The following is a 59,769-nucleotide window of genomic DNA, read 5'->3' on the forward strand; positions in this document are numbered from 1 at the left end:
TATATACTGCTCTTTGTATTTAATAGCGGTACTTTCTTTCTTTAAAAAGAAACATTTTACTTGCTTTAAAAAATTAAAATCATTACCACTCCACTTTTTATGTTTTTCTTATTGTTTGTGTTATTTATCATTTAAAAAAAAAAAAAAACCTCCTTAAAATTCAATCCAAATAATCCAAACGACTTACTAAATGAGGTTGTGACTTTTGACGAGGCCTGAATGAGAACATTGAGAAGAGGATAGCATTACGCTTAATTTTAGGAAAAGTTATAAAATATATTAGATTTAGTTTAAAAGGCAACGGAAAAAAAAAAAAACATTAATTTTGTTTTTGGTCTTGGCTTAGACAATCATTGCGGAGAAATATTTGAAAGAGTCCGGTTTGATTTTGTGTATGCTGAGGATGGTATATGGAGCACTGTTGCTGTCGTGGTAACGTTGTGGGGCCCAGTAGGCTTGACGGGACGTGCCCCGTTCGGGCCCTTGCGCGACCCATCGGTCTGCCACGTGACCCTACCTCAGAAAATTTGTCTCAATTTGGTAATCTCCACCGATGAATTTCCGGCTGTTTCGAAACGTTATCAAGTTCTCGATAAATAATTTCTGAAAACAGTTTTAAATCACTTTTAATAATAAAACTCTACTTAAAATTCAAATATATTTTCTAATTTTTGTTGTAACAAATAAGAAACTATTTTAAAAAACAATAGGAGACTTTGATAATGCCCCAACAAAAACTATACCACTCAAATTATAATATTTTGAGAGCCTTTGCATATGTTTTAGGTTATGGTATTTTCATAGAGAATAAATTAAAAAATATATATTTTTATATTTGATTTTATATAAAAATAATTTTTTTTATAAATAAATTTTAAAATTCATTCTAAAAACTATTTTTGGTATTATTGAAATATTATTTTCTACATATCATATTCATGCATAAGGAGAATCATATGTCATGTACATTTAAATTCATAAATATAAATAAATAAAAAATAAAAAACCTATCACATGGCTGCGTGCACAGAATGATTCTAAAATATGAACTAAAGCAAACAAATTACGGAGAGGAAATTTCAAGCTTCTAATAAAATCCTTGTGAGAAAAAAAATAACGTGAAACAATTAAAGGCGGGCCAATGGGGTTGGGGACTTTGAGAGACAATATCATTATGGTCGATAGGATCATATACGTGTTGGAGCGGTTTTTCGCTCGAGTCGTTTGGTGTCACTTAAAAAATCTTATTATGGATCGTGTCATCCCAATGCATCCATAACAATCATTCCCCACATATACCAATAAGTTGTACGAACTGATGTGGGCATATCTGGAATAGGGCCGGTCCGATTCGACCTCGCATGGAAGCCTAACGGCCGGACCCTGGCCCTCAAAAAGACATGTTGAGCCTGGGTCCAGCCACATCAAGATCAAGATAAGAAGGAATGATGCTAATGATAGCGGTTGAGCTTTTAGTCATGTTTGTACATAATTGGGTTTGTTTTAGTCAATTTAATTGCATCATTAACCCGGCGAAACCAACCGGCTCATGGAACAGAACATTCATCAAATGATGATGAAGTTTTTATCATGTAAAATTTGATCCTTATCGATTTAGTAATTAAAGGCTAAGAGGATTCCTTCGGAGGTTTTCGTTATCTTTTTTATAGTTGGTGTAATTTTATGATATATTTATTAGAATTTGTACAAAATAAAATAGAATTATATTTTTATTAAAAATTTCAAAAAAAAAAAATCAGAATAAGAATAAAAGATAATAGAAAGAGTGACTAATGATTTTTATTTTTATTTTTTTGAAAAATAGAATAGAAGGAAAGAGGATTAAAATGAGAATGAAAGAAATAATAATCATAAATGTTAGGAAGCGTCTCAAAATTTTAATTAATATAAATTCATATTTTAAAAAATATTTTCAATCTTCATATGTTATTGCAGTATAAGATTTTTTTATAAAGTAACAAAAAATATTAGGATTTATAAAGATTATATGAAATGGATAAAGATACTATCAACTTTTCTGGGTTTTTTCAGTATATTATTTACATGGAGAGAATACAAAATAAATAAGAAAATTACAGTCCTATTTTTGTCTACACAAATATCTCGGCAAAGATCATGCCATACTTGTATGGCATGATTCTATATTTACGTCTATAATTGTATCATTCCTAAGTTGGTTTCTAACAGCTCATGCCAACACTCCCCCTCAAGTTGATGCATACAAATCTTTGATGCACAACTTGTTGAGTAAGTTGTGGAACTCTTTGCTTGATACACCTTTGTGAGTATGTCTACTAATTGGTATTTGGACTTCACAAATGGAAATCGAATTATTTTTGCTTCTAGGTTTTCCTTGATAAAATGTCGATCCACTTCCACATGTTTTGTACGGTCGTGTTGGACTGGGTCTTGAGATATTGCAATAGCAGCTTTGTTATCACAAAAAAGATCCATTTCTGAGGCAGAGGCGAAACCTAGTTCAGTAAGTAGTCTCTTGATCCAGAGTAGTTCACACACCCCTTTTGCCATTCCACAAAATTCTGCTTCAGCGCTAGAAAGTGCTACCACCTTTTGCTTCTTGCTTCTCCATGTAACAAGATTTCCACCGACAAACATAAAATAACCTAAAGTATATCTTCTGTCTGAAATATTTCTAGCCCAGTCTGTATCTGTATAGCCATTAATTCTTAAATGACCATTCTTTGAAAACAGAAGTCCTTTCCCAGGCGAGGACTTCAAGTATCTTAGTATCTTGATTACTGCATCCATGTGGTCTTCACTAGGGTTATGCATGAATTGGCTAACTACGCTTACAGCATATGCAATGTCTGGACGAGTATGTGAGAAGTATATGAGTTTGCCAACTAACCTTTGGTACCTTCCTGTATCCATTGGTGCTTGATCTAAGTATTCTCCGAGTCTATGGTTTTGGACAATTGGAGTATCCACCAGTTTGCACTCCAACATTCCTACCTCAGTTGATATATCCAACACATACTTCCTTTAGGAAATAAATATTCCTTGTTTGGACTTGACAACTTCAATTCCTAGAAAATACTTGATTCCTCCCAAGTTCTTCATCTCAAATTCGGTGGCTAACTCCTTTGTAGTCTGATTATTTCTTCTTCATCATTTCTTGTGATAATCATGTCATCCACATATACTATCAACACAGTTACCTTTCCCACTTTGTGCTTTATGAATAGTGTATGGTCTGAGTTGCTTTGCTTGAATCCGTATTTCCTCATTGCTAGATTGAACTGCCCAAACCACACTCGAAGTGATTGTTTCAGTCCATATAGTACTCGTTGTAGCTTGCACACAACCTTGGTTTCAGTAAATGTCGTGTATCCCGGAGGATCCATGTACACTTCTTTAAAATCTCCGTGTAGAAGGCATTTTTTACAACAAATTGATGTAATGGCCAGTCAAGGTTGGCTACAAGAGATAACAATACCCTTACAGTGCTCAATTTTGCAACTGGTGAAAAGTTTCTTGGTAGTCTACCCCGTTTGTTTGTGTGTAGCCTTTTGCCACCAGTCTTGCTTTGTATCTTTCGACTGTACCATCTGTTGTGTGTTTGATAGAAAATACCAATTTGCATCCTTTTTTTTTTTTTTCCCCTTTAGGTAATGGAACTATGGTCCATGTGTTGTTCTTTAGTAGTGCCTCCATTTCCTCTTTTATTACTTGAGTCCATTTCGGGTTAGACAAGGCTTCTTGAACTCTAGCTGGAATTTGACTTGAGGAAAGTACATGGACAAATGCTTTGAGGGGTTTGGATAATCTCTTGATAGACACATAGTTGGCAATTGGATACTTTGATTTTCGTTTTTCAATATCAGGAGAATATCTAGTCGGTGGCTTGCCACGATTTTCCCTGAAAGGCAATGTATATCCAACAGAAGTATTCCAGTCACTGATATTGGAAGATGTGTCAAGAATGCTTACCTCAGGGATATTCTCAAGAGGTGGGTCTACATGTACTAAGGAAGGGGGGAACTTGGTTCAATTGTTGAAGGCGTATAATTTTCTAAAGTTATATTCTGCTCTGTGGGTCCATTTAGTCTTGTGGGATCAATTGACACTAGGCTTGGTGCTTCATCCACCATAGTTTCACTAGTTGGCCAGTCAAAGTGCAACAATTTCTGCTCTTCGTCTCGTGTCTCCCCCTGAAAAGAAGAAGTGAGGGCTAGGAATAAAGGTTCAGACTCCAAGAAGGTGACATCCATAGTTACATAGGTGCATCGGGTAGAGGGATCATAACACCGATAGCCCTTCTGATGCATAGCGTAGCCTAGGAAGAGACAATGGCGAGCACACGGATCCAGTTTGGTTCTTTGATTTTTATGAAGATGTACATAAGCTACACACCCAAATACTCTAAGAGGAAGCATTAGGGTTGTAGGTAAAGAGACGTGTGATGCCAGAACTTGGAGCAAAGTCTTAAAATTTAGGACTTTGGAAGGTAGTCTATTGAGTAGATGGACAGTAGTGGACACCGCATCAGACCAGTATTAGGGTGGTACATGCATTTCACGTAGTAAAGCTCGTGCAGTTTCAAGAATATGGCGGTGCTTTCACTTAGCTATGCCATTTTGCTGAGAGGTCTGAGGACACGATGTCTTATGAACAAGTCCATGGTGTTCAAAATAAGTACGAAAGCGTTGATTAAAGTATTCACCACCATTATCAGAGCGGATGACTCGGAGCTTGGAAGAAAACTGAGTTTGGATCATCGCATAGAATGATTGAAACACATGTAATACTTCATCTTTCTGTTTCATCAAGTAAAGCTAGGTCATACGGGTACAGTCGTCAACAAATATGAAAAACCAACGAATACCAGAACCAATCGAGATAGAGGAAGGACCCCACACATCAAAGTGAACTAAAACAAAGGGAATAGTGCTTTTATTCATACTTAGTGGATATAAAGTCCAATGACTTTTGGCTATAATGCTGGTATTACATTTAAAGTCAGAGAACCCCGTATTAGAAAAAAAGATCAGGTCGTAGATGTTTTAGATAACCAAAATTTGGATGCCCCAAACGTTAATGCCAAAGCCAAATTTGTCGTTCTCTCACATCACTTTGTATTTAGTGAACATGACCTGTGCTAACATCTTCCATGTAGTATAGATCCCCCCTTTTAGTAGCACGTCCAATTATCTCCTTGGTGAGAATATCCTGAAGAATACAAAATATAAGATACATTAGGACAACATAATTTAGTTATGTTGTAACTTGACTAACAGATAGTAATTTATGTGAGAGCGATGGAACAAGTAACGTATTCGATAATTGGAGTGAAGGAGACAGATACACAGATCCGACCCTTGTGATAGGAGAGACAACCCCATTAGCATTGACAACACTGGTGCATCGCGATGGAGATGTCGTAGTAAAGTCGGTAGCTACAAAAGTCATGTGGTTTGTGGCTCCGGAGTCAAGAAGCCATGCACCATGATCAACATCATAGGAGGAGGTAACTAAATTAGAACCACAGTCACCTATATCAAAGACGGGTCCTGCATCTTGAGAAGGCTCAACCTAAGGAATCAAGGAAATGTGAGGTTCGACTAACATTATAGCCACTTTGCCCTTGTTTGCATCTGCACCAACTGAGCCCTTCTTTTTCTTTGCCTGCAACTCATACCACCAATCAGGATAACCTTTTTTTTTTAAACAATTCTCACTTGTGTGGCGCTGGTTGCCACAATGGGAGCATTTCATTCCATTAGGAACAATTTGTGACTTAGAGGCTGCAGTGGATTTCCCATGGCTAGAGACTGCAACAGAGTCTGTGTTGGTTGAACTCAGTTTTAGTTCTTTGGTAGTCATAACCATGTCTGAGGTATTATTGGGATCGCTAATGCTCATGACTGCTTGTTGGAGAGCCTCTTTGCGAACATGAGCATAAGCTTGCTCGATTGAGAGAAATGGGCGCATATGAAGCACATCGCTACGGATGTTGTCAAGGCGATCATCAAGACCATCAAGGAAGGTGTAAACGTGATCTTCTTGGAGTAGTTTGTTGTAGTGGTAGATGTCGGTGGCGCATTCCATCGGATTCGGATGACGGAAATCAATTTCCCACCATAGTCCTTGTAGTTCAGTGTAGAATTTCTCAAGGGATCCATTGCCTTGTCGTAGACGAGTCACACGTCGCCGAAGTTCATAGACTTGAGAAGTATTGTTGCCATCGAAATAAGTCATAGCAATGGCATCCCATACCAATTTTGTTGTGGGAAATCGGATGAAATTTCCAATGAGTGTCTGATCCATAGAGTTTATCAACCATCATTTGACAATGGCATTATCAGTACACCATTTTCGAAATGATGGATCTGTCTGTGGTGGTGGTGGTGGTGGACAATCGTCGTTGATATAACCTAGTTTATCTTTGCCAGAGATGTACATCTGGACAACCTGGGACCAAAGGGCGTAGGTGGAACCATCCAACTTGATACCAATTAGAGCAGTTGAGTTTTCGGTGGTTGAAGTCGAGACTTGGACTTTGGATAAGGCTTTAGTCATTTGGCTGGTAAGAGTGGTGATGATGGAGTCGGTATGTGATGGAGGATCACCAGAGTTGGTGATAATGCCGGTGTCAGTCATAATTGAAAGGCATGGATCAAACAGACAAAACTAGAGTTTTTCCGGTGAAGGGAGCCAAGGATTAGATTCCTTGCTCTAATACCATATCAGCTTTTCTGGATTTTTTCAATATATTATTTACATGGAGAGAATACAAAATAAATAAGAAAACTACAGTCCTATTCTTGTCTATACAAATATCTCGGCAAAGATCATGTCATACTTGTATGACATGATTTTATATTTATGTCTACAGTTGTATCCTTCATAAGTTGGTTTCTAACTGCTTACACCAACAGATACTAGGCTGAAAGACACCTAATAGAGCGAGGGCCCTCAAGATTTAGGGCATAAATACAAAATATGATAAATATGAGATTTTTTTAAAATCCAATAATTATATTTGGTTTTTGTTATTTATAATATTTTTTATTATATAGAAAAATGATTCTATCTCATTCATTAATATAAACATGATTGATCTAATTACGTTAAAATATCATATATATATTTATGTACTATATTTTATTTTCGTATTATTAGGCTAGTATTATTTGTATTAAATTTTTTGTTAGCACAACAATAAATTTAATCAAATAGTTTGTAAAATTATTAAAAAGCAAGGCAAGGAACAAACCTTTTTGTTAAAAAACAAAATAGATTTAATTACTAGGGAGATGAAATGATGTATATATTCAATATAGCGTCTTTGTATAAAATGATATAATTTTTTTTATCTAGCAAAAATTAAGAATAATTTGGGATTAGTAATAAAAAGATCATAGACGTATAAAATAAAATGGAATTTGAATTCAAATGTTTTAAAGTTTATAATTGAATATAATATTATATTAATTAAAATAATTTATAATAACTCTTAGACATTATCATTATTTTTAACAAACCACTAATTTTTTTTTAATTTAAAAACATATTATTAAATGTTAATGCCATTATATCAATGAATTTCAAAATTTAACATAAATTTTTGAAGACATTTCCACCTAATTTGTCATTAATCCAGTAAATGCAATCGATTTTTAGAATATAAAACACACCATATTTTTAAACAGAGTTTTATTGTAAAAAGTATAAAAAAACTGATTTTAAAAACAGACCCAAGTGTATTTAGGTGAGGAGTCTTTCTCCCTCATAGGCTTTTTGGAGTGGATTGCTTCCACTTAAGGGGAGGTAGTTTCTTTTTGGTCCTTTTCCTTTTTTTGAGGTAGTTTCTTTTGAGGCTTTAGCCGTTTTGTATACTCCCTGTATACTTTATGGCGTTTAGCCTTTTCTAATGAATATCTTGTTTACTTATCAAAAAAAAAAAAAAACAGACCCAAGTCACTTGAGGGTCGGAATCTAATGGTTTGCTTACGGGCTCGGCCACAACACATTGTACTAGGGAGGTCCACAAGGTACAACCACGAAGAGCAGGAATCCCTTAAGTTCGTGCACTCCACAGCAGAGGATCCTAGCCCGCAACCCAAAACCATCGTCTTCCTTTTGCCTAATTGTACAAGCAGATCCTACTCCGTCTTCTTCTCCGTCCCGAGTCGGCTTGCGCCAAGAAATTGAGATACACGAATTGATTCCTATTAATTGTGGCGAGAAATTGTGACATAGAGTGGTTGATTTCTTCACATTCAGCAGCCACTGGTAGGTTTAATTGTCCTGTTGCTGAAAACAAGATCTAAAAGCATTAGTTGTCATCATAAAAGGTATAATCAAACTTCCGATTCGTTTTGTTGCCAAGAAAATGCGGGAAAAGAAGAAAAAAAAAACTGCAGAGAGGAAAATTTTCTCATCCACTACTCGAAAATTCTGAAATTTATTTCATTTTCCTCTATTTTGCAGCAACCAAACATGTGATAGTTTTTGTTATCTGAATTTCATTGTGTCTTGGAAGTATGAAGATTGTTGTTTAGTAGCAAAACATGTCGATGTTCTTTATTTATATTAGGTTTTCACAATGGTGTTTATCTGCTTGCTTACAGGAAACGGAAATACAGCATTTTGCCTTTTGGCTTACTGATCTTTCATGGCGTCCTCCAGCAAGATGGAAGCTACAGGAAAAGATGACGAGGAGGAAGTATGTCTATGTTGCTGCTCTCTTCTTTTTGTCATCTGTTTCTGAAATTGTGCTTGCAACTACCATGTTTTTTTATCCATTTGCAAATGTTGCTTCAAGTTCTTCTTGGCGTTGTCTTGTTCCCCATGTTTTTAAAAAAAAAAAATTAATTATGTGGTCATCATTTACATTAGAGCAAGAAGTCTGCTAGAAAAGAAAAAAGAAAGAATGAAAGGAAGAAAGAAAGATGGCCCCTATATATTTTGCTAGCTTTATGTTGGTTGTCATGTTTTATGGACAGCACAATTAAGTTGCTTTACTTTCATTTGGAGAATTTTGAGAACGAGGCTGATAGATGCATTGGACAATTGAGAATAATGTAAAATATTAAACAAATCAATTATTCTCTGATTATTATCATTAAATCAGCAACAAAAAAACTTTAATTGTGTAGCACACTTGGGTTATGTCTATTTATGTTCTTCCATGTTCGATCCATTGTATTTTAGGTTGATCAGGCAGCTTTATTCAATTGTATATGGATAACATAATTTTAGTTTCATCTTTGTTTGCGAATACATCCTGATGGACCTTTAAGATGGTTAGAAAATAGGACAATCTGTCTTTTTAAACCAACAGAAGTGGTCCAGAGTTTATAACATATTTGGTTTCTCAATTTGAAATAACATTGATATGGCTAAAATTCCCTCCAGAAGAGCATGTTAAGTGTAATGTGCATAACCATCTCTTGATGACAAGAGAGGATATTCACTTCCATTGTTATCAATTTAGATGCACTAAGGAGGAAATGAACTAATGGTTCATTTTGATTACTTTAAAATTTTGGTGCAGCTTGAACGGTTTGATGATTTCACTCTTGCCTCTTCATGGGAAAGGTAACTTCACTCTTCCATCCTGTTTTTTTCTCTTACATATATCAGACCATGTAACTTACAAAATGAAGGATTGGTGTTACTAATTTCATCTTTTGTAGGTTCATCTCTGAAATAGAGGCAGTATGTCGGTTATGGTTGGCTGATGGCCCAAAGAATTTGTTGGTAAGCTTGCTTGGATTTGAAACCTGTTTCATTCATTAAATGTATTCTTTGAATGAATAAAACAAACAGAGACAAGTGTGCATGTGTGTTCTTTGATTGTTATCAATATGGACATCTGTTTGGTAATTTGCTTGACGCCTTGCAAAAATCATGGTTTTGAAGTTTTTGACTTGGTTATAAGTTTCATCTATATGTAACTTCCTGATATGGATCATTCATCACCTTTCAGTTCCCCGAGGGGAAAAAACCAATAATGATCTCACATGGGAAGTGTTTGAGGGTCTGAATTTTGAGTGGGTCAAGGTTCTGCTGTGAAGATAATTGGGTGTGCCAGTAATATTTTATTTTATTTTTGCATTTTTATTGTTTAAAATATAGTGTTACATATTTATTTTTACCACTTAAATTTGCAAGAGCTTCAACTAATATTCTCACATGGAAGTGTTTGAGGGTTTTCTCATGTTGAATGGATCAAGTTCTTCTATGAATAATTGGTAGTTCTAGGAATCCTTATTTATTTATTTATTTTTTAAAATTTTAAAATTAGTGTTACATATTTGTTTCTTCTACTTAAAGTTGCAGGAGATTCAAATTTTGCATACTCATGCCTGCCGTTGCTTTTACATTTTATCATTATCTGTAAGCAGATTTTATCCTTTGTTGGATTCTTTGTTTCCTGTGATCAGTCCCAAAATTCTTGTTATAAACACAGTAGTTTGACTTCTAAATATTTGTCAAATCACAGACTTTAGGTATGTCGTTGGTTTAATTCGTGTACAATGTGTCATCTTTGATATCCATTTCCTTCATGATGAAAGCATTACACCCTTGGCTTCATGTTTTATTTTTATTTTTAAGGTTAATTTCATTCACTTCTCTTGAGGTTTTAGCTAAATACACCTGTCCTCCATTAGTTTGAAATTTCATCAAATACCTCCACTATTCTTTTCATTTGTTATTTTCACTCACCTCCCCTGTCACTCAAAATAAGGAAGGTATTTGATGAAATTTCAGACCAATGGGGGTCAAGTGTATTTAGCCAAATTCTAATGGGAGGCAAATGAAATCAACCCTTATTTTTATTACCATCTGATTAACAAATTCTGTTAAGAGATAGGCTGCATGCAATGTTATCTGATTCTGTGTGATCTGTTTGACCTCCAATATGAATTTTCCTTTATTATTTGGGTGCAGGAAAAAGGTGCAGTTCACTTGGGTTTTTCAAGGGACTTGTATAAGGTCAAATTTGAGCTGAAGTATCTTATGAAAAGCTATTTCATGGAGTATTACTTTGAAACTACTAGTGCTGGTACCTAGAAATTCCACTGAAATAGTCATCTTTTTATAAAAGGGGATTTCTCCAATTTTATTATATTGAGTTCTGGTTTTCACAGGCAAGGTTACAGACTGGAAATTCTCTATGCATGATTTGCAATTGTCTTTTGGAGTAAAGGAGTTTTTGGTATGTTTTCTACTTTGTATCTGCACAGTATATGAAACTAAAAATTCATAATTTTTGTACTTATACGTGTGTCAACAGGTGATTGCACCCCAAAGTGCCAGTGGTGTGGTTCTTGATGCACCGGAGGCTAGCAAGCTTTTAAGTGCTATTGCAATTGCTTTGTCAAATTGTTCTAGGTGAGGTTTGAGTTGAAAATTTTTCTATAAAGTTATCAACAAAGCATAGAACCTATCAAAGAAAAAGAGAGAAAAAAAAAGGAAACAAAAGAAAATTGTTTTAGAAGTTTTTATCAACTTGTTGTCAATGAACATCGTCTATATTTGTATCATAGGTCAGTGTGTTATGTAAGATTTTCAGCATCTTAGATTGAATTTTGATCCCTTGTACACTTTGACAATGCAGTTTGTGGCCAGCATTCGTTCCAGTGCATGATCCTTCTCGGAAAGCGTATATTGGCATCCAAAATATGGGAACAGTTTTTACTAGAAGATTCGAGGCAGATCGTATTGGCAGCCAGGTTCCAGTAAAACTCATGCACTTGGAAGGGTTATATGAGTTATTTGTTTCTAAGTTTGTAAGTTCCTTCCAAAGTTCATATTTCATAGAGATAGAAGACAGCTTTGTTATTCTCTCAGCTTAGTTCTACTGAACTTGAAAATTAAGGAGTTCCTCTCATTTTCTTGTGATTTGAAATTGACCAGATAACTCATGTGGTACTTTTTTATCATGATCTTTAGTTGCTCGTATTTTTCTTGTATTACTCTTTGTTCTAGAGAAGGATTTAGAAAGTAAACATTGGTAAATATATCTTCATTGTACCATTAACTTTTGAATATCTAACTTAATGTCTATGCCCTTTAGAGAGAGGTGGTATTATGCTCTCAATAACAATAGTGCTATATAATCTTTGTATTTTATATATTATTTTTCTGTTCCCTGTTTTTTATCATATGACATCTTGTCGTACTCTCTGTTTGGCCATCTCCTTGTCAAGCTCAAGTTTGTGCAAGGGTGTCTGTACTAATGTTTGTTTTCCATTTTTTTCTTAAAAGAATGTGTTTGTTATGTTTTCGAATAATTATTTTCAGATTACAATAAAGTCTCTTATCCTTCCAAGACCTTCTTTCTTTCTTGCTTGCTTTTTTTTATTTATTTTTTATTTTTTTATTTTAAATGTTGAAGGCATTCGCCACATTGGACGTTTCAACACATCTTTTCAAAGTCCATTTTACAATGAAGCTAACCTATAGAACCCTTCCCTATGACGATGATGACAATGATGTTGATATTCAAGGAGCTGATGCTGACATTACAGAATCTGGTGGAACTCCTAGTGGTGACACTCGCAACAAAGCTCAATGGGATGATGATTGTCCCTGGAGTGAGTGGTATTCTGCAGAAGACCCAATAAAAGGTAAACTTATATATGACTTTTTTACCATGCTCTCATTTCCTGTTTGGTGCTGTTACACTAGTTTTGGTGTTTGGAATACATTGGGTATGATGAGTAAATCTTCGCTTCTTTTTTCCAAGCACAAAAATTGTCCTTTTATGGGAGCTATTCTGTGTCATAAAGTAACTCTTCCCTTCAATATGGCAGTTCAAGCATCATATCTTATCTGGACACCCTTTTTCTTTTTTCTTTTCATAATCTACTACTGGTCCTGGGTACCTGATAATATTTGATTAAACCTATCTGCTCTCAAATGTTTAATCTTGCTTTAGGCCTGTTTTGGAAGATAATTTTTCCTCATATGTATTGAACTAAATGCATGCAGGATTTGAATTGATTGCCTTGTGGTCAGAGAAAATGGTTGAAAACTCTTTGGAAATGGCTGAATTGGAAAACGCTTCACCCCATGAAGCTGAGAAGTGGATAGTATTTCCAAATCTGTCTTCACATCTGTACGATTTACTTTTGATTGTCAAGTGCATGATTTCTGTTTTTTCTCATGAATGTTCAGTATTTGATGGTGGCTTACAGATGCAGTTTGCTTGAGGGCTATTTTTTGAACTTTATTACCATCATTTTATCATAAAGCAAAGCCGGTTTTATAGCTGTCTTGTAGAACCTTCTTTTTAATTTGAATGGTATCTTGAGGATCACATTGACATGAATTAATGTGTCTGTTTTGCTCAGTCTTTCTATCCTCTTTATATTTTTTGATTCTTGAAAAAAAAAAATCTTTTTTCCTATCAGAAAATATGTAATTCCAATAAAAATAAATCGATATGCAAAAGATGTGTCTGAAATCTATTCTATCTATGCAACAATGCAAATTTCTATGTAAAAAATGATTTCCTATAATTTTTTTTCTTGTCATTAGTAAAAGATTATCAGGTGCAACTCCTTCAAAAAGAAGAAAAAGAAGCAGCTGTGGTCAGCAAAATCAGTTGTCTAGTGTACAAGTGATAGAAAACTAATAGAGCAATCCACTACGTTCTTTTCCTGGAAGCTATAATAATTTTAAAACAAAATTTGTATTCTTGTCAAAGATAAAGAAGCCCTAAATTTGTTGTACTGGGATAAAAAATGAAAAATGTAAAGAGAAGGTTTGCATTTTTTCTTTATTTACTTTTGATTATTTTCTTCAGAATCCTGAGGGATATTCTTCTTGTTGCTTCTGAATTGATTTTTGTTGTGCTTGTCTGGAGTATTATAACCTAAAAAATGTAATAATAACTTTTCTTTCAGAGTTGATGGTTTGAGAGAAAACACAATGGGGTTTTCTTCGCAATTGCACCTTTTGGTTAATGCACTGGATATGTCCTTTGAAGCTCAGTTTATGGAAGATTTTGTATCAGGTCTGTGTAGGAAAAGACGCTTATTATGAGCATCATCTCCATATTAGTTGGAGACATCATATGATATTTCTTAAGAATTTCACTCCTTTATTCTTCTTTCTGGTTTGAAGCAGTTGAAAAATCTGGTTCTGATAATTTGAAGTCCTCAATGGTCATACCACCTCCAACAGTTCTGGATCGTGTACTAAAAGATCTCTTTCATGATGGTATTTCATTTCCTTATTCTCATTTCTTATTGGCTGCACTTCAATGTGATTCATGTTTTTTGGCAATCTTAGGTCTTCAGGAGTCTATTACCTGCTTTACTTCAGTATGCTAGTATCGCAAATTGTTCTTATATTACTACCTGCAGGAGTGGAATCCCCAGATCTTACTAAGGCTGAGCATAAGAGTTCTCGAGCCATTAAAGGCGCACCCCTTGGGTCACTTTTTGCACAGTTTTGTTTACATTCTCTTTGGTTTGGGAACTGCAACATACGTGGTATGTATGAAAACAGAAATGCTGTGGGTGTTGCCACTCTGTCAGCTGTGAAGTTAATTGTTGATCACATATGGGACATATTACTGAATTTTTTTTCCGAAATATATTTTATTCTTGTCTCTTCACTTGGTTTGGTTATTATCTTTGTGTGAATAGCTATTGCATCTCTCTGGATTGAGTTTGTTCGAGAAGTTCGTTGGTGTTGGGAAGAGTCGCAGCCATTGCCTCATATGGCAGCTAGTGGTGTAATTGACCTATCTACTTGTTTGATCAACCAGAAACTGAAGATGGTAGTAATTGTACAACTCTTCCAGAGCACTTAGGAATTTATTCCCTGCACAAATATTTGCATCTCAATTTTTAGAAGGTAGCCTTGCATTTTGTGTTGAAGACTGTTTGCTACCAAAAATTATTCTGCCATGGACTTTTTCAAAATGCAGAGCAAATTTATTTCTAATGTTTTTTTAAAGTGATAAAATTTAAAGTGCAGGGAAAGTGTAATTTGCTTCTTGTTCTTCATATGAATGTGTGGAGCAGGTGTATGATGATGATGAAAGTTTGAAGTATGATTTTTGTTCTTAAATATGATAATTCTGTTAATATTTCTTGGTTCAAAGGTTTCATTTCAAATGCTTTATTGTATCAATTGTTGGGAACACAAATGAGCTATATATTGTGGATTTGGATCATATTCATGATGATTGGTTTGAATAATGTTCTTGTGGCCAATATATTTCACCCTTAACCCATGATAACTGTAAAAATTAATTGTTAAATTTTCTTCAGAATAATTAGATTGTCCTTTTTTGGTCAAATCTCCAATGCATGGGTGTCATGATGGCAGTGGTAGATGTGGAACTTCAACCTTGGAAATAATTGTGTTTGGTTATATGTATGCCTGCCTGGTGTGTGCAATGTGCATATCAATCAATTGTTGGCTCAATGAGAATCTCTTGTGCTGTCATATCTGGTTTTCCATTGTCCAAATTTCAGTGGTTGTATGTGGAAGAATATCATATGTGGACATGCTGCCTAATAAGAGTTTCTCTACATTGCTAGAGCCTTCAATTTCTTAGATGTAAGAACCTCATTGTTGATCATGTGACATAGTCAAATAGCCATATGTGTGCATCTCTTGTTAGCGCAAATCCTCACATAGTGAGACCAGTAACGTGTATCCGTCAAATTTTCAGGTAGTATTCTGTTGCATCCCCCACTTTCTCAAAAACAATCCTCACTTGCATACATCAATATTGTCTGTCTTTTTTCATGCCATGATCTTGTTGATGAAACAAATTACAATATTGCTCTTTTATTGTAATTTTTTACATACATCTTTTTTGGGATATGGAATTGAACTTAGAACCTCCCCCATCCCTACCCCAACTTGATGTAGGACAACCCTAGGATGGTTGCCTACACTCAAGGGTAGGTGGGCTAGGGTTTTATTTTTTAGGGTGCAAGGAGAGGAACAAAGAATAAATTTTATGGTAGAGAAAATTATAAGATAAGAAATAGAGAGAAAGAAGAAACAATGAAGAAAAGATGGAAAACCTTAGAGTCTCACTAAGGCCTTCTAGGAGTCTCACTTAGAAGAAAATCAATGGAGTCTCACCATTGAGGATTGCAACCTTGCAATGAAAGAAAATATAATATTATTCATCAATTCATTCCTTTGATTTACATTGATTAGCCTATTTATAGGCTTCTCTAAGAAATCCAAAGTCTACTAGGACTCATATATCCTATTATGATTCTGATTCTAATTCTAATTATAATATCTAAAGTCTACTAGGACTCTAATAACCTATCATGACTCAAATTCTAATTATATTATAACTTAACTAGCTAATCTTAATTTGATTCCAACAAATATTAATCCTAATTTAATTCCAAGTAATATTAATCATACTTTAATTACAACTAATACTAATTCCCTTTCTTGATATATATCTTGAAGATTCATCCTCATCAATTCCCCCTGGCTTGAAAAAAACTCGACCTCGAGTTTTAGTGATTTTCCACGATCAATTGAAATTTCGAGCAATGCCTTCCACCTTTTCTTTCTTCGTCGTCTCTTTCCCATGGTAAGATAGGATCTCAAGATCTCTTGAACTTGTTCAATTTCATGCAAGGCAAATACTAGACTTCGAAAAACTTTTTGATGTTGTACAACAAATTGATAATTCTCGAAATAATTATGTGTCTTCAACAAGCTTGTGGAAAGTTGTTTCCCACACTTTTCTTATAAATTGTTTTGTGGAAGAATAAGATTCTTGAATTCCCTATATTCAAAAGAAATTTCAGTAGATTCTTCATGTTTGCCACCACTCATGATAATGTTTGGTCTTGGGAAGTTAAACATTGATTCTTCTGAAACTCTTCAACTTCTTTGAGCTCTTCTATTGGTTGATCTAGGATTAATTTCATCACCTCTTGCTTTCTAGATTCATCATTGATGATTTCTTCCTCATTTCTAGTAACTTCAACTTGCTTTTTAGTAAGAATATTTGATGGCTCTTCTAGTTTCAAGGGTGCTATTTTTTCCCCTGGTTGCTTATGTGGTGAAATTTCCTTCATTGGACGAAGAATCTTCTTACGCCCATTGCAGACAAGGGTGTAAGTGTTCTCATATCCATCATGTTGGACCCTTTCATAAAAAAGCCATGGTTTTCCAAGCATAATATGAGCAACTTTCATCGGCAAAACATCACACCATGCTGATAACCCAAAATTATTACTGAAATTAAACGTCACTAGGTAACAAGAACTCACCAAAATAGATGTGTCATTTACCCATGCTATTTGATAGGGATTTGGATGATCTTCTGTCTTTAGATTAAGCTTCTCAACAAGCTCCTTTGAAGATTGATTGGAACAACCACCTCCATCAATAATCAAAGTACATAGTCGCCCTTGACAAGCAACACAAGTTTGGAAGATGCTAGTATGTCGCCAATCCTCCTCTTCATTTAGCCTTGGTATGTTCACCAGTGGCTGCATAAAAAAGTTGTAACCTTCAACCATGTTTGCATATGTTGCTCCACTCTTCAATTACATATGCCTTCATGCCAAGAATTTTTGCTCTGATACCAAAATTTATGTAGGACAACCCTAGGATGGTTGCCTACACTCAAGGGTAGGTGGGCTAGGGTTTTATTTTTTAGGGTGCAAGAAGAGGAACAAAGAATAAATTTTATAGTAGAAAAAATTATAAGATAAGAAATAAAGAGAAAGCAGAAACAATGAAGAAAAGATGGAAAACCTTAGAGTCTCACTAAGGCCTTCTAGGAGTCTCACCTAGAAGAAAATCAATGGAGTCTCACCATTGAGGATTGCAACCTTGCAATGAAAGAAAATATAATATTATTCATCAATTCGTTCCTTTGATTTACATTGATTAGCCTATTTATAGGCTTCTCTAAGAAATCCAAAATCTATTAGGACTCTAATAACCTATTATGATTCTGATTCTAATTTTAATTCTAATTATAACATCCAAATTCTACTAGGACTCTAATAACCTATCATGACTCAAATTCTAATTATATTATAACTTAACTAGCTAATCCTAATATGATTCCAACAAATATTAATCCTAATTTAATTCCAAGTAATTTTTTTTTTTTTTTTGATAACCGTGGATGTCTGGGCCAGCTTACGCGCACCTCGACTAATCCCACGGGGCCCTGAAGTTAACGACCGGGTAAACCTCTAGTGGCCCTGAGGGGACTCGAACTGGTGACCATTGGGGAGCAAACCCAAGGTCGGACCAACTGAGCTACCCCTTAGGGTTAAATTCCAAGTAATATTAATTCTACTTTAATTACAACTAATACTAATTCCAAGTAATATCTTGAAGATTCATCCTCATCACAACCCCTTGCCACCTGAGCTAGGCCTTGTCAAATTCTCTTCACCTATATTATTTTGTTTGCTTAGGACTTTTTTGGTTGGAGGACATGCACCACTTATTTTATTTTCTTATCTATTTTAGGGCTATTATTATATAGTGATAAAGTTTTTTAGAGTTAGGATTATTAAAATTAGTTTCTTAATAGAGTTAGAATTGTCTATCTATATATAGAGCCAATGATTTTAAATACTTTAGACTTTTGATTAATAATATTCATAATTCTTTGGAATTTCTCTTTCCTACTTATATTTCTCTCTCCTATATTCTTTTTCTCTCTGCTGTCCTACATAAGCAACTCTATGCCATCATTATATTCCATTGAAAGACAAATGTTGTTTATTGAAAATGACACGGTAAAATGCCTTAAAAGATCTGAAATTTTTGAAATGCCTTTATCTTTGTTCTCTTAGATCACACATGATAACAACGTCGAACTTGTTTTAATCTGTCACTAATATGTGCAGCTTGCGATATGCATTGAAAAGAAGCGTCAACTGAGTGAAGATTATCAAGACAGTATTGAAAGCAAGGTTTCTACTCCTATTGAGGTTTGAATATTTCTCTTATGCTATCTTTTTCCAGAGCATATACAGTTTATAGTGTTTGAAAATCAGTGATACTTGTCCTTTTGGCCTGAAATGGTTATCTAACTTAAGATGCAGGAAGACATTCTAATTCAGGAGGACTCATCTCATATGCGGACACCCACTGAAGACTTTGATGGGAAACGTGACAGGTGAAATAAGCAAGTGAGAACTTCTTTATTTTATTTTATTTATTTATTTTTGTGGAAACTGGCCAAACCTTAAATTAGGATATTGGAATGGCCCTGTCTGTTGATGTTTGTGCTGACCACCTAATCATTATCATCATCAGCCAGTTGCGGTCTTCACCCCGCAAATATTTTTGTAATCTACTTTATGAGTTTAATTATGCCAAAATATCTCAATTCCTTTGTCAGCATGCGGAACACACGGTATCCCATATTTGACACCTGAAGGTATCTCTGGCTAACATGAAGGTTGATGTATTGTTCAAGAATAGAGCAAATCCTTTGAAGGATGAAGAGGCTCACTTGTTATAAAGCGGTAATGGGAAATTGCTAGGGGTGTGAAAAGGTGCGGTTTCATTGGTTTTGAAAGGAAAAATTAGCCGACCCGACATGGCCAGTTTATGCTTAAATAAAAATAGAACTGACCTTTAAGTGATGGGAAAACCGAACCAAACCAAATTTGTTTAAAGCTGGTTTGGTTCATTTTAATGTAGTTCTTAAGTTGAAGTTGATGTAGGTCTTAAATCTAATTGATTTTTAAAACCAACTTGAATTTTAAGTTCAAAATACATTTAAAATTTCTTTTCCAAAATATAATGAATGCATTTAAAAAAATTTTTGATTACCTAATGACAATGAATAATAAAGTTTACAAAATATACATAGTAATAAATGTAAAAAAAAATTGACATCGAACAATTGTAAAGACGTAAGTCTTAGAATGTCAATTTGGTTAAACTTTTATTAGTTAGGAGACTAGGAAATTAAAAACTGAACCGACCTTAATAGTTGTTGAAAACTGACCCAATTTGATTGGTTTTGGTTCGATTGGATTGATTCTATCGATTTTCACTTACACCCCCTAGCAATTGATTTTAATGTTATAACTTCAGGCTACTGCAATATTTTTTCACAGTTATCATCCATAGAACACCTTTAGTGGATCACACACACACCAAAAGAAAAAAAAATGAACCAAAGAAAGAAAAGAAAAGAAAAGAATTCTTCCTCTTTGTTGGCAATTAATAGCAAGTAGACAAATTCTTCCTCTTTGTTTTATTTCATTGATTATATAGGATCATAGTAGTTTTGTATGCTCTTGGTGTATTGGAGAGGTGCCCCTCTATTCTTGATTGACATAGTTTGTATGTTTCTTTAGCTTCTTAAGGTGACTGCTTTTCATACTGGGTTCATTCACCTCTATCAATTGAGTGTCAATAATTTGTATTGTCAATTTTTTTAGTTTAACATGACATCATAATGCCTAAAATCTAGGCAGGTTACATAAAGTTAAAATTAAAAGGGGTTCAAAGTATTTTATTGTCATATTAATGGGTCATTGTCTGGCCTACTAGGTAGTTCATTAGTAGCTTAACCTACTAGCTAAGTTATTGTAGAAAAACTTGGATTATTCCATTCCTATCCTTGGATCTATAGGGTGCATGCAAGACTATCCTAGGGGCTATGCTATCTAGATCTACATAGCATAAGCAATATACATATAAAAACTTAGATCTAGAGAATGAGTGCTATACTTGTGATCTGAATGTTCCCAAATCGATTTAGTTGGTGAAGAGTCGGTGCAGATCTCGAAGATCAGTAGATCTTTCACTTGATAGCACTCTTTTTCGTAGATCCTAGCACGCGAGGAGGTGAAATCCTCTTTAATGGGGATGGAGGCTAGGAGTCCTCTCTTTGGAAGACTAAATAGTAAGAGTAGTGTGAAGCCTTAACCCTTAAGGGGTTTATATAGACTTCCCTATGGGCTGAAGTGATTGGAGCCCATCTTAGACTTGGGTCACTTAATCTAGCCTATTGTGTCTTAATTAATTAATTAACCCAATTTAAAAAGACCATTCATAAGCTTTTGTACAATCTTGTGTATTTATTAAAATACTCATGCATAAATATGAATAGAGAACCCAAATATCCCTTAATAAATGTGTCACCTAGGAATATGAGCTTAAGTGGTGACCACTAGAATTGATGGGAAAATACTGGCTCCTTTAGAATCTAATTCTAAAGTTGACTCAACATCCCACCATAGAGAGTTAACTACACTTCAGTATCATATGATATTAAAATAAGACATTGGAACTCAAGTTCATGACCCATTATCCATTGTATGTAAACTCCCTATGAACTGGTGTCCATAATCTAACGAGATGAATGATATCAATCTCGCAAGGTTACCTTTGACATCCTCGAGTCTCAAATCCTTTTATTTTGTTATCAACTAACATACTTTAATTCTCCAAAAGCATATGTCAAATTCTAATTGAGGAATTACTATGGCCGTAGATTTCTTAATTACATGTCCTTAAGATCACCCAATGGGACACATTATCTAAAACCTATGAGATATTAGAGTGTTTATCTTGAGAATACTTGTTGCCGCTAGCCTGAATCAACAATAACTGAATCCATAGAAAATATACGATCACCTCAAGGTCTCACCTGTTGGTTAAAGACTTTAGCATTAGTTTAGTATCCTCTCAAGGTTGAGAATCCATACAACATAGTAGTTTGGTGAAGTCATAATTATCATGACTCAACATAAGTCTTATCTGATGTGTAATCACACACACTAATGCACTTAATATGGGAAACCCATCTTGATAACCAAGACAAGTCATACCTCCAATTAGAAGTTAGTTCACTACAACCTCAAATGGATTGCCTAAGTTCATGAACCAGTTGTGAATGACTCATTTACTTGCAAGGAACCTAGGGCTTGGATTTTCTGTGTAACTCCTAATGCACTTAAGTCATATTGTTGGAAAACTGAAACTGATATGGAAAGAAATAACTTTGTAAAGCTGTAAATTATTTATTAGTTGTCAATCTTTGTATTTTTAGGAAAATAATTGTTAGGAGTTATTCTTTCCTTTTAATCAATGATTTAGTTTCCTAATTTGAAGGATTTGTATATGCTGTAAACTCTATAAAAGAATAATCTCAATGAAAGAAAATTATTCCCGTGAAACCCTATTCTTCAACTTGGTATCAGAGCTAGCAATTTGCTTGCCGAAATCCTCCTTCTTCCTCTTTTTCAATCCCTGTTCTCTGAAACTATGTTGGATATTTCAAACGAGTCCACTATTGTTCCTCAACCTTCTCTGAACAATCCCATCATCATTGATTCTTCAAAAATCAGTCCTACCACCTTGGAATCTCACTCTATCCAAATCACCACGATTTGCTTGAATGGTGATAACTTTCTGAGATGGTCTCAATCAATTCGGATATACATCAGAGGACGTGGAAAGATGGGCTACCTGACGGGTGAAAAAAAGGCTCCTACAGTGGATGATCTGAACTATGCAATATGGGATGCTAAGAATTCCATGGTGATGACATGGCTTGTGAATTCTATGGAAGAAGACATTAGCTGTAATTACATGTGCTATCCAACAACACAAGAGCTTTGGGAGAATGTAAATCAAATGTATTCTGATTTAGGGAATCAATCACAGATCTTTGAATTAACCCTCAAACTTGGTGAGATACGATAAGGGGAGGACAACGTCACAAAGTACTTCAACTCCTTGAAGCGGATCTGACAAGACCTTAACCTCTTCAACACCTATGAGTGGAAATCTGCCGAGGATAGACTTCATCATAAGAAGAACATGGAAGACAATCGAATCTTCAAGTTCTTGGCTGGCCTTAATGTCGAGTTTGATGAGGTAAGGGGGAGAATCATTGGAAGACAACCCCTGCCTTCAATTGGTGAAGTTTTTTCAGAAGTTAGAAGAGAAGAGAGTCGGAGGAATGTGATGCTGGGCAAGAAGGGACCTGGAGTTGCTATTGAAGGTTCAGCCTTGGTTACCACGGGTGGAGGCTATAATAAAGTTGTTGCGTTTCAGTGCAAATCAGATGAAAGACCACGGGTTTGGTGTGATTTTTGCAACAAACCTCGCCATACTCGTGAGAATTGTTGGAAAATCCATGGGAAACCTGCAAATTGGAAAGGAAAAACAGGTGACAAACCAGGCTGAGCCATTATTCCTACTGCTAATGAGGCTGAGACCAGCCCTTTCACCACTTAGCAAATGGAGCATCTTCTTGCACTGCTGAAATCCAACTTGACATCTGGTACTTTTAGTGTTTCTTTGGCACACATAGGTAATGAATTATATGCTTTATCTTGTCATTTTAAATCTACTCCATGGATAATCGATTCTAGAGCATCCGACCACATGACCAATTCCTCAAACATGTTTGAATCCTATTCACCGTGTCTTGGAAATAAAAAGGTTTGGATAGCTGATGGTAATTTCTCACCTATTGCAGGAAAAGGTCTAATAAAAATCTCTAAGGGAATAGATCTTAAATCTGTTCTCCATGTTCCTAAACTTACTTGTAATCTCTTGTCTGTTAGCAAATTATCTAGAGATTCTAATTGTTGTGTTATCTTCTATGAATCCCATTGTATTTTTTAGGACCAGAGCTCAGGGAAGACGATTGGCAATGCTAGGATGATCAATGGTCTCTATTATTTCAAGGATAATTTACCTAGTAATAAAATTGCTCAAGGACTAAGTAGTATTAGTTCTCTTTCTGTTCGTGATCAAATAATGGTTTGGCATTGCAGATTAGGCCATCCTAGTTTCTCTTATTTAAAACATTTATTTTCAGTGTTATTTCAAAAGGTTGATCCTTTATCATTTCAATGTGAAAGTTGTTTATTGGCAAAGAGCCAACGAAAAACTTACATTCCAAAACCCTACTATGCATCAAAACCATTTTATCTTTTTCATAGTGATGTTTGAGGACCTTCAAAAGTAACCACAATTTCAGGAAAAAAATGGTTTGTGACCTTTATAGATGACCATACACGTCTTTGTTGGGTATATTTAATGAGGGAAAAATCTGAAGTCGAAAGGATTTTTAAAGAATTTTATAGAATGATTGAAAACCAATTTCAAACAAAAATCAGTATTTTGAGATCTGATAATGGGACTGAGTATTTTAATAAAGTTTTGGAAACCTTTTCAAACGAGAAAAGAATTTTACATCAATCTTCATGTTCTGATACCCTTGAACAGAATGGAATAACCGAACGTAAAAATAAACACTTATTAGAAGTAGCACGGGCTATGATGTTTTACATGAATATTCCAAAATACTTATGGGGGGATGCCATACTAACTGCTTCATATCTAATCAATAGGATGCCTACAAAAATTTTGCAGTATACCACTCCTTTGGAGTGCTTGAAAAAGGTATTTCCAGAATCTCGAATTAATTCTGAATTACCCTTGAAAATATTTGGTTGCATTGCATATGTACACATTCCAAAAAGGTCAAGATCTAAGTTAGACCCAAGAGCAGAAAAAATGTGTTTTGTAGGATATACTCCTAATAAAAAGGATTACAAATGTTTTAATCCCCTTTCAAAACGTTTTTACACAACTATGGATGTTTCTTTTATGGAAAATGTCCCATATTTCACCAAAAATTTACTTCAGGGGGAGAAATTAGTGGAACCAAATTTTTGGGAAATTGTTGAACCTTTGCCTAGTGTAATTCTTGATATCTCTCTTGAAAAAGAAAATAAGGAAACTAGCCTATTGAATCCGAATCTGAAATTGGTCTGTCAAAAGAAGAAATACTATGAATGAAAAAAAATAGAAACAATCTTGAGCCTGTGGTTCATTCAAGGAAAAAAGTCCCTGGAAGAAGTAAAGACCAGCCGATCATCCCAACACATGGTCAACCGAAAGCCTTGAGCAATGGCTCTCTAAATGTCTCAGGTAACCCTCCTTTTATTCCTACTCATATACATGCTTCTTCTTCTTCTGTTATTGATCTAAGTTTACCATCACACTTTGGTCCAAGTCCAGAAATATCTGCACCCAAACCCGGTTTAGGATTAACCCCAATTGTTCCTGCACAGGACCTTGACCTTGATCTCCCTATTGCTCTTAGAAAGGGAACCCGAGCCTGCACTAAACATCCCATTGCCAAATATATCTCCTATAGTAACCTTTCTGACAACTATAGAGCATTCACTACAAATATTTCAAAACTTGTGGTACCTAGAAATATTCAAGAAGCACTAGATGAACCGAGTTGGAAATTGGCAGTGTTTGAGGAAATGAATGCCTTAAAAAAGAATGACACTTGGGAGGTTGTCAATTTAGCAAGGGAAAAAAAAGTTGTAAGGTGCAAATGGGTGTTTACAATAAAGAGTAAAACAGATGGAAGTGTTGAGAGATACAAAGCTAGACTTGTGGCAAAGGGTTTTACTTAAACCTATGGGATAGACTACCAAGAGACTTTCGCCCCCGTAGTTAAAATAAACTCGATTAGAGTTTTGTTGTCCCTTGCAGTAAATTCCAATTGGCCCTTACATCAATTGGATGTTAAAAATGTCTTTCTTAATGGAAACCTAGAGGAGGAAGTGTTCATGAGTCCTCCACCAGGTTTTGAAGAAAGTTTTGGAGTTGGGAAAGTGTGCAAATTGAAGAAGTCCTTATACGGACTTAAGCAGTCGCCTAGAGCTTGGTTTGAGCGCTTTGGCAAAGTAATAAAGCATTATGGATATACTCAAAGTCAAGCTGATCACACAATGTTCTACAAACATTCAAATGAAGGTAAAGTAGCCATCTTAATTGTGTATGTTGACGAAATTGTGTTAACTGGGGATGATTGCAATGAACTAGAGAAGCTGAAGGGGAAACTTGTTGAGGAATTTGAGATTAAGAACATGGGGGCATTAAAATACTTTCTTGGGATGGAGTTTGCTAGGTCCAAAGAAGGTATCTTTGTAAATCAACGGAAGTATGTTCTTGATCTTCTTGATGAGACAGATATGTTAGGATGTAAGCCTGTTGAAACACTTATAGAGCCGAACGTAAAACTGCAGCCTACAAAAGCCAAGAATGTGAAGGACCGGGATCGTTATCAGAGACTTGTTGGGAGATTAATTTACCTATCCCATACACGCCCTGACATAGCATTCTCAGTGAGTATGGTTAGTCAGTTTATGCATGCGCCTGGACCAGAGCATTTTGAAGCTGTTTACAGGATTCTAAGGTATCTAAAGGGGACACCAGGTAGAGGTCTTCTGTTCAAGTCACGAGGACACCTACAAATTGAAACCTACACTGATGCAGACTGGGCTGGAAGCATAGTGGATCGACGGTCCACCTCTGGGTACTGTTCATTTGTAGGTGGCAACTTGGTTACTTGGCGAAGTAAAAAACAGAACGTGGTTGCTAGAAGTAGTGTTGAGGCTGAGTTTAGAGCTGTGACTCATGGTATTTGTGAGATTATGTGGATAAGAAGATTACTGGAAGAGTTAAAGATGACAGGTTCATCTCCTATGAAGTTGTATTGTGACAACAAGGCAACAATTTCAGTAGCTCACAATCCGGTTCTCCATGACTGCACCAAACATGTGGAAGTGGACAAACATTTCATTAAAGAGAAGATAGATAACGGATTGGTCTGTATGACCTATATCCCTACTGAGGAACAAGTGGCTGATGTCTTCACCAAAGGACTACACAAGAGGCAATTCGATTTTCTAGTTGGCAAGCTGGCTATGAAAGATATCTTTAAGCCAGCTAGAGGGGGAGTGTTGGAAAACCGAAACTGATATGAAAAGAAATAACTCTGTAAAGCTGTAAATTATTTATTAGTTGTCAATCTTTGTATTTTTAGGAAAGTAATTGTTAGAAGTTATTCTTTCCTTTTAATCAGTGATTTAGTTTCCTAATTTGAAGGATTTGTATATGCTGTAAACTCTATAAAAGAATAATCTCAATGAAAGAAAATTATTCCCGTGAAACCCTATTCTTCAACTCATATACAATGCTAGAGATGTTAAACCTAAATGCTTTAATAGTGTAATGCATGAATATGATAGATAAAAGGGAAACTAGAATTATATTATAAATAATAAATTCCTTTTTTGTTAAATCATGTCATGCTTTTAAAGTCTCTATCCTAACAATCACCTTGCTAAGTAGGTAATTATTTTGAAAATAGTTTATGAACTACCTGGTTGCTTGGTAGTTGTATTATCCATTCCAAACTAGCATGGAATGCAACGCTTTGTGGTCTATCCTTAATGTTGGTTTGGAATTGAACTTGGCATTGTTATATTTGATTAACTTCTTAGTGATTCATCTGAAGTATAGATTGATAATTTTCTTTTCCTTTTTTGAATTGAGTAGTAGCATATGATTTGTATTTATAATAGGAATTAGGGCCATAGAGACCAGGGAAGAGAATTTCCACTTCATAAACAAGATTTAGTTACACTCTGGCTTGCCTGATGATCTGCTGCATCATGTGCATTGCATATAGCATTGCAATCATGACAGAAGTTAATATATGCTATTTGTGTGATTGTTACCCTTGAAAATGATCCATATACTTCCCATGCATTTAATTGTTCTTACTTTCCATGTTCATATTCCAGCCCTTTGACAGCAAATGGTTTGTCTAATTCTGGAGCAACCGTGTCAAGGTTTAGTACTGAGCCAGAGGATGCTGTGGTTTGTGCTGATCAAAAACCTTCAGATGGGATCAGGAGGGGTTCAGCTGGAGTGGTGGGGAATATGATGCTTCTAAACTCACACCAAAACTTGCATGTTCCATTCACCCAGGTTTCTCTTACCTCTCTGAATTATTCCACATTACTTTTGCTTCTCTATTTCACCTACCAAGTTTGAAAATACAATGGTTAATCTTCTTATCTTATAGGATGCACCACTTATGACAGAAGACATGCATGAAGAAAGACTCCAAGCAGTTGAAGCCTTTGGTGATTCATTTGTAAGCTTAAAACTCTTCATCTTACACATTATTTTTCTCAATGACACAATTATCTGATTTAGGGTAGCAGCTCCAGCTGTGCAAATTTATCAGATGCATTATATCATAGGTGGCAGTAATTGCTGAATGGTGAAGGATGAATGTGCCAAGGAGCTTACCGATCTTGTGACAAAGTCTTCATGGAGATTGGACCTCCTTGTGCATCTTGCAAGTAGGGTTGTCTCGAAGTGAGATGCTTTCCTTTTAGAGGGATTTTTTCTCTCTGTGGGAAGGTTTTCTAGATCTTGTACATTGAAATTTTGTTATTGCCAAACCCCTCCTTTGTTTTTCCTTAAAAAATGTTTGTTTCTTTCTTGTAATGAATTGATAGGAGCAAAACCTATGTTTTGATCCTTTATAGACTCAAGGAATGTGATCCCTATCTTAATATCTGCCAGTCACTCTGGTGTGTAAGAGGCTAGGGAGATTATTGCTTACGTCCACCCTCAGTGATGCCCTAATTCAGCATTAAGGATTCATGGTCCAAGCTAAGGCTTGAGCAGTCTCAGGTTACTTTGCAAGGCTTAGAAATTAGGCTTCCCTAATGTTCCAGCTACACATCAAAACTAGCTATTGTACTGAACAGCCATTCAAAGTTTGTTAGGCAATTAGAATATGATTGAACACCTAGCTACACTTCTTTGTGATGTATCGTAGAAGCTATTAATTTTTTTTACTAGTAACTTCGTATTTTCTATGAAAAGAGAAAAGAGAAAGAAGAGAAAAAGAAGTGTCTTTCAACCACACCCTAACTTAAGAACAAGACTAATTCGCTTGTGATGTTTTCTATAGATGTTAACACTACCCCAATAAACTCTAGTTTTATGGAGATAATATTGATGAATTTTTTATCATTTTACGTATAATTTTACAACTGAGGTTTCTTTTCCTCTTTCCCTTCCCACAACCTTTTCTCATATGCTCCTCCAAATCCAGAGCCAAAGGGAATCCATCCTCGTTTACCATATATATGGTTGTGAGGTTATGATACAATATAAAGTAAGTTGTAGAGGTAGATTCATTTTCACTGGGATAAGTCCTGATATTTGATGTGTTGGCCATTTCATGACCTGGTGCAGGATCTGGTTCCCTAGATACCATATCATTAATACCACATAATCGAACATATCAGTTTTATTCAATATATATTGTCTCACTCCAAAAATTTTACCCTATCATTTGATATTATTTACATCCATCCTTTTCCTAAGGTGACTGCATATATTGTTGGAAGGCATCTAAATAGGGTAATTTCAATTCAGTGGTGAACCTGAGGTCTAGCTCTACATTTAAGTGGTTTAGGTTTGGTGAAATAAGTGTTGACATTTTGTGGAAATTTTTCTGAAGATGGACTGCTATACTAGTTGAGATTTACGATAAGAGGACACTGACACACAATTAGTGACTGGTACAGTTATGAGTTGTCTGACGGGATAAGCTCCAAAACAATGAATATGGCTGGCAACCTTACATGGGTGTTGTGCCTGATGCAGCAACATATCGACAAGCATAGATCCTACAGAAAAAAAGAGAGAAAAGTTGGGGACTGTAGGAGTCTCCTTGTTTTGTAGTTGGGATGGATCTGCATAATCAAGTATGGCATGCACTTTTTGTATCTCTATTCCGTCTCCACATGTGAGCCCTTGCAAGTTTGGAGTATATGTTTCCCTGACTGAGAAGGGTTCAAATACTGCTCTGTGATCATCATTGTTTTGTTATGGAGCTAATGTTGCTTCCATTTATTTGATGGCACTGTATATTTTCTTCTTCTTACTTTGAAATTGAAATATTCCTTGAAACTATTCCTTTAACCATTTCGTTGTGTATTTGAATTTTTTATGTTCACTAGTCTTTTGCTTGCAGAATGTTTACATCATGTTTCATTTATCCCTTTTTTCCTCTGGGGCACCATAATGCTTTTATTTTAATTTTTCATCAGTGTACCATATTTGGAAATATATTACTCTTGATGAATTTTATTGTTTTTACTAATAAAGTGTTGTGTACCATTTTGTTACAGAGCTTCTCTGCTCAACTGGAGAAAGATATCTTATCTTCAGGTGATAAGCTCTAAATTTGATTCTCTAACTCATGTTTATTTTCCTCAAACTGTGCTACATTTTGTTTGATATTGGCTCTAGTTGCCTTTACATGCAATGCAGTAAAAGTAATTGTAAAATGGAAAGCTTCAATGATAAAGGGGAATTGAGACATGCTTGTGCAGATACACAGCTTCTTCTTATTTTCTGTTTTATTATTTTTGTTTCAAGGGTAAAGATTGAGGATGTCATATAGATCCAAATCCCATATGGAGGAATGCTTTAGTTTCGAATAAATGCTCAGTTTCCTTTTCTTATGCCATTGTATTAGTTTGGTATTGATGATTTTGAAAATAAACTAGACATGTCAGCATTCAAAGCAGCAAATCCAGATTCTGTTTTTGAAGATTTTATCCGATGGCATTCACCTGGAGATTGGGTGGATGATGACATCAAGGAGGGTGGAGTATCCCGAAGTCATGCAGCAGAGGGGTCAAAAGATGATTGGCCACCTCGAGGACGACTTTCTGAGAGAATGTCGGAGCATGGGAATTCATGGCGAAAACTTTGGAAAGATGCACCTACTTTGCCAGCTTCTGAGCAGAAGCCGCTCTTGGATCCAAATAGAGAAGGAGAAAAGGTAAATCTCACTACCTCGTAAGAGCTTTGAGACCATAGCATGTTACACGAAAGTGCCACTTTCTCTCTAGTGTGAATGAAAGCAGAACCCGATAGGCTTAGTCAAGAAAAGGTAAATCTCTTGGCAGAAACTTTCGGCTTGTTATTCTTGACGAAACCTATCAGGTTCTGCTTTCATTCCTGCCTTTTTTGTTAATGACAGCAGGGTCTCCTGCAGGCCAATCATATAAAAACAAGAACTAAAAGAAGACTACTAGAAACATTGTGGCATAGGAAGAGCAGTTCCACTACCAAACTCTTTTGTGGACTCTCTTATTTTGCATGTGTGTAGACTGCAGTGTCAGCCAAATCCAAGTGTCCATGAGAACAAGGGGATTAGTATTTGGCTTCAAAGATTTTGTTGATGATATGACCAAAAACCAAATAAAAAGGCCCAACTTTAACCTTGTTTGGTTCTTCTGGCCAGAAGTAAGTCAAATATATTTTAATGATCCTCCCAAGATGATCTCTCAGAAAGTCCCCTAACTCTCCTCAGGTCACAGCTGTGCACCAGGCTTTGCCGCCAGTTACGGCAGCAGCCATGGCTGCACAGCCACCTCTCCTTGATTATTTATTTATTTATTTTAAAGAAATTTGAAGAAGAAAAGGAAGGAAAGGGAAGGGAAGGGGAAAGGTTAGGGTTAAGGGTTTGCTGGGTTTGGCGGGGTGCAAAAAACATGAGAAAATGAGGGCATTTTTGCCCTTTCACACATTTATTATTAAAAAAGAAGGGAAAATAAGGAGGATGCAGAGAGATGATAGGTGGGTTTGATGAACATCACCTTTGCCTCTATTCGATAGTGGCTTCAGTTTTTCTTTCTATGCATTACTTATAATGAAACTTTCCAAATTTTTTCTACATGTCACTGCTTCTTAATGGCACCTATCCATTTTTCCATGTAATCAGAACTGGTATGTGTAATATCCTAATGAACACAAACAATGGTTTGCTTTCAAGAACATCTAGAAGGAACCATGACTTATATTTTGAGACAATAATTTCTCAGCTGCCAGTGACGGGCTTCTCTTGAAATAAAGCGTAGAATTCTGGTTATCTATTTATATATTTGCATGTAGAAAGAAACTATTGACTTTTGGTTACCTGTTCAAATTTTAATCCTGTTATGCAAATAAGAAAGAGAGAAAGGTGGAGGTGTGGGGTTGGATAGGTGTGGATTTGTAGGGGAATGGAAATATTACAAGGTTTTTTTGACTTATATTTTGTTAAAATGATGAAGCATTCAATGGAAAGAAGCATGAAGGACTATTCCTATAAATATCTCATTTGGGGTCATTAGATTGTAGCTCAGTTAATGATACTTCCAACTTCAGCATTGTTGTATTTTCATTCAAAGTGCTTAGTTTTCTTAACATGCTTTTTGTTTTTGTTGATTTTATGAACTCGTCAATTTTTTTTTTTCTGAAAAATTATCTGATCACAAGCCTAAATTCTGTAGGTCCTTCATTACCTGGAAACATTGCGACCACATCAGCTGCTTGAGCAAATGGTCTGTACTGCCTTCAGAGCATCAGCTGACACTCTAAACCAGACTAATTTTGGTGGCTTAAAGCAGATGACAACCAAAATAGGGCAACTTTACCTTACTATGGCTTCTACATTGAAGCCTCTGCAATGTATATTTCGTCCTTCTATTTGCTTTTCATATCACTTGCAGTTTGTATTCTTTAGAAGTGAATTTTCAGAATTTACAAACTTGTGTGTGTTGCAGCAAATCATTTATTTGGTGACAGTGAGATTATTGAAGATGTAAGACGGCTGTGTGTTGTCTTTGAACATGTTGAGAAGTTGCTAACCCTTGCGGCTTCTCTTTATCGCAAGTTCCTGCAAGCACCACGCCTCCGAGAAGCAATTTTTAGTGACTACTACAACTTTTATCTTCCAAAAATGGGAACAGGCTCAGTTGGAGGTGATGTTCATAAGGTAAATACCACTATGCCATGACATATCTTTTGCCCTGCCATTTTGCACCATGCCTCTTAGGTGGTTTAGAAAAAGTTCCATTCTGGATTTGTTATTTGAGAAACTATAATCTTAGCCCTTTCCTGGGAGATAACATCATTTTGATCATGGTTGTAGATTTCAATTTCAGTATTGAGTTTGATTTGGATAGAAATGAAACCAAAAACAATTTTGAAGTTTTGGCATATTGTATGAAACTTCAGAATGGTCTGAACACAACCAAAATGAAGTTTCTTTTTTGGAAATTTCAAAAATTTATCTGGTAGGCTTTTGTAGCCATACGACATGTCATACAGGGCCAAAACATCCTATCTATTGTTATAACTTGGTTTGATACTCTGTCACTGTCATCTTTTTTTAGGAGTTTGACTCAAAGCAACAAGTAAGGTTCCATGAGAGACAAGTGCTGGCAAATATGTTTACACCACCCACCGCTAATCAGTCTTGGAGAAAAGTTCTAAGCATGGGTAATCTTCTCAACGGCCATGAACCAATCCTAAGGGAGATAATATTTTCCACATGGGATAGAGTGAGCGGCAACCACTATGCAGCCTCCACCAGCCGGGGCTATGAACAAGAAATAGAAACATATCGGATGTATATATGTGGAACCTCAAATGATCTCCAGGTAGCCCTCTCAGTCGCTTCTTGTGATTAAGGTCCTACTACACAATGCATACAATTCTATTCATTCCTTCAAAGTGTATGTTAGGGCACACAGTATCATGGGCTTGTCCTGGCATGATTATTGTTTCAGGGTGCTCTTGGACATCCCATGGAAATCAAATACTTCTGTGTTTTACATGCTTTTGAAACGAATTCATTTGTTTTATGAAAACATTGTTACACTTATAGTGAATTATACTAGCATGTTTCTCAAAGCCAATGTACATCCTTGTATCCCTTGACCTTGGGGCGTGGCCGGGCAGTTTGTTCTCTTGCAATGAACCAGAAGTCCCAAGTTCGACCCTCTTCGGTATTTAAATAGTTTTAGTAAGGAGTAGGGGGATATAAAGACCCAAGTGAACGTCTGGTCGTCAGCTTCCTTTTTTTTTTTTTTTGAGGAAAAATGGTGCACAATCGCTTCATTTTCAAGCAATTTAATTTATTTCACTTTTTCTCCTACAGAATTAAATAGATGTACACACCATTAAATGCCCTTGAATGGGGTCATGATGGTTATGGCACTGGATCACCTGGTTGGTGTGAGACCCGTCAAATGGGTTGGTCCAAGTTAAAATTTTGGGCCCACACTAGTACGATGTGGGTCGGTGGAGCCCAACACCGCTTTGTAGAGATTAGACTCCTTGACATGGATCAAGAAGGTGACAAAGAGAAAAGTAAGGCCTACCCACTCACAAAAAATTATACCCTGCTATCTAACTTTCTACTCTCCAAATCTGCCACTCCGACGTTGGCAAAACTTTATAATAACAAATAAAAATAAAAAATAAATAGAATCTTTAAATGTCACTAAAACCTTTTTTCCTACACGTAAATTTGAAAAAGCCTGATCAACCGGGGGGGTCCTCTATTCTGAGAGTAGATGATTGATTGGAGGGTGCAGATTGATTGATACATACAGGTTATCCGTAGGGTGGGGGAAAGTTTTGTATATTTATTTTAAAATTTCGGTGTGGGGTTTATCCAATTAGTCATTCTAAGCTTTCATGACTTTAGGGTCAGCATCACAAGGAAATAGACTCTACATAAGAATGAGAACAACAGACATGAATGGTGGGTGGGGATAATAAATAAAACAACGACATGTGTACAACACATAATATGAGATACCCATTTCACATGAATGCTTTCAACAAAGATCATGCACCACCAATCCTACACTCTTCTTATTTTACTTATATTTGTGCTGCTCCTTATCGCCTCTAAACGAATATGACCCCTTTTTTTTCTCTCTCTCTTTTTTAATAATTTAGTGATAATAAAATCTAAACAAATGTCTTGTACAAAATTCCAATCAGCTCAAACTTTTGAGTCTTAAATCAACCTGTAATGGTCACTACTTGAATCTACATCACTTCTCGTGGGTTCTTTTTCTTCAAGGACTGTTAGATAGGAATATCATAGAAAATATTTCCCCCCCAAAAAAAAAGATGATACGAGTATGATTTATTATCTGGTGAAGAATAATTTGAAGTTTGAGTAATTTTAAATCTTGTTTGGAAATTATGTTTCGTGGTGTCATGATTAATTTTTTTTTTAAAAAAAAAGATTAATAAATGTTAATGATATCCAATAAAATTGTCCAAGCAACCTTATTTATGTATCAAACATTTGTGCTGTAAAATTATTTTGAATGATATGATTAAGGGCTTTTTTTTTTTTTTTTTTTTTGGTGAATGGTGTCATAATTAAAAGAAATGATTGCCTAAAATAAAAGTGGCTTGCCCACACTAAAAAAAATGTTAGCAATGACATATAATAATAATAATAATAATGATTTTTTGCAAGTGTGTGGATGACTTACAAAAAGCAACCTTTTACATTAGACATTTGCAAATGAAAAGAATATATTATGTGATAAATACATTAAAATTATTTTAAAGCCATGAAATCACCATCAGAAATAAATAAATATTTCCTGATATAGGTCAGACTCTACTCATCCAAGACCCTAATGTACTAGTTAGTCTAAAGAGCAAAATAGTATATTATAATAAGATAAGATTATGATGAGTAATAAAAGATTTGGGGTAAAAAGCCTTGAGACATCCCATCTAATGGGGCTTCATTTTCGAAGCAAGCATGAATGATTGAAAGGAATCGTTTTGTGGTGGGGCATACTGCATAGGCTATTAAAATTTTTATTAGAAGATAGTGAAAAAATTATTAATGAATAATGTGGGGTTGTGAGATGGACATCTTTTGTCTTGGTTTTAGGGTATAAGAAGAAATTGTGAGAGAGGAGAAAGGCATTGGATGCGTTTTCTTTTGCGTTTAAAAATCAATACAAAATTGCAATGAGATTGCATAGGCCGTACGACGTAACCACCATCTCCCCTTACGCTACTCTTTATTTATTTATCTTTTAGTTTATTTTTATTGAAAGATACAGATCGGTTGTGCCCCCACAGATTGATTGATGCTGATCAGCGTCATTTTGATGTGCTCCCAAGCTGCATATTCCCCTAAAATCTGATGCAGGAGTTGGACGGTGATTTTTTTTTTACTAAATATTGCATTTTTTTAAATATATTTTATTACAAAAATTATTATGAAAATCATCCTAGAAGAGTTGATATAATTTACGGTAAAAGCAAAATAAATAAATTATACTAAAAATGCTGGAAATTTGATAATTTGGATTTGAAATCGACAGCATGAAAGAGAATCTAGGTGAGATGAGCACTAAACTTTTAGACTTTAATTAATATTTGAGGTCTACCTTCACCTGAGCCAAACGTGGTCTTTTTAAATAATGGTTTGCTTCAACTTACTCATAAATGATTAAATAAAAGGATAAATCGACTTTATAAATTATTTGTCTCATTGTTTGAAAAGTCTCACAAACTCCGTTACTCTTGATGAATTTTTCTTTTCTCTAACTAATGGTTATTAGGTACGATAATATCAATTTTAAACCCGAAGACAAGTCACCCAAATGATAACTCTTAAAATAAACTTGTATAATATGACATCAAAGATTTAACCCGTTCACATTGAGTACTAATTAGTTTTTAAATAAGATAATCAAAATTTGATTGAATAATTAGTATTAGATCTAATACTCATGGATTTTGATTAAAGCTTGATCAAACTATGGTCACTTACTACTTTCTTGAAAAAATTATCATATTAAAGAGTTTAGATATGTAGAGGAATTTGAATCTTTTAATGATTATACAAATAAGTAGGACTAGTGTAAAATTTAATAGAAAGTAATAAAAAAAAATATATAAAATATAAAAATAATAATAGATGAGATACAAAATGAGGAATCTGAGTTGAATAAGGAGACACACAATATTTTAATTAATGCTATCTTTTGATTTAGTATTTAGTCTTTATGATAATCAAACTTGTATCAATTAAATCATTATGTCGCAACAATAATGCAGTGATCTTTTAAAGCAGATACGTATTATGACATTTTTTATTTTTCTTTCTATCGTTAATTTAAAAATTAATATAAAAAATAAAAACAATAGGAAGACTCGAGACATGTCACATCCAGTTGTGTCAAAACATTGATGTCATGGCTCCATCCATTAATTTTAGAAGCCGTATGGGCAATCTCTTGAATCCAATAAAATAGAGCAGAAAAAAATTAAAAAAAAAAAGAAAAGAAAAAAAAAAGTGGGGAATGAATGGAAGAAGAACAGTGTGAGTCCTCGTATTCTCTTTTGTTTTTGTAGTTTTGTTTCGTGACTCCACGTTTGAACAGTGGCTTCACTCATATTCACACGTAACCACTCTCTCTTTCTCTCCGTATTCTTCACCTTAAAAAATAAAAAATAAAAAATAAAAATGTTGTCCTTCCACTGACAATCGGAATCCCACCGCCTGCGGCTGACCGCATCATTTCAAATTACGGTTTACAGCCCAGTCACTTAGCAATCTAGAGGTTACCCACCGTCCGTCACTCGTCAACTTTCTAAGATTCTAACACCCCCTAAAGCGCTCTCTCTCTTTTTTGTTTTCCTTTATTTCTAGAGGGTCTCCATTTGGAGTGGTGGTTACTATCCATGTCCTATCAATGCCTACCTATTCTATTAAGTAGGTAAACTTAATACTATTTTATTATTGAATACGTAAATATAATTTCCATTTACAATGATCTTACGCATAGGTGGGATTAGTATATAAATTGATTTTGTTATATTTATTTAATTATATTATGACATCATATATATTTATGTTATCATCCTATGGAATTGGTAGAGTAGAGTTTTCCTCCCTTAAAGTCGTGTACAGCCAAGTAATAAATCATCAACCTGGACCTGCAACGTTATGCAGCTTGCGGCCGGCGCCACCTTTAAAAAATTCCCCCAACCGTCAGAATTTGTAATTTACTATAGAATTTTTTTGGGATCTTCATTGAATATCTTCAAATTATTTTTTGTTCTCTTTTTAGGGTTGGAGAGGTGTGATAAAATAAATTGACGAAAATGAGTCACGGGGTGAGTGGAGTGGGCCACTCTGATGTAGTAGAATCACAAACAACTTTAATCTTCTATTTTAATCATGTGATATTGATTATAAACTCAACTTGTAATCACATTTGAGAGAATCCTGGGCTCCCATTAATCCAAGTTGGCCTTGAAATATTGTTCCCTAAAAAAAAAGTTGGTTTTGAAATGACACTAGATGTTTGACCCCCATACATATATATATATATATATATATATATATATATATATATATATATATTTATATATGGAGCATAGTGGCACACTTGCTCGACAACTTATGAAGAGTCTAAGCCCGTCACAATAGGATGGTAACACTAGATGGTAGCATAAAATATAAAGTTTATTTTGAAATGCTTTGAAAACAAAATTTTAAATAGTTTTTGATTATTTTAAAAAAACAAAGTTCCATTTGAAAATCTAAATATGAAAAAAGTTTGTTTTTAAAAAATATTTTCATATTTTTAATTATTATTAAAACACTCTACTAAAGGTAACTTAAAAATACTTCAAATATAATTTTAAAAAGAACCTACTTTTCAAACAAATTTAGAAAAAATATGTTTTCCTTAAAAATTTGTCAAAAAAAAAAAGCATGGTGTAGTTGTTCTCACCAATTATGGGTGACCTGTATTTCCATGATTGAAATAATACACAGAATAGGAGGAAAACAAGAGGGTTCAAGTATGAATATGTTTTTTTGGCCTCAAATGGCAAAGACTTGACTCCAAAACTCTTACACAGTCAATCTGAAGAGAAAACCCAAGTATTAAACGATGGGTCCACCCTCTTTAAAGAAAAAGTTCCATCCCTCAGATCAGAGCGCAGAGGGCAGAGACTGGTGGTGAATTGAAGAGGGCAAAAGGGCAAACACACAAGCAGTAAAGTAGTGTGACGTAGGTGCATGAGACAGCACAGAGGGCCACTGTTGCAGTGACTCCCACAAGCCTTAGTGGTTCCCATATTTGGATGGACAGAGATTGGACTCCATTTCTTACAAATCTTTTTGTACCCTTTGTCATTTCAATGTGTCATATCCCTCTATATTCAGGGTATTCTTGGAAAACCCACACTTCCCTCTTATGGAATGCCCTCATTTTTTTCTTTTAGGTTTTTACTCCCATCTACATTTTAACTATGATATAAATTGGCTCATCCAAGTGTTGCTCTACCTCTAAAACTCTTTCTAACAATGGTTGAAGTTTGATTAAGGTAAATCAAGGTATTAGAGGAATCCAGGTTAAGGGTAATTTAGAAGCTGGGTATTAAAGCAAAACTCTTTCTAAAGAATTTTCATTTTATTTAAGAAAAAAAAGGTGAAAAAGGTTTTAAAAATATACATTTTTCAATTATTTAAATTGGGTTTATCAATAATTTTAGAAAATATTTTTAACTATTTTAATACTTAAAAAGTTTTACTTTTCAAGTATTAAAAAAATTAAAAACACATCATAAAATCGCTATCAAATATATTCTTAATTTTTCTTCCTTTAAACTTTTCATTAATAAAATAATGATGAATAAAAAATTTATTTTCTTATATTTTAAAAAATGCTAATAAATCGGCTGAAGTCATCATCAAAGAATAGTTACCATTAAAAAAATATGTGGTGGAAAGCACTTTGATCCAAATTCATTCTAGTGTTTCACTCATGCATCTAAATGCTAATTTTGCACTCAATAGAAGAAAGATGTACAAATTTTTATTAGCATGTCTTGGTTAAGATTCTCTCCTACATAGGTTGGTATAAATAAATGAATGAATAAATAAATAAAAATTAATTAATAAAATAATTTTTTTTTTGAGAGATTCCATCACCCAAATGACCAATATCTTAAAAGGTCACTAGTCTTAGGGTGTATCCCAATTGATTGGCTCCTTCACCACCCTTGTCTGTCTTTATTCATTCCACTCTCCATATCCATCTTTCTATAATTTCATATTCTATAAGAAATACAATAAAAGATTACTAAATAAAAAACATAGTGAATGTTGTCCTACAAATAAAATAATACTGAGAAAGTTGGCTTGTTTTTTTCCTTTTTTTTTTTTTTTTTTCTTAAGCTTCCTATAATAATTAAGCTCTAAATTAAATGATGCAAGATAATAGTGGTTTCCAAAGTGGAAAATGCAACCATTCATCAAAGAAGATGATTTAACTTCTTGCTATATTATATAAACGTCTAAGACTATGATTAATTTGTGCTTCATCGGAATAGGTAATTTGACCCGTGACTCTCATGGCATGGGCCTTCTAAAACTTGTCTTCTTCACTTTACAACACATTATTATTATTATAATATTTTTTTTGAATTAAAAAATTTATAATAATAACCTTGAATTTGCAAAACATTTCAAATTTAAAATCTAATTAATGATATATTTGATAATATTTTTTAAAAATGGTTTCTGAGAGTAATTTGAATTTTTTTTTAAAATAAAGTTATATTTCAAAAAACCCGAAAATGAAAAAAAGATTTTCCAACTTAACCTTGATGAAAGTAATAAACACTAAAATAATTTTGATTTAACAAACATAAATAATATTTAAAAAAGAAAAAAGAAAAAAAAGAAATGTGAGTATTTGAAAATAATAATAAAAAGGGTTTTAAATTCATTTATCATATTCATGTTGATTTTCACTTTTTATTCTTATTTGTAAATGATAAAAGGATCCAAGATTTTTCACGTGCAAAGAAACAAATCTAATTCAAAGGTGGGTCAAGTATGAAAAAAGGAATAATATTTGATGAACCTCCTCCTACTAGTCCTACAAGGACCCAATAGAAAAAAAGTCACGAGTGTGATTAACACATCGCTATGGAAATCTATGGGGCATTTTAGAAAAAATAATTAAATTTTGAATTAAGTGATTTTAGTTGAAGTCTTAAAGAGATATTTTTATTGTCATGTTTATAAGAAAAATCACTTAGTATTGAATAATGTTTTTAGTAATATGTTATATAATAAAAAAAAAGTTATTTTTTAATTGTTATAAAATCACTTTAAGTAATTTTTTAATCACAATTTTAAGGTCAACTTGAGAGGTGAGTGGCAATAAATTCAAACAGACTAAAATGCTTGACCAAACTTAATCGAAAAAGGCCAATTTTCGAACCTAATCTACACGTGTTTACGCTTCCGTAGCAAAGGCTGGAAATTCTATGCACCCGTGAGCCGCACCCAGACTCAAACCATCAGAACCGGTAACCGGACACCGGAAACCACCATAAGGGCTGCCAAGTGGGTTTGAAATGTTTGACCTTAGCGAGACCCCATTAATTGGAATCCCACCACTGCAAGTGATTCGTCCACGTGTCGCGGGAGGTGTGGGAGGCACGCGTAGGCAGAGGCCAATAGGGGAAAGCGTGGTGTGAGGGGCGGGGGCTGGGGAGTGAAAGTGGGGAGTGAGGAGGATAGAGAGTGGCGGGGGCCGCCGGTGGTGAATAGTGAGCATGTCATATCGGCGGGGGCCACCACGTGAATACTAGCATTCTCTCTTGCTTTCTTTCTCTCTCTAGATTCTCTCTAAGCCACTTTCTCTCTCTACAATTTTTATTTATTTTTGTTTTAAAAGAATTTATTTCTTTCTCTCTCACAAAGTGAGTCTACCTCTCGCTCTCATTCATCCATACATCTCTTTTTACGTCCCATCAGCTTTGCTCCCCCATTCTTCATCTCATTTCTTCCCCGAAAACGCTCTCCGTCTCACAAAAAAGGCAATATATATATATATATATATATATAAAATAGACAATCCTGGAAAGAAAGAAAAGAAAAGAAAAGAAAAGAAAAAAAAAAAAAAAACAATCCCGAATAGAAAGAGAGGGAGAAAATCGCAGAAAATCTTTCCATCTCCCGTGAAAAGATCGTAGCTGAGCTGCAAGAGTCTCACACACAGGTTTATTAGATAGAGGGGATTGAGGGGAAGAGCCGTAGTGGGTGATGGATTCAGCATCAGGAGGGGGTGCAGCGGACCCGAGTGGCGGAGAGGGGCCGTCGGCCGGAGGAGGGGGAGGGGCGGCTGAGGGGTCATCGCCGGCACCGCCGAGTAGGTACGAATCACAGAAGAGGAGAGATTGGAATACGTTTTTACAGTACTTGAAGAACCACAAACCGCCATTGACGCTAGCGAGGTGCAGTGGAGCACATGTGATAGAGTTTTTGAAGTACTTGGACCAGTTTGGGAAGACGAAGGTGCATATAAGTGGGTGCCCATATTTTGGGCACCCCAATCCGCCGGCGCCGTGTGCCTGTCCTCTCAAGCAGGCATGGGGTAGCCTTGACGCGCTCATCGGACGGCTGAGAGCCGCCTACGAAGAGAACGGTGGACGGCCAGAGTCCAACCCTTTTGGGGCGAGAGCAGTAAGGATTTATCTGAGGGAGGTGAGAGAAGGGCAAGCCAAGGCTAGAGGGATTCCATATGAGAAGAAGAAGCGAAAACGCCCCACTGTTACGGCCACGGCGGTGGTGGCTGCTACAAATGTGTCGGCACCGGCTGTCACTCAAGGTGTTGAGGTTGGTGGTAGTAGTAGTAGCGCTGCAGCAGGTGGTAGTGGTGATGGAACTGGTGGCGGTGGCGGTGCTGATACTGGCGGTGCTGCTGCTACTACTGTTGCTCCGCCTACTACTACCGTATAGCCTCACTAATTTTCTACCTTTTTCCCCCCTAAATTCCTGTTTTAATTTGTGATTATGAGTCGTATATCTGGCGATTCTCTTATAATTGGATCGACCCAAATGAACAAAATTCAGCTACAACTCTCTCTCTCTCTCTCTCTCTTTCTCTCTTATGATCGCATAGGATACTATAGAGCAACCATTCATCTCTTTCTTCTTCCTCTTCTCTTCTTTTTTTTTTCCACATGTGAACACTTCGGGATTAAGAAAGTAAGATACAGAAGAAAACCCTTGAATTTTTAGTAGTATATTCTTCTGCGATCATTCTTAATTTATCTAACCCTAGGTGTTTTAATTTCAATCCTTCAATCACAACCGAAGACCCCTAAGGTTCTTCTTCTTCTTCTTCTTCTTCTTCTCTCTTAAGGTAGCTGCTGATCACATATACTTCCATACATCAAGCCCTATTTGCATGTTTGCATACAAATCTATATGAAAAGAAGATCAAAAAGGGAATTTTCAATTGAATTTTTTGGAAAAATAAAAAATAAAAATCTGCACTGCACATAAGCACTTCACAAACCATACAAATGATCAGTCACTCGGTCAATGAATCAAGCCTCTTGTTCTTGATGAGCATCAATGTAAAAGAAAGAGTGGTTATTGAGAGGGATGTATGGAATTCCCATATTTGGATGATTGGTAGGCAATAGCAATCTGGATATCAGTCTGTGTCGTGAGTGGCAGTCTTTTGCTGCTTGCATTTGGGTATACAAAAGAATTAAGTGAGGGTGTTTGGAGTAAGGTGGAGACCACCGGCTGTTGTTGGCAACAAGGCCAACACAAAACTAGGCAACTACCAGTGACTATTTAGCATTATTCCAACTCTCCCAAGCAACTGTACAACTGGTCCCGGCTGCTCCATCGGCTGCTCATCTCCTTTGGCCCAAAATTTCTATCTTGTGAAACCACACGTGCGTCTCTGATTTGCAACACACTTGCACTTTCAGTTTTTCAGTTTTTCAGGTGCCCCCCCCCCCCCCCCCCCCCCCCCTTCTTTATAAATATATAAATATATATATATATATATATATATATATATATACGTATGCTGCTTTGGGATTTCCCTTACAGGGTCTTAGATTTTGGGTTATGGGGTTTAAGGATTTGGATATGGAATGGAACCCCCATGTTCTACTTCTATTTTCATTCTTCCGTCCTTCTCTTCTCTTCTCTTCTCTTCTCTCCTCCTCCTCCTCTTTCTCTTTCTCTCTGATATCTATTGACGAAAACAACATTTCTTTTGTTGATAACAACTGCAAGAGATTTTAGACTAGAAGCGCCAATGAAAGATAAAAATGATCCTGCTGGTGATTGCTGTTGTTATTTTATTTCAAGTAATCTCCACCTCAGTGTGAAAGCGACCAGAAGCCAACCCTTGCTTCTATTCTACTGTTATTATTGTTTTTATTATTTATTTGATTATCTTTTATAAGTATATTATATTTTGCTACTTATATTATTGTGTTTTGTTTATGTAATACAGACGCAACAGTCACTCCCAAACAGAACCCATTTCAGAATTTCAAAATTTAGGCCCATAACCAATGAAATCATGCAACATTTATTGCTCACTTCATCATCTTCTAAAATAATATTATCTGCCATTGTCTTTTTGCTTGGTTTTTTTCCCGGCCCTCCCCTTTCTTTTATGTATATATGTATATATACAATTTGATCTTTTCTTTTTGGGTGATAGATTTTTGATCCCTTGGATGGGGTAAAGCCCCCCTTCTTTCTCCTGCTGGCTTTTCCACAGAATCATTGAAATATTTCATTCAAAACAGTACACATTTCTCCTTGTTTTCTTTTTAATCTGTCTGTTCAGTTGTTTCTTTCACCACTTAAATTCCTCAAAAAGTCAAAAGGCAAAGATGGTGGTTAAGTTGCTTTCCCCCCTTCCTTTGTCTTTTAGATTCAAACTGTATTCATCACGTTTCCCCTCCTTAAGCTCCTGGCTTGTAGCTTGATCCATCTCCCACAACCCAAAAAAAAAAAATCCAAACTATGTGAAGAAAGGACTTCACTCACTAGTGTAATTGCATGCCAAAAACCCAGCAGCACAAAGAGAAAGAGAGAGAAAGAAGCCAAACTCATCTATTTTGAATCATTCACAGATCATAGAGATGGGTTTTATCAGAATGGTGGGGGCATGCAAAGGAGAGAGATGCATTGCCATAGGATAGAGAAAGGGTGAATGGCCATCTTTTTGTCGTCACATATGCATTCATAGTTCTCCTCATTTAAGGCCGCAGTGGTACTTCATTTAAGAGTGGGGAAAGAGAAAGACGCAAAGGTGGGTGAGGAGAAGGCGGACATGAGGTGGGGTTTATAAAAGCACCTGCACCGAGTCGTCTTGTCTTCACTTCCGGCTGTATTAACTTACGGACTTTGAAAGGAATAAATACTTAATTTATTTCTTTCTCTGAATCAATTTTGTCTCCAAAGGAGGCCGTCCACATGCCTCTGCAGCTTCATAAGCACATATAGAAGCAGACAATTCACAAACACGTGGGGCTGTACTACCCTTGAAGCCCCTTATGTGCCATGTATTTCCATGCTTCGCTATAACAAGCTTATAATTTTTTCCTTTCATTCACACTATATACTTGTTAATTTCATGTTGATGTATTGTTGGATCACGACCACCACTTGTTTTTGAGAGAGGGTCCTACAGTCCTACTCCTGCTCCTCATCATCCTCTTCTTCTTTTCATCCTTCGATGATATCGAACTTTATGGCTCATGTTTTAGGGGGGAGGCCTGAGAGGGGTGGGGGAGGGGTCAGTCCACTTATGGGGTTTTGCTCTTTTGGCAATGTCTGTACATGCTGGTCTCTGCTCTCTGGACAAAATTATCTTTTGTTCAGATTAAAGATTTTAGGGTCCCAAATATAGATATGGGCATCGTCAACTATCTCTGTAGCCCCCCAGCTAGCTGCCATCCCGAGGTCTGGTATGTTCCATGCAGCCTCTGCTATTAACTTTAAAACGAGAGTTTGGGCCTCCTCAGGCCGGCAAAGTTTAGAGGCATGTTTGTTCATGTTTTTTCCAGTACTTCCCTCTACTCTCTCCCAGTTTTGTTGCTAAATATCAAAACCATACTCACAATTTAAACCCTTATTCATCACTCCAATTCATCTTCTTCACTTAACATCGAGTCATTGTTTTACTTGCCGATGAATTTTTATATGGCCGGTACTGTTCTCATCCCACCCACATGGTGTTCAAATGATAATTTGAGAGTGATTTTATAAGGGTTAAAATAACTTAAAATTTAATAGGTGTTTTCGAAAAAAAAAAAACTATTAAAAACATTTAAAAAAAAATAAAATTTGAACACTAATTAGATTTTTTTCATAAAAATATTATTAATTAAAGCACTTTTCTCATAATGATTCAGGGTTTAATTGATGCTTAGAGGCCAGAAAATAATAACAATTATTAGTGGACACTCAAGCCAATAAAAAAAAAAAAAAAGATTTTAATTTAGGGTCCTAACGAACATTCCTTTTTAATCCCACGGTGACATGCAACTGTGCAAGTTACCGAGCATGTCGTTTTATCTTTCACGGGCGAGCCAATGAAACGGTACCGTTTTGACAATGCTGCCTAAAAAACAATAATAGTAGTAATAATAAATATGGGGTGGTGCATGAGATGGGATAGTGTCGGCTGCTAGCTAATATCGTATGTCGCACGGTACGAGTTTCACCAGCGTGATGGCATTTGGCATCCAATGAATTTGTCTCCTCTATACTTTTCCTCTCTTTATTCATCACCCTTGACTCTTCCTCCCCTACCAATTATTCCTTTGTTTTACAAAAATTTACCACTACGTTATTAAAATTTAACCTTAGTGTTGTAAGAGGTGGTAAATGGGAAATAAAAAAATAAAAAAATAAAAAAATAAAAAATAAGTTTTTGTGTTGTAAGAAAGCAAATTAATATGAAAGGGCAGGCAAGTGGGTAAGGGCGGATCCACCAATGGGGGGAAGAATGGAGAAATGACGTATGAGGGAAGTGGGTCCCAACAATTTTGACCAACTGTAGTTAAAGTCGCCGACAAGATATCTGGAGCGTGGATTTGCTGACAGACGGTTCACGATCCTCTCCATGCTCTTCACCACCGCACAACTACAATCGACTATCACTTTCACTTTCACTTTACCCATCTATATATATATTTATTTATTTAAAAAAAAAATTAATTTTCTTAAATTTATTTGCTATTTAAAATAGGAAATAATATTAAAAAGAGAGAGTTAAATACTGCTAAAACCAACTCCACATGATTGTATGATAATGCCTATATAATTAATCATCTTTCTTTTAGGGTATGCGCTTTTCTTTATGCGATCATGCTGATTTCATTCGATCCTCCTTTAACGCTTTTCTTTTTCTTTTTACCAACTTTGGGATCGGATGTGACCCTATATCACTCTGCCCACTATACGCCCAAACCATCCGCCACGTCTACTTTTCTTACCAATGGGTTCCACGTGTTCGGCTATGTTTAGGCCTACTCCAAATCCAGCCCTTTTCCCAGGCAACCGGCCCAATTTCAGTTTTGGGTAAGGTCACACCTGCCCAAAAATGACTTATCGCCTGCTGTCAAATGGCCTTTCAACAGGGTTTCCTTCAAACAATTACAAATTTCTTTAGAAGCTTTCAGAAAAACTAAATGGCATCTATACATCTCAAGAGCCATCAAGGGTTCCGAAGTGTTTCATAAGCAGCCATAATTAATAAATGATGGACCCCTTGAGTGCTTAAGAGCTTGCAAAGCTTTGCATAGTATTATTGTATAATGTACTTCCTTTACCAACTCTCGCACTCTGTGTCATATTGTATATGATATTGCTTAACATAGCAGACTGATGTGATATTTGTTTTTTAGTTAAATAAAAAAAATCAAAATATTTGATTTTTTCTATTCAATTAAAAAAATAATTCATTGACATCAATTAATATAATTAAACTACACTTACCGATAATAAATTCACTTTAATTATATTAATTAGTATCAATAAAATACTATTAGTTAAATAAAAAAAGTCAAATATTTTGATTTTTTTTATTTAATAAAAAAACAAACACCACCTAAGTTAGAGAAAAATTGACTGAACGACTTCGTATTGCATGATTGCTTATAAAACATCGAAATCCATGACAATAAGTCAAAATTAGCTCTATTAACACTTTGATTCCCATTGTTATTCCACCATCGGATGAATTGATGTGCAATATAATAAGTCCAAGCACAGACCCCAATCCAAGCAGCCCACGTAAAAGAAATGTTGCATAAAGGAATACTCGTATGAAGGCAACAAGAGTTGTACAATGACCATGTATCCATCAATGGGTGCCGGTGTGAATGAAACTGCAAAACTGTTAAATAATAAAATTCTTCGGTAGGAAAAAAGCTCTACCAAGTAACTCAACCCTTCTAGGAGATGGATAACCTAGGAAATTAACTGCCAGATCAAGGGAGGGGCACAGACACGATACAAGGTAATGGGTAAACCTATACATCAAATTTCAAACATGTTTAAGAAACAAATTCCATGTAAGCAAAATTGTTTTTTTTTTTTCTCACTGGGTTTTACTCTGTCAGTCCAGGACCTGAACTTTCCAAATCAGCGTCTCCCATTCCTGTATCTTCCTCCTCTTCCTCACCTTCATCACCACTAACCTCTTCATTGTCCTGCCGAAGTTTTGCCATATGCTCAGCTAGTAGTTTATCATCTCTTTCACTCACCTGCACCAATATGCCAAAGTTTAAGAATATAGAATGGACAGGATAAATAATATAGATGTGTTTAGAAGGTTTTTAATGAAAAAGGATGATGAAAACAAAGTCCCTAGATGAGAGGGAAACAGCATTTGAGGAAACATGATTAAATTAAAGAACACTCACAGCTCTTGGTGCTTCCTTCACAATTAGTTTTCCCTTGTGTTGTTCAATTTCTTTGGTACAAGCAGTGATTGCATTATTAAGAATTAACATTCCTTGCTCCTGCTCAACCAAGAATAAAATTAGTAATACAGAGAAGGGATGGTCAGATTTTGAACACTAGACAGTATGACCAACTGCTAGAACAGATGCCCGACCTTCCTAATATGTACCATATTTGGTCAGTAGGCAGAGCATTCATTATAGTCCATATTAAGAGATAATGAACCTAGGTTATTTTGGTTCTGCAACTATGAAAAAGCTAGAATACCATAAGATGCGATGGACACAGAAAGAAGTTAAGAAATGTAACAACTTAATTCAGGCTGAGTCAGTTAGCCATCCACTATCCACCTAGGTTTGGTTCTCTTTTTCTCATCCTAAAACCAGCTTAAAGAATATTATAAGTGAACCAGTACAACCCAAATGGATCAGTTTCCAAACAAAAATAAATGAATAACCAGTACAACCCATGTAAAATTTGGGCCAGTTAAACAAAAAAAAAGAATAATATACTATTTTCACAATTGATTTCATTTTATCCATTTAAATTTCCAATTTTTTTTTAATCACATCTGAAACACACAAAACAAGTAAGTCACCTACTAAAAGCAATAGGAAGAAAACCATAATTTAATGAGTTGCAGTGTGTGCGTTTATACCAATTTAACAAGAAGACGTACGTATAGTTAAACTTGTATTGGCTTAGATTAATTTTCCAAAATAGGAACACAAAATTAATCTACGTTGGTCAGTTCCCATACCTCCTAACCTAAGAGAAGAGCAGACATTCATGAGAACTGAAGGCAAGGATGAATTGCCACATGGATTTTTCTAAAAGAGTAAAGAGTACACAAATTTTCAAATGATTGTCAATAGTCAACATTTTTTGTTGTCATCTGATTGAATACTGTCGAATAAAATAAAAAAGGAATTAGGTCCTCACAGACATTAGGTTCTTTCTGCCCAGGAAGAATCAGAAACAATTTAAAATTGGTTTGTACTTAAACAAACTGAACATGATTTAAAAAAGAAAAAAAAAGAAAAGAAAAAGAATGTCATTTCATTAGCACCAAAGACTGAGGCACTTTAATCCGTATCTATCTAATACCACCTCAATGGCAAAGTTTTTTTTGGCTATAATCTGTAAAAAGGTCACTTTAACCCACATCCACTGCATCATGGTTTGATTTTTTATTTTTTATTTTTTTCAATATGCAGATAAGACATCTACATTCACTCTACAGTGAATAATGAGAAAACAAAGTCATAAAAGAAAACTTGCCTACATCAACATAGTAGGGGAAACAAGATGACCAGTTACACAGTTAAATCTCAAGCTTACCTTGTCAAGAGTTTGAGTGGTTAGAACATAGAGGGGAGGAGCAACCAATTTTATTTTCACAGGGCAGTCTTTATTGCCGGCAGCTTCAGCTTTACGCATAGCTTCCTGCATAATAAAAAATTAAAAAAAAAATGTAACAATAATAAAAGATGATGATGATGATGATATTAATATTGATGTTTAGATTAAAAACAAAAACATAGTAGAACAGTAAAAAAAAAAAGGATTAAAAATAAAAAGTACACATATAAGGAACAAATTTCATGAGGAGGTCACTGAAGTTGAAACTAATCCATATGTAGGCCACTATCATATAAAGCATGGAGTTGCCGTTCCCTGCTCAAAGTATAAGTTTTTTCCAACCAAATTCTTCCTTTTGGAATAAAGTATGATGCTCCATCATTCACTTACCAATGAACAATGGGCATTTCCTAGTACTGTACTAATTTCAGTAATAAAATTAAATAGAAACTAATCAATAGCACCAGCCTCTCCCACTGTGATACCAAGCCGCACCACCACTTCTGTCCAGTCACCATTGACACAGTCTCATGCAAACACAGCATGGTTGTGCCCCATCTTCCACAAAACTTACAAAGATAAAGAAATAATGGTACCGGAAGAACAATCAATACCTTGATGTGAAGAACACCATCAAACTGGAAACATTTCATTTCTATGTCAGCACGGATTTTTAATGGTTGTGGTGTCATTCGCCTTCTAATGTTCTTGATCAAAGAATCCTTCACCTCCTCTGACATAGCAGGGATCACTTTGGTCACCTGTAATACGAGTAAATGACAAGTGGCCTTTAATATGAGATATGGTTTTCAGTATTTATGCCAACGTAGTGCAGTAAAGACAACAGATACACCACCATTACCTCTTGGCCATCAGGACCAATTTCTTTGATTTCACGAGTTAGGGAATTCAGAACTGAATCAGGATCAGTCACAATCAATTTAAACGCCTGCTCAGAGAAAATTCTTTTAAGCCCAAATTCAACTGAAAAGTTAAAAAATCCTATGAAAGATATGCCTTTTAGATCACCTCAAAAGCATGCGCATATTTTCGGTACAGAGGCCACCCAACATGAATATACAGATCCTGTCATGTATATTATAGGTTAGAACAAATCCAGGAGAGGAACACTGTCATATTAGAAAATTAAAAAATGCGTCAAGTAGGTCAAAATAAAAGGGAAAAGGTAAATGATTCATAACAACACAATACCAACATATGGGAAAAGTTGAGTTTTCCAAGCACTAAGTTGCCTGTTGCATAAAAAATTTATGACAAGAGAAAGGAAAAGGGCAGAGGAAGCCCATATAAAAATGGGATATAGACCGGAATGAAACAAAGAATCACTTGTTGAACCTTCCAAGCGAATGACAAATTCACAAAATTAAGGCCGAGTAGAGGGACCTACATTTCAGGTCGATCCTACTCAAAGTCCAAGAATAACTACATTTTAGGGCAAACATAAGTTGAGGTTTTAGTTAGTTGGTTGTGAGGAAGAAAGTGTAAATCATATCCTTATACACTGTACAGTGGTTAGAGCTCTATGGGATATAGTGTTTGGTTTAGTAGACGTGAAATGGGCTTTCCCAGAAACTGTAAAGGAGGTTTTAGTTAGTTGGAGGGGTTCGTTTGTGGGAAAGAAAAGGAAAAAGACTTGGGATGCCATTCCGTTGTGTATTTTTTGGACGGTGTGGAAGGAGAGGAATAGATTAGCTTTTAGGGGGGGGGGGGGTGTTGAACGTTCAGAAGTTAAAGAATTTTTTTGTTTGTAATTTGTGGAGTTGGGCCAAAATGTATGTAGGTGAGGAGGCGTTCTCCCTTATAGGCTTCCTAGAGTGGATAGCTTCCACTTAAAGGGAGGTGATTTTTTTGTTGTTTTTTGAGGCTTTAGCTGCCTTGTATACCCCCTGTATACTTTGTGGCGTTTTGCCTTTTGAATGAATATCCTTTACTTATAAAAAAAAAATAAGTTGAGGGAGCACCAAAGTGCTCAATTTACAATTATTGATTTTTCTAGATTAGTTCCAAAAACTTGGTAGAGTAAAAGATCAATTTGTGACTGCACCCGCAACAAACCATATATATACAAATTGATTCTTATCAAGAATGAATGGGGATAAGGTAAAATATTAATATTTGGTAAGCATTTGACTATATACATAAGAAGAGTGATCATCCCCTAAAGAAGATGACCCAGGCCAAAAATTTGACACATAATTTGCCCACACTGGTCTAAATTACCATGAGAACATCTTTATAAATGAAGGCATGCAAAATAATGTTTAGTGTAACATATTGGTTGGATTCTTGAAAATAATTCCGACATGAGAAATCATCTGAAAAATAACCTATGAAACTCATGATGACATACAGAAAGCAACAAGCATAAAACATGACGCCCCTGAAGTGAATCAGAAGGAAACACAAAGCAAACAAACAACTCTAGCAACATTCCCCACCCAAAAGGGGAAAAAAACCAAGATGTGCATCTTTTATATACTTCATGTGTCTGTTGGGGGCCTTCTTCTAGGTGTTTTCAATATATTTCTTTTTTGCAATGGCCAAAAAAAAAAAAGGTGTTTTATGATCTTCTCGGTTGGTTAAAAAATTAATTTCCAAAATTTAGAACTAGCTTTATTCCAATAGGTAGCACTTTTAGGTTGTATTTGATTCGTAAAAAATACTAAGGAAAGAAAAAAAAACACTAAGGAAAATAATTTTCTCATATTTCGTTGTACTATAGAAAATGTAAAAATAAAATAAAAAATCAAACATAATAAAATTAGTTAGAAACTTATGTATTTTCAAATCATTTCATCTTTATATTGAAAAATTGAAATAAGTTTGAAGTGGCATATAAAAATAATTTATTCATTTTAAATCTATTTTTTATTTTCCTTCACTTTTTCTTTCCTTCTATTTTTACTCTCTATTTTCTTTCACTTGCAACTTCCCTCAAATTTTTCAGGAACCAAACATAGCCTTAGAAGGCGTTTGATAAAACTTACTACTTAATACTTAATGACTTAAGATCACTTTAAGTTAAATTATTCTTAAGCCATATTAAGTTATTAAGTTGATTTACCAAAGTCACTTTTAAAATTAAGTTGTAATATTAAGTTATTTTACCAAACATATTTAATATGTTTAATAATTTAAATTGGGTCATTAAATCTTAGTATGTTATTAAATTAATCTATCAACTAATGTCATTATATTATAAGAATCAAGTTTTATGAAACACCCTATATCGTATCCATGAGTAAGTGGAGAATGACCAACCAATTCTTGTTCTTCTAACCATAACGATCAGAATTTATTCTCTCTTTTTTGATAGGCAAACAAGAATATATAAAAGACACCAATCAAAAGCAAACAGAATTTATTCCCTTATTTGATTGCATTTGGTAAAAAGATAACTGGGTTCTGTTCCAAGTAGGTGATCAAAATAAACCAATCACCATCTTAGCATATTGCCCGATATTTGGTGCATGTAATACTCATCCTGTTAAGCTTACCATATCCATCATTCATGAGAGTCTACATATCAAAAATTAAGTTCACTCAAACAATCCAAACTCTCGGTACCTTTTTTCCAACTACTCTATGGAGGGTGATTCATCTAATGACCTTTGGCTACAAATCCGGGATTTGAGAATTATTCAGCATTTGATTGGGGGAAATAGGGATAATGGAGCAAATGTCCACCATGTGGAGAATATCATGATGATGCAAAACTCGCTCAATTGTACCATATCAATTTGACTTTAATGGTCTAGTAATTGAAAATTTTTAGCTCATGAGCCAAATTCAACACATTCTAATATGCAATGTAAAAACAAAATAACCAAAAAAAAGAGAAGGCAATCAACAATCAAAACAAGAAAAGTTAAAAGGCATTACCTCCAGATCAAGATTCATAGTCTCAGCAACATGGCGCATAATGGAATGAACAAGCTTGCTCTTATTGTATCTCTCCTCACAGACTTGAATATCCTCTTCCGAAACCCTTCTTTTGCTCAGATCAATATACCCTTTTTCTTTGTCAACCCTAAGCACCATGACAGGCTCTTGCCTGCCGACTTTGATGAGACTACTCACGCTACGAATCCGACGGCGAGAGAGCTCTGAGAATAGAATCATGCCTTCGATGTTGTTATACTCCAATAAGGAGACGTAGGCTCCCATGTCAGCGATGTTCTTCACCTGAATCATCACCGCCATGTCCACCTCTGGATACTTGGCTTCGTACATCCGGCACTCTAGGTTCGGCGTGTTCGAAGCCATCGGCTAGGGTTCGGAGTCGTGAACGAAGATAGAATTCGTAGCTCTCCGTTTGGTTGCCGAGAAAGAGATGACGGTTTCTTTCCCTGACCAAAAGTGTTTTTTCACTCTGAAAATCTTTGGAGGTTCAGAAAGATATCATGCTTCAGAATCCAGAAATGAAAAAGAGGTATCAAAACGAGAGACGACGTCGTTTTAAAGTCCAAACGTAAAAATAATAAAATTCCGTCGACAGCAGGATTCGAACCTGCGCAGGCAAAGCCCAACAGATTTCGAGTCTGTCTCCTTAACCACTCGGACATATCGACAGTTTACATCACTGAAGCTTCAAAATTTTAAATAATTTGTCTATAAAAAAAATGTTTTTATTTAGTTAAATCCTTTGAAAAAAAGAAAAGAAAGTGTAAACATTATTAATGTGTTTACTAAAAATATTTTGAAAATTAAAAATGATAGTGTTACAATACTTCTATCATCTTATTAGGTGATGAAAGATATTAGATGTAAAAAAAAATTACATTTAATAAATAAAAATCGATTTTAATCACATCCATGTCACTTATCATACCAACAAATCATAAAAATAATTGTAAAAAGAGTGGAGTATCATCATTCCAAAATGAGTATAATAAAAAAATTAAGCACCATTTCAAACAAACCCTTCTCCCAAACCCAACTTGATTTCCCAACAAATTAACTATCATGTTGTCAAAGAGCCCCATTGGTTACGATCATTAATAAGTTCATTTCTTAATCGTTAGATAGGTGTGGACCCCGTATTTCTACATATGTGCTTCCACTCGAATGGCGTGACTCACTTTTTATTTATTTGGTGAAAATTTGATTTTTTTTTTTTGAAAAGACTTAGAGTCGCCACTTATTTTTATTGTAATTTTAAAGTGAAAAATAAAATAAAAAAGAAAAACCCTAAATATGATTTCTGAAAGAAAAACAGGTTTGTGAAAAACCGAGTCTGGGTCTGGGGGTCGGGTTACCTATTGGGAAGGTACGGTGATAGACCGTAGCACCCCTCTAAACCCTAAGAATTAGATCTCTGCTACTTTAGTTAATGCAAGTGTGACAATTGATTGATTAAACATAGATACCAAAAAAATATCAATATAGAAATAATCAAATGAACTAGAAATGCTAGGTGTGTACTTGAGTAGTAAGTTGATTGCTTCATGGAAAACAAAGGTTAGTAAACGAATACAGAATAATCGCGTATGTCACGAAGCAAAACAAGTCAATAAAGCATGACAATCAATCAACGAACGAGAAAATCCCATATGTTAGGCCCCACCAAAGCCCGATTTATTTTAGCATGAATTAACTCCATAAATTTCATTATTTGAAATTATAGAATTATTCATGCTTATAAAAAAATGAAAATAAAAAAATTATTAAAAAATAAGGAGAATTTATGAAAGTGTTTACCGGAAAGAAATGTGGTAGCAAATTTTATTAAAGAAATGGAAAATATTTAAAATCCAGGAAAAAAAAAATGCATGCCTAGTGGAAAATGGTAGGAATTGATTTATTAAAATTGGATTTATTTAAAATAAAGAAAGAAAAATTGAAGAATTAAAATCATTTGAAAACAAGATTTTTTTTGAATATCAGTTTTTGAAAGCATGCATGAAAATGTAGGGGTGAGACACGTAGGTTTTAAGAATGGCCCACCAAAGGTGGGCATGTATGCCATGCAAGAGTGGGGTCCGGGGGTTTAAACGTGGGATTGCATGCCAAAGGTTGAGAACAATCAAATGTTGTTTTGTTTAAGATGCTTGAAATAGCAGAAAAAAATACAGGGCATTTCCCTATCAAGACTGGCTCATATGTAGCCGGAAAGAATGGATACATTGGTGAAAAAGATTATGTTGGAGATGGAAGATGTGGAAAAACAGCAGGTGATATTTCTATGGGTTTAAAGAGATTGGTATTAGGTGCTTTTGCTAGCTCAGTCGTGGAAGATACATGACTATACTCAACAAGTGTCAGCAGTCCCACTACATCTTGGAAACTGGATAACCAGATGGTGAATAAAAAGAACTGACCACACAAAGAACCCATATGACAAGTAATGGTCTGTAGACAGTCCATAGTTCCATTAACCCTTTGGCAACATTGAGATCCACAAAATAAAGCCTTATATTCCTTGGTTGTATATCCAAAAACAACTCACATCAACATACCAACACCTGAAGATGGAGAGCTCAGAAACCATTTTTCGAGGAGAGAATGTAAGATCATGCCATGGGAGGTGGTTTCCGAAACCTTAAGTTGGTGACTCGATGGCTGACTCAGTGTGGACTCAGGTGTGTGAGAAGTCGAAGGTGAGACACCACCTTTATCATTGATCATATAGAACGAGGGTACGAAAATGGGTGAGGTCACCCCGGAGGTTATTTTGGTTGATTGATGGTTATTATCCAAAGAGCATGTCGCGGGGAGAAAGGAAAACCAGGATCTTGAATGTGTTAAGCCTCTGTTCTACTCTGTTTTTCAATTTCATTCCATTCAGCTTTCTTTCACTTTTCACATGGTATCAGAGCTTTCAATAATGGCAGATCACTCAACCAATGTGACTCCATGGCAAGATTCTGGAGAAATTCCAACCTCTGGATCTGGTCTGATTACAGGACAAACTACTTCTCAGATGACGAATCAATCATTTACATTACTCAGTTAATCTCTTACGATCAAACTCGATCGCAATAACTTCCTCATTTGGCACAATCAAATGCTTAATGTGGTCATTGCAAGCGGATTTGATGATATTCTTGATGGAACCCGACCATGTCCACCACATTTTCTACCTGATCCAAATTCTACCTCTGCCACAACATTCAAATCTCTAGTTGTAAATCCAGAATACATCACTTGGCAGCGTCAAAATCGATTGATGATGAATTGGATTTATTCCTCACTCATCGAACCAATGATGACTCAGATCATGAGTTACAACACAACTCATGAAATTTGGGAATCCTTACGACAAAGTTTCGATTTTGCTTCTCGAGCTCATATAATGGAGCTTTGTCTGCATCTTCAAACTATACACAAAGGTGGCTTGAGCATGCTTAACTACATGCTACGAATACGTAATATTTGTGACAATTTGACTGCTGTTGGAGAACTAGTGTCAAACAAGGTCAGATTATGGAAATTCTGGGTAGATTAGGGACTGAGTACAATCCTTTTGTAGTGACCATTACTTCATGAGTTGAACCAATATTTGTTGAAGAATTGCAAAGTCGCCTCATGGTTTTTGAACGACGTCTTGAACGACAAAGATCTGTAGAAGAACAAAATGTTATATTTATATAAATATATATATATTGTTGGTTAAAAAATAAAGTGTAAGAAGAGTTACACTTTTGAAAATAACTTTTGGAAAATAAAGTGTAAGAAGGGTTACACTTTTAATGTGTGAATTAAACACATGATTAAGTTTTGAAATGTTACAAAACTTGAAAGGTTGAGGAAGACAATGAGTCTTCTCATCTTTGTAACTTTATAAACTTAAGAGGTTAAGTATAAGAGAGTTACACATTTGAGATTAAATCATGTTTAATGTGTGAATTAAACATATGATTTAATTTTGAATGTTACAAAGATGAAGAGGTTGAGGAAGACAATGAGTCTTCTCATCTTTGTAACTTTATAAACTTAAGAGATTAAGTGTAAGAGAGTTACACATTTGAGATTAAATCATGTTTAATGTGTGAATTAAACATATGATTTAATTTTGAATGTTACAAAGATGAAGAGATTGAGGAAGACAATGAGTTTTTTCTCATCCTTGTAACCTTTTTTCAACCCTAAGAGTGCTATATATATGACTTTTCTTCTTTTTGAAATCTCATGCAGAAAAGTGAAAAGGCTTGATCAATCCCAAGACTATTTCCATTTAGTTCCCAAAAGATTTCTAGAGGTGGGAGGAAATAGAGTCTTTGGACAAAGTTCCAAGAACTTGTTTGAGCCTTTCTTGTGTTATTCTTCTTCTTGTTCTTATTTTGTATCTAAGAGAGTTTTATTGTATCAAAGTGAGTGTGTGAGAGTGTTTCCTTTCTCCATTGTATCCAAATTTTTTCAACAAAAAATCTGATCCAAGCAAATGTTGCTCTGTTTCAGCAACAAAAGAACAGGAAAAAAAACCTACAATTCTAATTTTCATCCAAATACCGGACAGATCTCAGGAAATGGTCAATTTTCTGGTGGTAACAATTAGAATTTTAAACCAAAGAATTATGCTACTGGACAGACCATAAGCAATAGTGGTAACTCGTCTAGAACTCCTGTGTCAAATTTGTTCTAAGTTCGGACACACTGCTTTACAATGCTGGTATCGATTTAACTATGATTATCAGCCAAAAGAATTTAAACATTCCACTTCTAACAATCCTCAGGCTATGACTTCAACTTCTGCAACAATGGGAGACACTTCTTGGTTTCTTGATGCAGGAGCTACACATCATCTCATATTTGATCTTAACAATTTAACAATCCGTAATCCATTCACTAGTGGTGACAAAGTAATTGTTGGAGATGGTAAGGGTTTATCCATTGCAAATATTGGTAAATTTTCTCTTGCCTTTTGAAATGGTTCTTTGGTTTTCAATGATGTCTTACACATTCCCTATATTACCACCAACTAAGTTAGTGTGCAACGATTTTGCTCAGACAATGGCACCATTATTGAATTTCATCCTTCTCATTTGTTGGTGAAGGATCAGAAAACGAGACTTGTTTTTCTTCAAGGAAAAATTGAGAAGGGTTTCTATAAACTTCCTGCTGCAACAAGAGTTGTTGGTCATCCGCTAGCATTTTACTCTACTAGTAGTATTTCAGATGCTGGTTCTTTGAGGCTCTTGCATAATAGACTTGGTCATCTCTTTGTTGATGTAGTTTCCAAAATCTTATCTCTTTGTAAAATACCTTTGAAACATGACAATAATAACTCTATATGTGAGTCTTGCCAATTGGCTAAAAGCCATCATTTGCCATTTCGAAGATCCACTTCTAGAGCAATAAAACCATTTGGTCTCATCTATGTTGATCTTTGGGGTGCAACTCCTATAGTTTTTGTCAATGGTGCTCGATATTTCCTCTTGCTAATTGATGATTTTAGCATATTCTCATGGTTGTACCTTTTGGAAACTAAAGATGAAGCTTTACTTATGTTCCAACGTTTTCAAGTCGTGGTTGAAAGACAGTTTTATACTAAAATTCAATGTGTTTAGTCTAATGGGGGGAGGAGGGGTGAGTTTCAAGCTTTTTAGAATTATTTAGCTACAAATGGTCTTCTTCATCAAGTCTCTTGTCCTTATATCCTCAGCAAAATGGAAGAGTTGAAAGGAAGAATCGTCATGTTGTGGAAGTTGGTATTTCTTTGTTAATATAAGTTGGTATGCCTCTCAAATATTGGTCATTTGCATTTCAAACTGCTATTTTTCTCATAAATCGGCTTCCCTCTGCTGTTCTTTCACAAAATTCTTCTTATGGAGTTCTTTATAATCGTTTACCTGATTATACATCTCTTCAAAGTTTTGGATGCTTGTGTTTTCCTTATCTTCGCCCTTATGCTTCTCACAAGCTAGCAAATAGATCTGTTGTTT

At 35.2% G+C, this 59,769-nt stretch overlaps 3 protein-coding genes and 1 non-coding gene across 6 annotated transcripts; 2 read left to right on the top strand and 2 right to left on the bottom strand.

The window, feature by feature from the left end:
* Positions 1–7,981: 7,981 nt before the first annotated feature.
* On the top strand, positions 7,982–33,594 carry LOC100260479 (uncharacterized). Of its 3 annotated transcripts, none has more exons than XM_010652570.3 (23): positions 7,982–8,277; positions 8,616–8,710; positions 9,542–9,585; positions 9,684–9,747; positions 10,942–11,056; positions 11,142–11,209; positions 11,288–11,385; positions 11,612–11,783; positions 12,392–12,623; positions 12,988–13,114; positions 13,905–14,014; positions 14,128–14,220; positions 14,367–14,495; positions 14,652–14,785; positions 18,876–18,959; positions 19,068–19,147; positions 27,621–27,807; positions 27,905–27,976; positions 30,036–30,075; positions 30,417–30,694; positions 32,190–32,367; positions 32,463–32,674; positions 33,075–33,594. In XM_010652570.3, exons 2-23 carry the CDS (start codon positions 8,660–8,662, stop codon positions 33,369–33,371), a joined length of 2,865 nt encoding a protein of 954 aa, XP_010650872.1. In that variant the 5' UTR covers positions 7,982–8,277; positions 8,616–8,659; the 3' UTR covers positions 33,372–33,594. The 3 variants fall into 3 exon arrangements, with proteins under 3 accessions (XP_010650872.1, XP_010650874.1, XP_010650873.1); XM_010652572.3 differs by having other exon boundaries at positions 19,074–19,147; XM_010652571.3 differs by having other exon boundaries at positions 8,002–8,339.
* Positions 33,595–41,482: 7,888 nt separating this feature from the next.
* On the top strand, positions 41,483–42,625 carry LOC100265705 (protein LIGHT-DEPENDENT SHORT HYPOCOTYLS 6). Its single transcript, XM_002278247.5, has one exon. The coding sequence runs from the start codon at positions 41,810–41,812 to the stop codon at positions 42,503–42,505; it is 696 nt and encodes a 231-aa protein (XP_002278283.1). The 5' UTR covers positions 41,483–41,809; the 3' UTR covers positions 42,506–42,625.
* Positions 42,626–47,916: 5,291 nt separating this feature from the next.
* Positions 47,917–54,422, bottom strand: LOC100243244 (eukaryotic translation initiation factor 2 subunit alpha homolog). The gene is made up of 7 exons (XM_002275276.4): positions 53,768–54,422; positions 50,894–50,950; positions 50,727–50,813; positions 50,479–50,625; positions 49,844–49,948; positions 48,463–48,561; positions 47,917–48,303 (listed from the first exon to the last, which is right to left on the bottom strand). Exons 1-7 carry the CDS (start codon positions 54,149–54,151, stop codon positions 48,148–48,150), a joined length of 1,035 nt encoding a protein of 344 aa, XP_002275312.1. The 5' UTR covers positions 54,152–54,422; the 3' UTR covers positions 47,917–48,147.
* TRNAS-CGA (transfer RNA serine (anticodon CGA)) lies at positions 54,375–54,456 on the bottom strand. The gene has a single exon. It is a non-coding gene; the product is annotated as a tRNA-Ser (tRNA).
* Between the last annotated feature and the right edge of the window lie 5,313 nt (positions 54,457–59,769).

Source organism: Vitis vinifera, chromosome 6 (genome assembly GCF_030704535.1).
Source record: "Vitis vinifera cultivar Pinot Noir 40024 chromosome 6, ASM3070453v1".
NCBI lineage: Eukaryota > Viridiplantae > Streptophyta > Magnoliopsida > Vitales > Vitaceae > Vitis > Vitis vinifera.

Bases quoted from the DNA above. Each gene is read 5' to 3' on its own strand.
- LOC100260479 (XM_010652570.3), top strand. From the start codon at position 8,660: ATGGCGTCCTCCAGCAAGATGGAAGCTACAGGAAAAGATGACGAGGAG. The intron at 12,624-12,987 runs GTAAACTTATAT...AAATGCATGCAG, and splicing joins TGCAGAAGACCCAATAAAAG to GATTTGAATTGATTGCCTTG. The intron at 30,695-32,189 runs GTAAATCTCACT...TAAATTCTGTAG, and splicing joins CAAATAGAGAAGGAGAAAAG to GTCCTTCATTACCTGGAAAC.
- LOC100265705 (XM_002278247.5), top strand. From the start codon at position 41,810: ATGGATTCAGCATCAGGAGGGGGTGCAGCGGACCCGAGTGGCGGAGAG.
- LOC100243244 (XM_002275276.4), bottom strand. From the start codon at position 54,151: ATGGCTTCGAACACGCCGAACCTAGAGTGCCGGATGTACGAAGCCAAG. The intron at 50,814-50,893 runs GTGATCTAAAAG...TTCTCTGAGCAG, and splicing joins AATATGCGCATGCTTTTGAG to GCGTTTAAATTGATTGTGAC. The intron at 49,949-50,478 runs GTATTGATTGTT...TTTATTATGCAG, and splicing joins ATGGTGTTCTTCACATCAAG to GAAGCTATGCGTAAAGCTGA.